This window comes from Sprattus sprattus, assembly GCF_963457725.1.
Source record: "Sprattus sprattus genome assembly, chromosome: 12".
NCBI lineage: Eukaryota > Metazoa > Chordata > Actinopteri > Clupeiformes > Clupeidae > Sprattus > Sprattus sprattus.
Window position 1 is genome coordinate 4,882,178 of NC_137910.1, and position 70,715 is coordinate 4,952,892.

The 70,715-nt window shown below is 44.7% G+C and overlaps 6 protein-coding genes across 6 annotated transcripts in view; 2 read left to right on the forward strand and 4 right to left on the reverse strand.

Annotated features, from left to right (window-relative positions):
• Positions 1–1,241: 1,241 nt before the first annotated feature.
• On the reverse strand, positions 1,242–3,906 carry arl3a (ADP ribosylation factor like GTPase 3a; the record flags this gene model as incomplete). The annotated part of the gene is made up of 6 exons (XM_080848563.1): positions 1,242–1,289; positions 1,883–2,068; positions 2,359–2,409; positions 2,921–3,037; positions 3,551–3,694; positions 3,889–3,906. 6 exons carry the CDS (start codon positions 3,904–3,906, stop codon positions 1,242–1,244), a joined length of 564 nt encoding a protein of 187 aa, XP_080704689.1.
• Positions 3,907–5,717: 1,811 nt separating this feature from the next.
• npm3 (nucleophosmin/nucleoplasmin, 3) lies at positions 5,718–8,052 on the reverse strand. Its single transcript, XM_080848691.1, has 5 exons — positions 7,892–8,052; positions 7,574–7,659; positions 7,259–7,378; positions 6,921–7,014; positions 5,718–6,430 (listed from the first exon to the last, which is right to left on the reverse strand). Exons 1-5 carry the CDS (start codon positions 7,965–7,967, stop codon positions 6,330–6,332), a joined length of 477 nt encoding a protein of 158 aa, XP_080704817.1. The 5' UTR covers positions 7,968–8,052; the 3' UTR covers positions 5,718–6,329.
• Positions 8,053–8,164: 112 nt separating this feature from the next.
• Positions 8,165–10,029, forward strand: setd6 (SET domain containing 6, protein lysine methyltransferase). The gene has a single exon (XM_080848614.1). It carries the CDS (start codon positions 8,346–8,348, stop codon positions 9,732–9,734), a length of 1,389 nt encoding a protein of 462 aa, XP_080704740.1. The 5' UTR covers positions 8,165–8,345; the 3' UTR covers positions 9,735–10,029.
• A 312-nt stretch (positions 10,030–10,341) lies between these two features.
• oga (O-GlcNAcase) lies at positions 10,342–28,618 on the reverse strand. Its single transcript, XM_080848857.1, has 16 exons — positions 27,913–28,618; positions 27,129–27,180; positions 26,935–27,032; positions 26,694–26,824; positions 26,249–26,420; positions 25,805–25,903; positions 25,198–25,482; positions 24,767–24,925; positions 22,441–23,132; positions 21,757–21,931; positions 17,418–17,503; positions 16,009–16,113; positions 15,184–15,275; positions 14,596–14,788; positions 14,232–14,391; positions 10,342–12,615 (listed from the first exon to the last, which is right to left on the reverse strand). Exons 1-16 carry the CDS (start codon positions 28,076–28,078, stop codon positions 12,479–12,481), a joined length of 2,802 nt encoding a protein of 933 aa, XP_080704983.1. The 5' UTR covers positions 28,079–28,618; the 3' UTR covers positions 10,342–12,478.
• Positions 28,619–32,336: 3,718 nt separating this feature from the next.
• On the reverse strand, positions 32,337–43,904 carry pprc1 (PPARG related coactivator 1). Its single transcript, XM_080849500.1, has 14 exons — positions 43,803–43,904; positions 41,657–41,794; positions 41,284–41,436; positions 40,998–41,081; positions 38,604–40,665; positions 38,440–38,493; positions 36,362–36,422; positions 35,935–36,002; positions 35,031–35,697; positions 34,557–34,763; positions 33,964–34,036; positions 33,719–33,840; positions 33,386–33,537; positions 32,337–32,866 (listed from the first exon to the last, which is right to left on the reverse strand). Exons 1-14 carry the CDS (start codon positions 43,881–43,883, stop codon positions 32,766–32,768), a joined length of 4,023 nt encoding a protein of 1,340 aa, XP_080705626.1. The 5' UTR covers positions 43,884–43,904; the 3' UTR covers positions 32,337–32,765.
• Positions 43,905–50,651: 6,747 nt separating this feature from the next.
• Positions 50,652–70,715, forward strand: part of pdzd8 (PDZ domain containing 8) — a gene marked incomplete at its 3' end in the record, with an annotated part of 46,195 nt that continues 26,131 nt past the window's right edge. Inside the window, exons 1-2 of the mRNA XM_080849341.1 lie at positions 50,652–51,610; positions 65,485–65,610. Coding sequence (XP_080705467.1) covers positions 50,730–51,610; positions 65,485–65,610 — 1,007 coding nt within the window. The 5' untranslated portion in view covers positions 50,652–50,729. The remainder of the gene's footprint in view (positions 51,611–65,484; positions 65,611–70,715) is intronic.

The window sequence follows — 70,715 nt, forward strand, 5'->3', positions numbered from 1 at the left end:
TGTCTGTATGGGTGTGTATGCCAGTGTGTCTGTATGGGTGTGTATGCAAGTGTGTCTGTATGGGTGTGTATGCCAGTGTGTCTGTATGGGTGTGTATGCCAGTGTGTCTGTATGGGTGTGTATGCCAGTGTGTCTGTATGGGTGGGTATGGGTGTGTCTGTATGGGTGTGTATGCCAGTGTGTCTGTATGGGTGTGTATGCAAGTGTGTCTGTATGGGTGTGTATGCCAGTGTGTCTGTATGGGTGTGTATGCCAGTGTGTCTGTATGGGTGTGTATGCAAGTGTGTCTGTATGGGAGTGTGAGGAATCTCTACATGAATTGCTTAAGATAAAAAATAACTATTCAAAATTGAAAGTAGAATTCAATGTTTTTGAACAAATAAAATAAATGAACCAGAGCTCCCCTCTTACACACACACACACACACACACACACACACACACACTCATATGCTGATGTCTGCAGAATGTGCTGGAATGTCACTTTGTTCTTGTGGGCATGGCGATGACAATGTTGCTATAGTCCCACACACTCAAGTCATCATACCCACACGCAACACACACACCACACCACACCACAGCAGTTTTATGATACTCAAAAGAGCACACAGTAACACTGACAACCACAGCACTGCGTTTAAGGCCAATAATATCAAAATGAGAGATAAAAAAGGCAGAGACGTCTCTAAAGCGTCAGAGGTGGTGATCGAGACTGACAGAGAGAGATGGAGGGAGAGAGAGAGAGAGAGATGGAGAGGGAGAGAGAGAGATGGAGGGAGAGAGACAGAGATAAAGAGAGCGCTCTGTACAGAAAGGCTCAGTCTGACATCCAATTGAAACAGACAACAGGGTGTGGTGGGACAACACTGAGGAGCTAGCCGGTGGGTTTTGAAGCAAAAGTATTTCTGACATTCCCAGTTGCCCATCTGGGGTTGGGGCAGAGCTGCATGGGGTGGGGTGGGGTGGGGTGCTGTGGGTGCAAGCAGGGTGAAGGGGAGAGAGGGGGAGGGGGGGTGGGGTGCAGGAGGGGTCGGGCAGCTGCCGACTTCCTCTTCCCTGGGCGTCCACAGCTGCTGCACCAGCACAGGTCATATTCCGTCAGCTGGGATCTGCTGCAGCTGTTCACTGGGAGATCCTCACAGAGTTCTCCTATTGTTTGTTTAGTGTGTGTGTGTGTGTGTGTGTGTGTGTGTGAGTGTGTGTAAAACATTCCTTGGACAGAACGCAGGAAACGGTCTGTCACTACCTCTTCTTGGCAGTGACGTTCTTGCAAACCCAGTTCATGCCATCCTGCAAAAAAGGAAACGCAAAAGCCCAAAAATGACTTCCCAAAATGACACACTCCTCATCATGTAAATTGGAAGGTTCCCGTCTGACACAAGCACTCATTCCGCAGGACTAGACACCAGTGGTCAGGAAACCAGATCCCTTCGGTCAATCCCTCTCTGCTTTTCTCAGCAGCTCCTCTAATACTTAACTTCCCAGAAGAGAGAGAGACAGAAGTACAAACAGTCTTCTGACCACAACGACCGTCACTGACACACAAAGACTTCCTAGACGCACTGTCTTGAAGAACACAGTACAATATAACAGCCCCTCAATAAGAAAGCTAAAGTGTTTGATTATTCCAAAGTTCCGCTGAACCTATTCTCTAAATAGATTCTGCCGGCCCTATCTAAAAATGCACTTGAACTGTCATAAGAACTATTGTGTCACAGGGGCTGTGGTAAAAAAGCTCTGTTCATCCATTGATACTGATGACTGAATACAACTAGAAGTTGTCATTTCTGAGACAAATACAGTAAATACCCTGATTGTAACGGTAAGACTTTTATGACCAGACAGTTAAGATAAGCAGGGGTGAGTAGGTAGAGATGACTCACCTGCACCCCCTCTCCAGTGAACGCTGAACAGGACTGGATCTGCCAGACGCGGTCCCGGATGGTGTGCAGATTAAGGCCTTCAGCGATCTCAGAGGCAGGAGCAGCTGTCAGCAGGTCCTGTTTGTTGGCAAACATCATGACAGGGACTCCGCTTAGCTTCTCTTCATCAAGAAGCTCTGCCAGCTCCTAACACACACACACACACACACACACACACACACACACACATCATGAGACATCATACACATGCACGCCATACACGCATCAACTCAAGACACGTACATTATCATAAATCAAGTTACATTTATAATTCAGGTGGATAGTAATTGCTGAGGTGTGTAGTCATTCAGCATGACTTAATTAAATTCCAGAGATCACCGTGTGATTAAGGGGGAATACGGCACCGCTCCTACCAGTATGTATGGTGAAGTTGTGTCTTTAAAATCGATAGAAGCTGTTAAAAACAGCACCCTTACCTGTCCCGTTTCTTCAAATCTTTTTCGGTCTGCACTGTCTATTACATAAATCTGCAACGAGAGCAACTATAATTATAACAGATATTTCCAAAATATGTGGGATCCAACTGTCTAATAACAACAAAGAGATATTAGAATAAAGAGTTGCCAAACATGAAAATGTCTTGTGTCTGATACATTTAATGTCAACATCATCTTCAGATATTTTTGGGGTGGAGAAACATTATCCAAACGGCAAGTAATGTCCAAAACCAGTAATGAACATTAGGGTCGTCACGTCATTAAACTGAAAATGGATTAACACCAGCTCTTTGGTAAATAAACGGACATTAATGCTTTCATTTCTGTAAGAAATAAAACAATCTGCATCACACATCATAGTCAGCCAGATTGTGATTGTTAAACTCAGTGTGAGATGGGTTAGTTGGCATAAACACTGTACAGCATGAAATTATTATTTTGTGACAGGAACTGACTTGATGCAACTGGTACAAAGTAGGACAACTGAGGTACAGAGTGAGATGTTCCAGCTGAAGAGAGGGTTAAAACATTCAGTGCTCACCAGCACATCTGTATTCTCAAAATAGTTTCTCCAGTAAGGCCTAATTTTACGCTGGCCACCGATGTCCCAAACATTCAGCTTGAAGCCCTTGGACTGCACACACTTGATGTTGAAGCCCTGGCAGGAACAAGAGCACACGGCATGAGAAAAGAGTCTGCTTAGCATGTTCACATGTGTGCCAATACAGTAATGTCAGAGAGAGAGAGGGGGGGGGGGGGGGGGTGGGGGGGTGGGTGGTATTGTGGGGATAGCAGAGGGTGATTCAGATGTAGCTATCAATTCTGCTCAAGCACAAAGGCTTAACTATTCTGAAAAGAAGTTTTGTGGCACTTGTGACATTTCACTATCCACCTACATTGGCCCTGTACAAACTACCGCTTTGACTTGTCATGTTAATTTACAAGTTTGAATAGGCGGGGGGAAAAGGTCGTTTCTCAGAGGTGACACAGCAAGTATTTCCAACATTTTTCAGAAAAGAGGGGCCTCTCTGATGTGTTCCATAGCCACAAACCACATAGTGCGTGCGCAGTGAAACAATGGGCATGTGTGATAGACTAGGACAGGATGTGGTTGGGACCCAGCTGAGTAGAGAGGATAATCTGTGTGAGTATGTGTGTGTGTTCACACCACCTGTGTTGGGGTTATGTGGGTAATGTCCTCAGACGCCAGCTGTTTGAGGAGAGTGGTTTTGCCTCCGTTATCTAACCCCAGTAACAGGATGCGCACCTCCTCGTCCGGGGCACTTTTGAATTTCCGTAGAATGGACAGCAGACCCTACAAATTATGAAGACAAGTCAGTCACATCCCTCGGAGCACAAGAGATATTCGTTGAACACTTCTTGATAAAATTCTCACGTGGATCAGACGTCAACAGTAACTTAGATTTCTTATGTAGTGTTAGCCAAGTGAACTTAAAGTTAATTGTTTGGCCCGAAAGCCAATATAACCATATTTCCGTTAAGATTTACCAGGTCGAGCTCATACATTTGGCGTGCCAGTTTCAGCATTCAAGTTACATACAATTACTGTACGAGGAAGCTCGCCGGTAAATTGGTGTTTATTGTTTGTTAATCAATTTAACAAACGTTCACATTGTCACCACTATGGATATTTTGCAAGGGTGCCTGGTTCAATAAGCGGAAATATTAGTGCAAGGCAACATTAATTTAGCTGATACAAACTAACGCTAAATTCGACACTGATCCTGGAGTTTGGAATGTCCACTTATAGATTCGCTTTCTGGTTATCGTTGCTAATAACAAGTTACATCGTTACAAGCTAACTGCCCATCTTCTCCAAGGTAACGTTCACTATTTGGGGACACCTTAAGGCTAGGTGATGGGCATGGTCTGTGGTGGTGATCTACCTAACAAAGTACGCTGAATATCGATATTGGGCTCTATAAGGTTAACGTTTCCCCACTGCAAGGCAGTTGAATGGATGCATTGTTTTCACCAGCCCCCTTAAAAGGCTACATTTGTGTGTCCATCGGCAAACAAACTAAATCCACCATTTCCGTGTCGCTGATTAAAGAAAAGAAAATGTACCACAAACTGCAAAAACACTAACTCACCATACTGATGCCACAGATAGTGCTGTTTAGCTCTTAGCTAGCGATACCTTCGAAGACGCCACCAAGGGTTACTAGGGGGAGCTAGATGACGTCAGAGATTTGTTTCAAAAAGCATTTCTGAAAGGCCCCACAGAGTATTTTTTTTTCCTAAAGAGAGGTCTGTCTTTCTTCTACTGATGTGTCAACATTTTATTTTACACATTACCCATATTTCACACAGCAAACACACGACTGCACTCTTACTCGCTCAAGTGGCCTACACTAATCACAACTTGACATGATTTTGAAACGGCCTGGCCTGAGAAGAGTAAAGAATTCTTCTTCCCACTGAATGACTGTGACTTGCAGGTGTTACAGTGTAGGCTATCTGTGGGAGAGGACATGAAAGAACAGATTTTTCGAGTAGGAAAATGCAAACTATCTGTTCAAACTCAACACTGCATTTGAAGTATACTGGAAGTTGACACTTTCCCTCAAAAGTCCTGTTTCTGGTAATTGTGCAGAATTTGCGCCCTTTTATAACACCTTGCCTCGGTCTTGGGGGTTCTTCATCGTTCCACACAACTAGCCGGATACCAAAGTTTTCGAAGCCTATACAAAGCTTTACACCATCAACTAAACTAGCACTATTTGGACATAATGGACCGAAGTTATTGACCCATACATATAAGCAACATGTAATTTTGTTAATTTCATAACTTGCCATTATTTCACGAATTAATTTTCTCCCGTGCAAACAGAGACCGACAGAACCGAATGTAGGTTACGCCTTATCGGCAACTGAGCAGAGCCATATAGCTATATCTGACATGCCACCCTATCGAGAGTAGAGAAAACAAGTGTCTTTATTTGGTCTCATGTCTGCGCCCTAGTGGTCCTACTCTAGAATGTAAACGAAGGTGGTAGAACTGGGGAAGGTAGGCCTGAAACTTCGTTATTTCTTTTGGCAGGTATAAAATCCCACATTATATGACTCACCAGAATAACACCATAAGTTTTCGTCAACAGCATACATTAATTGGCAGAAGAGGTGAACATCCAAATGAGCATAATGAATTGTCAAAGTGCACCACCTAAGTGGAATATTAATCATTAGGCCACCTTTTTTCAGGTCAGATTTTCAGCTCATAAGCATGATCAATACAGAGTAAGAAGGCAGCTTGATTTTTTGTTTTTGTTTTTTTGTTTTCTTTTACGTATAGTAAATAAAAAGGGTACTTTATTTACATTTTCAAAATGTACAAAATGTCAACTGTAGCAAACCTAATCTAACCCATGTATTGGAGTTAAAAAGGTTACTCAGGAATACATATTTAACATGCACCAGACACCAGGTTTGAAACTAGCTGCCAGGATGAAGATGTTACTGCTTGGGCAACACATCGATTCAGAACTGAAACTGCTGGAGCTCACAGGAGAGTCTGATTTAGATATTTCAGGTATCTTACACAGGAGGTCTGCATTAGATCAAGGGTACATGTAAAGTAAAAATAAAAAAGTAAAAGCACTTCTGCTTGTAAAACCATTATACAACTTTCTTTTGACACTGCATGCAAGTCACTAAACTACTAAAAGAAGACAGTCCTCTACAATATGTTTCTTCCCTCATTCAGAAAACACACCATAAACACTTTATGAAGACCTCTTCTATGTGGACCATGTTGTATAAAAATGATGGGTCACAAGGGCCTTCACTGTTAACCTCACTATCCACTATTCATCATAGATGCATCTCCCTTTTCAAATGCTGCTGGTGGTGTACAGTGAGTGTAATATAAAACATACTCAATAGGAAAAGAAAGTGTTTAAGATTCATTTAACTTTGAGAGTATCTGTTTAGCAGCATTGCTTCAGCTTCTTCTTTGCAGGTTTGATGGGTTCCAGTTCCTCAAGCTCTTCTTCATCAGACATTTCTGACTCTTCATCATTCTCAGAGGCTGAAGGAGAAAAAAAAGTAAGTTGGTTTTCAAAATAGTGTTCAGTAATAACACAGAAGGCTATGGTCGTTGACCAATCTGGACTTGTTGACAAATACATTTTAGTCTGCAAGTTACTTTGAAACAGTGAAGAGAGAGAGAGGTTTGCCATTCACCCATTAGTTTTTTTCAAAACAGACAAATCATGGTTTAAGTGACACTCTTTTTGCACTGAACATCTACCACCTGCTTGCATGTGTGCATGCAATCTCAAATTGAATTGGCTTGGATTTTAAGTGCGTATGTGAATAAACTACCCCAGTTCATTTTACAGGTCATTTCATGAACCTCTTTGTCAATGAACTTGCCAATGAGTGGAAGGTAACATTACAAAACCCAGAGAAGGCTTTGGGCCCTTTTCTCAGAACATCCATCCATGTGTTCTTTGTGCCAGCGGACATGTAGGTCAGCAACAGTGGATTTTCTCAGAACAGTCAGATGTAATCCTTACCAACAAGATGCATGCCACTAACAGTCACAGGACCAGTGCCAGACTTCAAACGAAGAGTGACCGGCGCCATCAGTTCAAATCCACCAAGGCTCACCTGCAGACAACACAGACATGCATCAATCATCCTTTGATCAATAAAAATACTACTTACATATGTATATTTCTTCAACACACTTCAAATTATTGTTAAGTCATCATTCATTACAATGATGAGACCGTAAAGCAAACATATGAGCTTATACTGATGCACACTTGTAGAAGAAAAATACTAGAAACAGGGGCACCCAAATGTAGAGCACAGATGCACAATTACAAACGGGTGTACACAACAGTATTACCATAGGTAGGCGGGAGATGTGCAGAGATGCAACAGGTACGGATGTTTTCTTCCCTTGATAATTCATCGCGGTCACCTCAACTACGTTATACTCTTCTTTGGCACCCTCACCGACACACACCTGCGATAAAGTAAAAATAATCAGTGCAGCAAGCACCGAAATCAGAAATGGGCTGGAATTATCAAGGGAACGACATGTTCTATGAGAAAGGGGGGGGAGACCCTCCCACTACCGCGTTACTGGCACAACTTGTGCCCTGGACAAATGTAAGGACGGCATTATTCATATATATTCTGTCTATAATGATAAACGTACCGTTCTCAGCTCAAGAAAGTGTTCTAGATCCTCATCTTCGTCTGCTTGAAACGTGTAGAAAGGAACTTCCGATGACAATTCACAACCTATGAAGTTTGAAAAGGATACACAACTGTGAGCTCAGGAGGGAAACAAAAACATTTGAAGACACGATCCAAAGTGTCGTTGAGCCACCCCTGAATATTTGGAAAGGTGTCACATCAATTAATACATATAATTACTTAAAGTGGAAATATTATATAGCAATGAGACCCAGAGTTCCCACGTGTGCGTTAATTGAATTGTTGACGCATGCTTTGGTTCGAGAAAAGATCTTACTGAAGAGGTAACTTTCCAGTCTGGACTGGCCAGGGATGCTACCAGCGTCGGATGAGTCGTCAGCCATGATTGACATAATTCAGTCGATATATATAAACTGCAGCAAAATGTAAATGATTTTTTCCTATTGCAGATATCGAAAAACCTGGCAACACACAAATGGCCCCCGTGAGAAACTGAACAGCATGCGAAGCGTCGCGGCGTAACAGCGTCACTGTTTAGCTGAAGACGCGCTGGTGACGTTACAATGTAGCGACTTGTTTGATGGAAAAAATAAAAACGTGGACATCGCTTTGACTTGTCTGCAAACCCATTTGGATAACTTTGAAAGTATACCTGGTGAAACCTTTTTGGCTGTGCTAACACCCACTTGTAGGTAGGTCTTCTGTGTTTTTCTCTTTCTTGATTCCAACCCGAATGAAAACATCAGTTCTGTAATAGTTCGTGGAAGGAAATGGCAAGTAACGTTAAAAGACCAAAGATAGCGGCAGATTCTGAGGAGATTGTTGATGATGAGCCCCTGCAAAACTTTTTACAATGGTGCCACAAAGTCGAACTAACCATGAGCAACAAGGTGTATCTTTCCAAGGAAGGTACGGTAGCAGAATATGGCATGTTGGCCAAACAGGAGATAGATGAAGGAGAAGTTCTCTTTTCTATTCCCAGAAAGGTTCTACTTAACCAGCAGAACTCTAAAATAAAAGCAGTTCTCGAGGAGAATAAAGTGACTCTCGAGAACACATCTGGATGGGTTCCCCTCCTCATGGCTCTAATGTATGAATACACCTATCCACAGTCCCACTGGACACCATACTTGTCCCTTTGGCCTAACTTTAAGGCCCCGGACCACCCTATGTTCTGGTCGAAAGAGGAAAGGGAGAAATTGCTGAAGGGAACAGGAATTCGCGAGGCAGTGGAAACAGACCTGAAAAACATTCAGAATGAATACACAGATATAGTGCTGCCATTTATTCGGTCACACCTAGATCTGTGGGATCCCGAGAAGCACACACTCGACCTCTACAAAAGCCTGGTAGCCTTCGTCATGGCATATAGCTTCCAGGAGCCCCTAGATGAGGAAGAGGAGGATGAAAAAGATCCCAACCCTCCAATGATGGTCCCCATGGCAGACATGCTGAATCATGTGTCCAATCACAATGCTAACCTGGAGTATACACCCGATTACCTGAAAATGGTGGCCATACGCAGCATCAAGGCAGGAGAGGAGATCTTTAACACCTATGGCGAGATGGCCAACTGGCAGCTTCTTCACATGTATGGTTTCACGGAGCCGCATCAGGAGAACAGCAACGATACAGCTGACATCCAGATGACTACTGTACAAAAGGTAGCAATCCAGCTGGCCCAGAATGAGGAGGAGCAACGCTTCGCCGCGGAGAAGTGGAACATGCTGTGCGACATGGAGATGGTTGGGGACGAGGGAGCTTTCATCTTTGGCAAAAAGGGTTGCCTCACAGACACTGAGATGTACACAACGTTGAAGATCCTGTCTATGGAGAAAGAGGAGTTTGAGGTGTTTCAGGACCAGGAGTGGGAGGAGGTGGACGATGAGGAGGAGATGGCACAGGCCCTATCTTACGAAGGCCTGCCAGTGCTGCCCCCTGCTTGGCGCCGCCTGTTGCACGCTGCGATCGGCGCTACTCTGGATTCTTACGAAGATGGTGTGGAGGCGGACCGCAAGCTTCTGGAGGAACAGGAGGGCCTGGCCAAGATGGACAGCCGGAGCAGAAGGGCGCTGCAGGTGCGCTATGGCCAGAAGAAGATACTGCAGCAACTTCAGCAGCTCACACAGGCAGGAGCAAGTACATCCAAAACATCTTGAAACATGCAACACAGATGCATCAAGTACAGATGTCCAGATTGGTCTAACATGCTTCTGTACAATAAGTTAGAACCTTTAAAGACTGTCAAGTTAACATGTTTCTGTTGATAAGTTAGTTTTCCTATCTAAGGCCCTTAAGAACGTATCTTATTTCATCTTGTAAATGGTACCAGAATGAGTGTTGAAAACTTAAAATTATGATATGTGATAAGGACTGATTGCTACCATGAAACCACTAGCTCCAAGCAGGATTGAATTCATTATTAGCCCATTTACTTAATCTATGTTTACTGACAACAGCAAGCTTCTAGATAATTTATGCAAGGCAGCATCAGATTTTCTGAATCCTTAGATAAGACTAATAAAGAGTAAATATGGGAATGTTCTGGGACCATTGGGTTGATTGTTTTTCCAATAAATAATTTTTTTTAACATTAGAGTCATGGAAATGGAGTCAAATACATACATTAATTAGACATGTTTTATTTTCATTATTATTAATAATAACCATATTACATACAAATCTTACAGAAAGTATACCTACAAGACAGGTCAACCCCCCCCCCCCCCCCCCCTCCCCCAATTCCAAAAAATTGTAAATGTCCACCATTTTTTTATATATATTTACACACCATTTCACCTCCAATGACTGTTTGAACCATTTCAGCCCTTGTGATTTCAGGGTGATCTGATCTTCCTCTGCAGTAAGGGCACAGGGGTAAAACATGAGAACTGTTGGGCCAAAAGTGAAGTTCTGATTTACAAAAACAACACAGGAAGAACCAGGGAGTCTAATGTGTGGGGAAGGTGGCAAAAAAGCCTGAAAACAGGGTGGTGACTTGTTTAGTCACCCTAACCTCTGAGGCTACCGATTAAAGTGGAGCTTCAAATTTGCACAGATATGGAGTCGGAGAACCACTTGGCAGTCTGACGGGGACAAGGACGTCCTCTGGGTATCAAATCCACTTCCCTGTGTGCCATGCTTCATAAATAAAAGTTGCAATACCAAAATAAAAGCCATGGAGTCCAAGCACTTATCAGAGTGCATGCCAAAAAAAAATCTGATCTTTTGACCAAAAGTGCATTTTCTTCATCTTTAAGCTTGAAAACAGTACACCTAATCATGTAACGCATGGAAGTGCTTCCAGAGGAGGACTCGTCTTGACAGTGATGGCCCCACACCTACCATGGCACCAGTCACTATGGAGACAGCTCTCTCCTCACTTTGGCAACTGCGTTACTGGACAGAACTGAGAACAGATAATACAGACAGAGCAAAACACCTCTAGACATTTAGGTTATATTACAGGACCAAGGTATCTAATTAAAAGCGTCATTGCATAAAAAAATTATTTGCTGCTGGTCTATTTGAAAGCTCTTCATGGTATATATTGAGAGCAAATTATCCGAATTGGAAAGGTTGATTTCAGCTTTGAAATACTAATTGGTCGAAGTTAGGAGCAGGTCTACCTCTATACTCGGTTTTCCTGACGTGAAATCCCACAAGTTTTTCCCCATCTAGTTCAACTTGCCATCACAAAGTTCCCAAACAAAAAAGGGGGAAAAAATATCCCATTACATGAACACATGGGAGAAGGCAACAGGCCTAAAGGCATTTCTGTGCGCGAGCAAAACCATCACAGAGCCCCTCCTGATACCAACAAAGAAAATAGATGGTCTGAGACCATACTGTGCTTTCATAGCACTGCTGTACTAGTCCGTAAAAGAGTAGCAGTCTCGGGCCAGGTGAGCTTCTCACGTCCACACATTTGGCCTTCAAGTGTGAAGAACTCACATGGTCACAGCACCCCTGGGATGGGAGTGAACATCACTGACTCCCAACATGGGCAGCACAGCTGAGGTCTTGCTCACTTTCTGACCACGCTGCTTAAACATACCCTCATGAAGTACATGTGGTTACTTGGTGAGAGTGGCTTCAAGAGAGGGCTGGAATAAGTGTGGAGTGAGATATGATCTGGCTCAGGCCTGCTAAGGTCAGCTAGGGGTCATGCTGAAAGGCGGAGTTATATTCCTGTTACATTCACTCACATACAGACACACACACACACACACACAGACACACACACACACACACACACACACACACTCCTCTCTCTGACTCAGACCCATCAACCCACACGACTAAATTCAGAGTCAGTCACAGTCGCATACATGCACATGTACAGGGGAGACTGATAATGGTGGTTCAGCCTCACCCATCTGAGCATGCTCAGTACAAGTGCCCTCAGTTTCCATGGACACGGGAGAGCCCAAAGGAACACTGAACCCCCAGCCCCCACCCCTTACCAGGGTTTAAAGTGCCTGAGCGAGGCGCCTAGGGGATGGGGGAAAAAAAAAGGTTCACTTAAGTAACAGCGTTCTACAGAAACCATCAGTGCACAACTTCAAGAACAGGCTACCTTGGTTAAAACCTTATTGTTGAGGTGAACTACAAGAAAAATAAACCCAAGGAAAGCAAAGTGACCACCGGGGCTTGAAAGGTGCAAGACATGATGAAGGCCTTGTGTGACACACTGTCTGTGCTCTTTCTCTAAACACCATTCCTTTAGGATGCCGCCCCTTTCGCTCTCTCTCTCTCTCTCTCTCTCTCTCTACCTCTCTTCCCTTTCTCTCTCTCTCTCTCTCTCCCTCTCTCTCTCCCTCTCTTCCCTTTCTCTCTCTCTCTCTCTCTCTCTCCTTTTTTTTTTTTTTAAGTGGTTCTTCTCAGAACACATTCCAGGGTTTCATAAGCTCCTCCCCATAAGGATGATGTCTTTGGGAAAGCCTTCCATCTTTGCCACCTCGAAGCAGCCCAGTTTGCTGTAGAAGTCCAACATCCTTTTATCCAACATCCTCACCTCACAGAAGGCACCATGAGAGCCTGGGAAGAACAACGATAAAAAAGGGGATTAGGAGGGAGGGCATACAAGTTAGGGTGTGAGTGACAAGGGAGAGAGAGAGAGCGCAGAAAGAACGACAGAGGGAAAATATTAGGCGTTTTTTCATAAAATTGCGATTAAAAACCTGACAAAGGTCTTAATTATTATTATTATAAAAGCTTTTAGTTTTCTATCACTAATAGGAGTGAAGGTCACTCCTCCTCACTAACTAGAGAGTCTGAAATAAAACACCCCTTCAAAAAGAAAAAGAAAAAAACGCTGTTAGAAGCTGCATTTAGTGAGGTGAGGTAGATGGGACCACACACAGATCAAACCCCATGACCGCACTTGACTGCAATCTAGGCCCTCTTTTTTTCTGTCGCAGCCCTCTCCCATCACTCTCTCTCCCTGCTTTTCTCTCCCATCACTCTCTCTCCCTGCTTTTCTCTCCCATCACTCTCTCTCCCTGCTTTTCTCTCCCATCACTCTCTCTCTCCCTGCTTTTCTCTCCCATCACTCTCTCTCTCTCCCTGCTTTTCTCTCCCATCACTCTCTCTCTCCCTGCTTTTCTCTCCCATCACTCTCTCTCTCTCCCTGCTTTTCTCTCCCATCACTCTCTCTCCCTGCTTTTCTCTCCCATCACTCTCTCTCGATCCCTGCTTTTCTCTCCCATCACTCTCTCTCCCTGCTTTTCTCTCCCATCACTCTCTCTCTCCCTGCTTTTCTCTCCCATCACTCTCTCTCTCTCCCATCACTCTCTCTCTCTCTCCCTGCTTTTCTCTCCCATCACTCTCTCTCTCCCTGCTTTTCTCTCCCATCACTCTCTCTCTCTCCCTGCTTTTCTCTCCCATCACTCTCTCTCCCTGCTTTTCTCTCCCATCACTCTCTCTCTCCCTGCTTTTCTCTCCATCACTCTCTCTCCCTGCTTTTCTCTCCCATCACTCTCTCTCTCCCTGCTTTTCTCTCCATCACTCTCTCTCCCTGCTTTTCTCTCCCATCACTTACTCACATTAACTGATGTTCTCCCAGTCTGTGGTATTCATGAGGTGCTGGAGGTCTCATATTCATGCCTGTGTGTGTCTGTGTGTGTGTGTGTCTGTGTGTGTGTGTGCTGGAGGTCTCATATTCATGCCTGTGTGTGTCTGTGTGTGTGTGTGTGTGTGTGTGCTGGAGGTCTCATATTCTGACCGGCAGCAGTCATGCCTGAGAGAACCCACCGTCTAAGGGACAGATTCACTCACACTCAACTCTCCATTCCTTTGGCTTAAGCTGGACTACTCTATTGAGCAACTGGTTTATTATTCATTGACTAAGTGGGTCTAACAGTGAAGAATCGATGGAGACCCGTCCCTGTTATAAAGCGGTTACAGAATGATATCGAGACATCTAGCTTCTCCTTGTTGTGGGTGATGTAATCATGTTTGACCATCTTATCAGTACCACCCAGCTGAAATAGTAGGCCTATTGACATGCCCATCGCCTCAGTACTATCCAGTACTGAAATAGTAGAGCTACAGACATGACCATCTAATCAGTACTACCCAGCACTGAGTACAAACTCAGCGCCACCACAAAGCAACAGCTATTGCAATGGCGGGCTTGCTCCGGCAGAACCTACCATTGGCTTTCAGTGATGAGAGGAGGCATCCCATCATGCTCTTGGCCACGCTGGGGTCAGTCACCTTGGCGTGGATGTCGACCTTGATGAGAGACGGGAAGTTCCGGAGGAAGGACTCAGGCAGACCCTCCTCCTCCTCATGGAAGCTCAGGATCATTTTCTACAGCAGGGAAGTGGGCGTTAGTCCGATGAAATGGAGGAAAAGGGACAGTGTGGCCACGGGATGCTGACATTAAGCATACCGGAAATTATATTGTAACAGTATGAGAGACACGCACACACACACACACACACACACACACACACACACACACACACACACACACACACACACACACACACACACACACACACACACACTTACCTCAGCGTCTGAAAGCTCTTTGTCACCGTCAGGCTTGGTGTACTTCTCTTGCATGAAGGGGATCCAGCTGACACTGCACTTCTTGACAAAGGGCTTGACATCCATGGTGCCCAGAGCGTAGCCACAGATCCCCTCCTCGTCCTCCAGAACGAAGCCATAGTCTGGGCTCAGACTCAGGAAGCCGCCCACTAACCTGAAGTAGTGGAGTTGAATACAGAACATCAGGAAAACCTGTGGGAAGCTAAGGTTTTCTGATTCCTCTTTCAGTAATGATTGAAGTTAATCATGAAATTAATAATCCTATTTCAAGTTGAAGGTCAAGGATATGTGCTTACCAGCAAACTACTTCTTCTGGCAACTTGGCCAAAATGGCATAGCATTACAACTATTCATTTAGCAGACGCTTTTATCCAAAGCAACTTATATATACACATTTTTTTACATTTACACTGATGGCACACTGCATATCAGGAGATTCAGGGTCTTGCTCAAGGACGCTTCGACAGGGAATCGAACTAGCAACCTTCTGATTACTAAACAACCTCTCTGCCTCCTGGACCACTGTCACCCCAATTCCTCTGGACTTACCGATCTCCAATCAGGTCGGGGTCTTGATCTGTGAAGGGCATTTCCTCACAGCCCTCGGAGTACATCTCTCTGCAGATCTTGTAAATATCAGCCTTAAGACAAATACAAACAAAATTAGTTGCAGTCGGATGCTTTCTAACTGGCTTTCATTGAGGTCTGACAAATGTGGGAAACAAAATGTAGCCTGCAGAAGGGCAACTAGCTGTAATGTTGATAACTAATGTGCTTAAAAATGACAACATATTTTCAGATCAGAGTATTTGCTGAATATACTGCAAAGTTCTTGCAGATACATGATACACATACAATTATGTTCCGTCACAGAGTTTCACACCGCATGACCAGAAAGTATGAATGGTCCTGGGTTTCACAACATCCTTGAAGGATGACACTGGGCATGACTTAAATGGATGAATGCCGTCTGCAGTGTAAATCCTCAGTAGACATGCAGGTGGTGTGTGTGTGTGTGTGTGTGTGTGTGTGTGTGAGACTGCTGACTCTGTAAAACGGATCAGTAACACTACAGATTAACCTCAAAGCTCTGAGAAACTGGGACACTTCAGCTGGGAATAGGAGTTAGCTTCTGATTCTGCTGGATTCAGGGAGCAGTGATTGACGAACAGCACTGCTCTGGCGTGCCATGGTGGAAAGAAGACAGCAAGAAGACTGATGTCCAATCTGCGCTAACTTTACCTTGAAGAATTTACATGCTCAGAAACGAATGCAAGCACCGCATGTACTCAGGCAGAGAGAGAGAGATAGAAAGAAAGAAAGAAAGAAAGAAACGGGTGAAGACAGAGAGAAATAAAGGAAGAAGCTACTGACCTCATCTTTGGGGTAGTAAGGCCGTATGGAATAGATTTTGGAAGTGGGCGTGGAGGGCGGTGGCTGGAAGAAAAGATCGTTTGCCCCGTCTATTGGCAACAATCGCTGTGGAAACGCAGAAAGCAGAGCATTCAGTGCCTGGTCAGAGGGTGGCACGGATGACCCCTGACCCCTGTGGATGAGGCAACTTGGCCCCTTGAGTTCGCTCGCCTCTGTTGGACCAGTGTCGAGGGCATGGCAGGCCAGGCTAGCTGATGAAGGTGCCTAACACAGGCTACTCTGCATCTACAGCACAGCACTCAAACAACAACCTGCCTCTTTGGTTTCAACACTGGCAGCAGAGGCGAGTGACACTCTCAACTTTTAAACTTTTTTTTTTTTTTTGCGCTTCTGTTTACAAAGCACAGTAAAGCGTGAGGTGGCAGACATTTCAAAACACACAAAGAAAATGGTTGAGGGGGAAAAAACAATGCAAAGCAAAAACAAACAAAAAAACAAAAGTGAGGTACTTGAGGCTTGGTCTGAAAAAGGCTGGACTGGCTTGAGGAGATGCTCCTTTTCCGTGCGAAGGCGTTCGCAAACAAGTCGCTGCGCAATTTGACACTCCTGTTGAGAAAGGTAACGGTGCAGGCACACACACAAGGGACAGCCCCAGGAACAAAGCCCACACACTAAAACCAGCAAGTGTCCAAAAAGGACAGCTTAAATCCCAAATGATAACGTTTATGAAATGATTTGATCATTTCGCACCATAGTGTAATATAAGAATATGGCTGGCATGTGCATGTTTGTTCATGGGGCTTTCTTGTGGGCCGATCTCGCATGCGGTCACGCAGGCGCAGGGTTGCTGCAAGGGGGGCGCAGGCGCAAGGGGGATGGGGGGTGTATTAATATAATTATTACTTTAATTACTTTTTTTAAAATGCTGTGCTTTTCCTGCAAAGAAATGAGATGTCATGACAAACCGAAAAAGAGTAACCCCTTAAGACAAGCTGCGCGTGAGGTCGCGGGCGCTGGGGGGGGAAAAGCAGCATCTCCTTCGAGCCAGCAGCTGCAATAGACTCAAATGTTGTCATCAGTTCATCTCATACACACCTTCATCGCACACAGGCCCCTGTGACTCCCCTTCCCACGTTTCAAATTCAGCCCTGCGTCAGTGTCATGCGTTGCGTACCGACTTACTCGGCGGCGGACATAGGCCTACTAACGCTTACAGAACATGAGAGCAGGGCGTTGAACTAAAGCTTAGAAGCTAAGAGACAGCTAAGAATCAGCTGACCTTTAACAGACCAAACAGTTCCCCTTTTTTCGCTCCACGCCAGTGCAACAAACAAAATTAAATCAAAAAATATACTACAACTTTTTTTTTTTTCAAAAACAAATTTGCTGTTAAATCAATAGCTAGATACCTGGAACTCTCCTGCTAGACCTCCCCTAAAGGCCCACGGCTCTGGGTCTCCATTTAAGAACTGTGCAGAGGACTGACTACGACACCCTGTGGGGATCACATCCAAGCGGAGAGCATTACGTGAGGGGGGGCTCGCTGAGAACATGGGGGGGGTGGGAGAAAAGGTGAAGGGGTCGGGGGCAGAGGTGTCTACCTCCGAATCACTCAAAAGGAAAGTTAAATATATATTCTTTTTCCTTTTCCCGCCGAATATGTGAAACAAACAAACGAAAAAATTGGCCAAAGCGTTAAAATGGCCTCATTAGATATTCAAAATGGCTTCCACCTCATGGCCCTGGGACTTAATCAGCTAAAGCTATTCTTTGAGGAGGATGGCGGATTGGAATGGTGGTCTGATATGTGTAGTGGTGTTAAGAGATTAAAGAAAATATTCAAATGTCAGGTTATTTAAATGTCTATTGAGTGTCTCATGCCCAGGGTAAAAATTCCCATCTTAGTGCAAGATTATCGGGCAATCTACAGACTCCCTTCTCCCATTCTGCTGCACTAGCAGATCAAAGTTAATAATATTTATTCATTTAGAAGTACCTGGGATTAAGTACTTCACCCAGGAATAGTCTGAGGTGCAATACACCCATGTCTGCCATGATGCTAAACGCAGTGGTAGTGTTAGTGTGTGAAGCAGCTTTAGCTGATTAAGCCCCATTCGCGTGGCCACATCTCCTCCTGAAGTCACATTTCTGTCCATCTGTCTTGTCTTGTCACATAACCTACAAGCACTGAGCGCGCACACACACACCCCCAAAGCAAAACTGTGTGGATTGAGCTCCCCCTACCACATTTCACCCTCTCAACATAAGAACCCCCTTTTCTGACCATGTAAAAGCAGAAAATCCCATCTCAAATCCAATTAGGTTCAACGAGCTGCCGAGTTTCTGGAGGAATAAGCCTAGAAATTCCTCCCAAAAGAGAATGGAAGGAATCTTCAGTCGGAAAGAAATCTCCCAACACGTTGCGGGTGAGCGCGCGACTAGCGCTTCCAAACCATGTGACAAGACAAAGAGTTTGTACAGTTCTGCTACCTAGCCATCTCTACACAGTTTTTAACGACCTCGTTCATGGATCTTTATACACACATCCTGTAAGAAGAGGCAGGCCAGACCCAGCTCACAGTGGCACCACTGAAGAGGAACTCACATCAGGGTTGTGTGTGTTTTTTGTTTGTTTTTTTAAAACCACTGCTGATTCACACGTTAAACTTCAGGGGACATACAGGGGGTGCAAAGCATTAATATGTATAGATTATATAGATTCGTGGTATTATTCATTTATAATATTAGTTGGAAGAATCCCCATCCGAGTGTGAATACAGCAGCAGCAACAACAACATGTGTGAGTCTAATGCAGAGCGAGTTCCTTGGTGGTGGCGCCCCCGTGTGGCTGGACTGGCCCTGCGCCCCCCCCCCCCCCCCCGCGCAGAAACAGACACAGGGTTAGAGAGAAAACGCCGTTATCGCGCTCATCGCTCGCTTGCTTGCTTAAAAACACTGGGCCTCGTTGCCGTCGCCACGCAAATGTGACTTCAGAAACAAAAAAACAGTCCTGTCCCTCTCATACAAAAATAAATAAAAAAACACAAAGATTTCACTTCGGTTTCGTTTACATTAGACTAATCCAACGCAGTTTAAAAAAAAACTGAATTGATTCCGACGAGCGAAAAAGGAACCCCAAAGGACCCAAACAGAGATTAGAGCGCTCAGCAGTGTGCGATCCAGTAGCAGTAGACACGTGTGGAGAGGTCTCTTCCACCTGTTCATAGTGAGGGACAAGACAATAGAAGAGGAGGTTAGAGGGAGTTTCAAACACAGCACCAGTGAGGTGCCGACTGCCTGCCACCTGCACTGCCTCTGAGGGGGGGGGGGGACTGCCAGTCGCAGGGGGGGGGACCAATGTGCTCACTATAGACACACACACACACACACATACACACACACACACACACACACACACACACACACACACACGCGCATGTAGTGTAACACACACACACACACACTCACACTCACACGCATGTAGTGTAACACACACACACACACACACAACTCACACTCACACTCACAAGCATGTAGTGTAACACACACACACACACACACACACACACACTCTCTCTCTTTCTCACTTTCTCTCGCTCACATGTATGCCCACTCACACACACACGCTAATGTGTCCTCTCCTATCCCTAGTGCATACTGATGGCGATATGACTCAGAGCCACTGCTTACAGGCATCTGGTGACAGGTTCATTAACACAGAGAATAAATGTGTTAATATTCCTGCAGAACTTTCCCCTCTACAGCTTTGGTGCCGTCATGTTTCTTTCTCTTTCCTCTGGTGGGGAGAGGGGAGATTAGGTGGCCTGTATTAATGTGGCCAGAGCCTCACAGAGGGGAGACTGATCACAGCCAATTCCACTTTTGGGGTCCCACATTCTCTACTATATTTTAGAGGAGAGGGGGGAGGGGGGAGAGAGAGAGAGAGAGAGAGAGAGAGAGAGAGGAACAGAGAGGGCACGACAGTGAGAAAGGGACAGAGAGAGGGCAAGGAAGAGAGGGAGCGGAAGAAATAAGAAAGGCAAAGGGTAGGAGAGAGGGGCCAAAATGGTGCAAAGACCAGGGGATATAGAGGGGGGAAGGAGTGAGGATTGAGAGAGTGTGAGAGAGTGAGAGAGAGAGAGACGTTTTTTGGTTGTGGCTTCAGCCAGCTTGGGTTGCTGCCTGCTGTGCACAGTGAGTCCGCAGCTTTACCATAGAGCCGCTCAGAAACCTGTGAATGAAACATGGTTACCACGGTAACCCCGGCCATGCTGGTGCTTGTGTTCGGATCAACTGGCTTCCACACAGCACAGCTCTGTTCAGCCCAGACCCATCCCCTCGAACTGAAGCCCGATGGCAGATCCACACCTATATGTATGCTGCATGCATCTGCACTGAATGGTGTTAATGTGTGTGTGGTGGTGGAGTCAGAGAGCTTTTTCTCGACTGTGTCTTTGTGTTTGAATGAGAAGAGGGTAAACCCATCGGAATACCGCAAGGCATCACAGCACTGGGCCTATGTTCTGCTGTGTCAGTGTAACTATGTGTTGATTTCGGATTAAATTCAGATTCAGATGGGGTTCAGTTAGAGCGACAGATCCACAGAGCTCGTGTGTGTGTGGAGCAGAGAACACAGACTCTACTTCGAGTCCGTAGAAAAAAAAAGACAGTTTGTCCATTTGCCACACATCTGCAATCCTACGCAGTGGGGCTTAAATCTTCCAACAGCCAATTTTTGTATCTAGCGCACCAGAATAGCCTTAAGCCAGCCGCCTTGCTCTCGGAGCTCGCATGCGCGCAAGCCCAGCGCCCCCCCACATGTCCGTGGGGGGGCGGAAGACGGTCAGCAGCAGCAGGTGCTACTGAACGAAACACTGCAGGTCACGTTATTGTCACATCGCTAAGGATGCACAGCAAGCAACAGGGCCCACGCAAGGCACACCTAGCCACCGGCTCCAATTAGCATTGGGGTGGGACAGTTGGTTGGTGTGGTCAATGGGTGAATAAACGCCAGGGGGTTTCTTGCCTTTCTCTGGGGGGGGGGGCAGGGGTGGGGGACGGGTAGGACAGAGGCACTGCAGATGGCATGCGGTCAGCAGAGAGAAAACAACAGCATTTACACAGTATAGAGTTCAAAGTTCAAATCAAAGTATGCAACAGAAAAAAAAAAAAAAAAAGAGTGCAGTGAATGAGGGCCTGTGGCACCTGTGTTGGTTAAGGGCGTAGTGTGCGTAGTGTGTGAGTGTGTGTGTGTGTGTGTGTCTGGGGGGGGGGGGGGTCTGTGCAAAGGGGGGTGATGCTAAAATCTGATGCTACCTGAGGAATGTCATGGCCATTTGTTGTCTGTGTCTGTGTCTGTGTCTGTGTCTGTGTCTGTGTCTGTGTCTGTGTCTGTGTCTGTGTCTGTGTCTGTGTCTGTGTGTCTGTGTGTCTGTGTGTCTGTGTGTCTGTGTGAGTGTGAGTGTGAGTGTGAGTGTGAGTGTGAGTGTGAGTGTGTTGGCATGTTTATCTGTGTATGTGTCTGTGTATGTGTCTTCACTAAGGGAGTGTGAGCAGGATTGTAGAAATGTAAAAAGCGTCACTATTAACCTGCATAGGTATGGTCACTGCTTTGCAATACGAGAAGACTTGACTAACTACTCACTCTCACCTAGGTGTACCTGGGACTGGGAGACTGCTCTTGTTCAGTGTTTGTGTAAACCGTGCGAGGCTGAGTCGCAGACGTGCAAGTCTCTGGGCCATACCTACCTAACCACTGCACAAATGACTTCACCATAGAGATGATGCTCTTTATGTCCCAGATGTAGGAGTACAGGTCGTACAGGATGGTCCTGTTGGCAGAGTTGGAGAGGCGCGTGAACATCTGGATGACCGCGCCGCACATCTCCTCGAACTTCTCCGCCCGGATCTTCCATTCCTTCACCTGCAACCCCACAAGGGCAAGGAGGCCATGTTAAAAATAAAACAGTCAACTCTCACTGACTGAAAAAAGATGAATTAACAGCTGATACACGTGTGCAAAAGTTCATTCATATCATATTGGCATAACAAGTTGTTTTTTTCCCTCTGCTTCAAAAATGTTCTGATATGATGAGACATAAATGTTCATAAGCTGAGTAACAGCACCCCCATATGGGGGACCAATGAACTGTACAGCCACCATTTTGTTTGAGCTTCAGCACAATGCTGGAGGAGAGCCCTGATCATTTGATGCTCTGCTGCCCCGGGATCAGCTTTGCTGCGTCCTAATCCAATCTTGACCGCTTTGTTCCACACATGTGCCTGAAACCAGGCCTGTGCAGGCGAACAGAGAGCATCTCCTATTGGCAGAATGTGTGTGTGTGTATGTGTGTGTGTGTGTGTGTGTGTGTGTGTGTGTGTATGTGTGTGTGTGTGTGTGTTTGTTTGTTTCCCACCCGTCCCATCACTCACCTTCTCTGGGTCCTTGTCTTCCGAGTTGACGCTGACGGCGCTGCTGTTGGAGCGCAGCCAGTTGAACTCCTTGAGCATGTGGACGGCCTTGGGCCCGTGCTCGTAGGGCAGGTAGAAGAGCTCGGCCAGCAGCGTCAGGTCGTCCAGGGTCAGCGGCTCGGCGGTGTAGAGCGGCTTCTCGTTGGGGCCCGGTACGAAGGCTGGCTCCTTGGCCTGGCCCTGTAGCTGCTGCTGCTGCTGCTCGTCCGTCTGCATGGGCGCGATGTCGCTGCCCGAGTCCTCCTGCACGGACATCTCGGGCGACTTGGCCTCGCCCAGGCTCTCCTTGTCCGTGTCCATCGGCCGCAGCTCCTCCGCCGTCATCTTGGCCTCGATGATCTCCGTCAGGATCTGGCTCCCGTTCTCCACCTCCTCCTCGACCACTGTCTCGCGCTCCGTCTCTGCCTCGTCCTGCTTCTCGGCCGCTGTCTCCATGGGCTCCTCGTCCGATTCCTTTTTCACCTCCTCCTCCTCCACCTCCTCGTCCTCCTTGCCCAGCGGAAGAGGCTCGGGGGCCAGGGCGGCTGGGGCTGGGGCCATGATTGGCTGCTGGAAGACTGTGGTGACTGTGGTGGTGGCACCGAGGCTGGAGCTGCCCAGTGAAGGGACGTCGATGACCGTGCTCCCGGCTCCACTGTGAGGTACCTGCCGACCTGTGAGGACAAGACATCAGCTACTGTAAGGCCGAGGGGGTTACCTATCCTCTTCCACTTTCTGGACTTCACTGTTTTTTTTTTTAAACTTTAAATTAGTAAAAATAAATCAAAATTAGTACCCGCCAATCACCAATGGCTTCTAGGTTTCTGTGTTGGTGATTGAATGATGGCGGTTATTCCACCACACTGGCGTGTAAAATATGCAGTTCATCTTTGAAAAATACTTTAGTAATCGTAAATCCAGCCGAGGGGGCAAAGGAAGACACGTGGGGTTTCTCCTCTGACACTTGTGGACACACTGAGCCGAGCGGAGCTAGTTTGCATTTCCATAACAAATTTAACGCCGCTAAACTGTACAACACTGCACTTATTTTGGACCCTCTCCTGCACAGAACCAGACCGCGCCGAATGACGTTGAAGATACCATCTCTTTTGTGATTGGCTCAGTCACTATTCAGCACTTGCCATAGTGTGTCTGTATTTTTGCAGATCGGGTTAAAAAGTTAAATCTGGAAAGCCTGAATAGGAACTATAACAACGATAGTGATGGTTAACTGCCCATCGTTATCTCTACCACTCAATAAATCAACTGGTAAGGTAGGCCACACAGAATTATGGTGCGTTCCAGTTATACTCTGAAGTCGGAATTTAGTACAGTAACTACACCTAATGTGCAAAATACCACATAATACACCTCAGCCTACACTTTATGTGCAAAATACCACATAATGTGTGTTATCAACTGGTATTACTAACATCTGGTAACATTTGCGAACAACAACAACAACTGGTATTGCATTTGTTCTCCGACTTGTAACTGAAACATGGTCAACTCGGGTGTGACGTCATTCCCAGCTCTGAGTTCCGAGGTAAATCGAATGTACCATTAGAAACCGCCAATATTAATGTAAGCCAGGCTTGGAAATAATGGCACCAATTTTAACCAATCAACCACTGTTATCTTTGACTAAAGAAAGAAGTATTGTCCTGAAAGCTTTTCTTCTTTTTTAGACTAAACCGAATGTTTCCTTTGTGGGCTAATGTTCTCCATACCTACACATGTGTATGGCAAAAATATGTATTTGGTATAAACAGAGGAAACTAACATAATGCTTTGCATCGTGGAGTTCTTTCCTCCACTTCATTGTATTTCTGCATGTTGGGACAGCTTAGTGGCCTTTATCCCTAACTGAGAGAAACACTCTCTAGTGAGTGGACCCTGATGTACTCCTCACTGAAAGACACCCTCTGTTGTGAGTGGACCCTGATGTATGGAAATGCAAATCCAGGCTGTGCTTGGTCAACGGGCTAAGCTGAATGAAGACGTACCCAGCAACACCATTCATATGAAATAACTGCACAGGGTTACTTCTGCCAGACAAAGATTTTGCCCCCGGAGGTTATCATGGTCTTCTCGTCATGGCAAAGCCAGAAAGGATAACGAGAACAACTACTAAAAACATAAACAGTAAACTCACCAGCACAATCTACACGTACAAAACATACAGGAGACGGTCGTAACTCATTTATAATACTGCTTTTTATGGTGTGAACTTTCATTCAAAAAGCATTGTAGTGAAAATCTGTGGTTAAGCTAGAATTGAAGAAACATTGCTGTGAATTGAACTCACTGTTATACTGATGTGGCACGCAAAACTCGCCCATCCACTCTGTGAGTGCCATCTTGAGGGCCAGCTGGGGGCTGTAGAGCATATCTGTCTCCAGCTCCTCATCACTGCCCTCGTTCTCCAGCTTGATCTGGATGGACACCGTGCTGTCCTCACTGTCTGCTGTAGAAACATGGGAAACACCAGTATGAATCCCCATCGCAACATCTTGCATGTATAAAATGAACTTGTGTTTTATATTCCATCAATGAAGCGTAAGAATTTAAACTATTGGTGGATTGGCACTGGTAGCTCACTGGTAGAGCCAAAAACACATGCCCTAATACTTTCATTTTGAGATAACAAACCAATAAATACATTTCAAATAAATACATTCATACAATTTTCAAGAATTGGCACTACAGAAAATAGCTTGAGTAAACCCAGGTCCTTACCCATGACGACGTCTTTCCGCACGCCGTTCATGTTGGACTTGTACCACGTGGCCAAGGTATGGATAGCCACAAAGTTGGACTCAAATTCGCAGTTGGGGTTGGTGAGGACCCCCTTCAGGCGAGGGATAAGCTCTGTCGAGCGGCCTTTGTAGGGGCCCAGAAACAGTCTCTTCTGGTCGTAATCGTTGGCATGGATGTTGTCCCAGATGACCGGGGCCCTCCTCAAGATCTTGGACACCTCGTCAATGGATTCGACCGTTATATCTTGGGACACTACCTTGGGACCTATGATGAGAACACCACCACTGATTAGCCCTACGATCTCTGAACACCAGGGTGTTATAAGATAAGATAAGATAAGATAAGATAAGATAAGATAAACTTTTATTAATCCTGTGAGGGAAATTCAATTGCCAAGCAGCAGAGTAGTGGAAATAGCATTCAAGTACATACATAAACATAAATAAAAAATAAATTAATACACATTTGAAAAAGAAATAAAATAAATAGACAACATAGTGCAGTGTACATTACATAAAACTAAATGTTTAGTGGTTGTGGTGTTATTATAACAATACTGTATTGTATAGTGCACAAGTGTCTTAACCTGTCCACAGCACTTCGATGGCTGGAAGCAGCTTCTCTCCAACGGTGTGGAGGTACGGTGACTGGGCCGGGTTTGGACAGCAAAAGGTCCCACAGTATTCTAAGACATCGCAACAAAAATGTGTCAATATACAGGTAGGCAAGGCAAGGCAAGGCAAGGCAAGGCAAATTTATTTATAGAGCACATTTCGTACATTATGCAATTCAATGTGCTTTACATAAACAAACAGTAATAACATTTAAATTGAAACACAGTAAAAGAAACTTAAATAAAAATAAAAAATAAAATAAATATAATTATGAAAATAAATAAATAAATAAAACATTAAAATCAATAAATTGCAGATGAAGTTTATGAAGTCATTGTAGTCAGTGTGCTCGCCTAGTGTGTCAAAGTAAGCAATCCTTCAGTGTGTGGTTTGTCTCGAACTAGACACAAACTTACCAGTGGGACAGAATAAAAATGTCTCCGGCTCTCCTAGATACTGGAAGATCTCATTGGTGATGGACACCTGGGCGTGTGCAAATGAGCTGAAGACTTCCTTGTCTGCTGGGCACATGTTGTGGTCGATGTCATCAAAAAGTAAGGCAAAAGACTTGCAACCAAAGTGGGTAACCTGAATGGGAGGGTTAACAACAAAACAAACACTTTTTAGCTCCCTTCGTGGACTCAAACCCAACAGTTACATGCCCACATTCATTGACTGTATTCCTGTGTATTGGTAGCACATCACTGACAAAAAGTGACAGTGGCTTATACAAGTACCTGCTAATGTATCAAGTATAAAATCAACAAATGCCATCAAGTATCACCATCTATGCAACATTTACAAGAGTATAAGCAAGTGATTTCAGAGACAACAGCATTTCTGGCCAAGCACGTTTCTTACCTGGTCGAGCTTCCTCTTTAGCGTGGCCACCTCCTTCTGATTGGAAAAGGTGATATCAAGCCCAGGGGAGAGGGCATATATGAACTCAATCCCATATTCCTTTGCAGAGCTGATCAATGTCATAAGTTGGTCTGAAAAGAATGAATTCATATAATGCATTTACAATTGTCATTTTATTTAGCCTGCAAGTGAGTTTTTAAGAATGTGAAGTCAGTAATGTTTCATTCATCTGAGGTCTTACCCGCTTCCTCAACTGAATACATTTCTCTCCAGAACATTCTATGTTTGTAGTCGTCTTTTGGCGCATACAGGTATGTGTTCAACCCCCACTTCTGCATTCTGTTACATGGCAAAGCACAATTTCAGATTTGATTCTGGTAAAAGAAAATGCATTGACCCATCATGGAATCTGGGAAAAACAACAACAAGCAATACCTCCTGAAAAGCTCTTTTCTTTGTTCCATTGTCCATGGACGTCCATAGAACCCTGGCAACAGAGGAAAAACAATTGGTTCTTTTACACAGGTTACAGTACACATTCCAACCACTGCATGCTCATAACCTGCAGACATTTTGCAAAAAAATCACTCAAATACTGGCGATACCCTGGCAACACCCAGTAGCTTTCCCACAAGGCGTACCAAGTTAATATTTTGTTATTGACACGAAAATTACGACCGTATACCACCAAGAACTTTAATGTAATAACATCTGCAAGTGACATAACATCTAGCCTATTACTGCATATTAAAGACAAGGTCTTAGGTATATACCACACCGTGGTAATCATCAATAAATCGAATACAGGCCATGCCTACAATTAAATTACAATTGAATTATCATTATCTATACTGCGAATAAGGGACATTTGGCACAGTAACTTTGTGTAGATTTGACGTTAGTAATGTCAGTGTTGCCATCCCACGGGCAATCCCCCCATGAGGAGAAATGGTAAAAATATTCGCCAAGTATGACACCCCATATTTCTCGGTTTCTGCCTCAGTGAAACAGCCACTCTTCTACTCTGCGGGTTTAGCTCGCCAGTACACGTTACCAGTAATACGACAATATCGGCTCGTGACATATTATCAAGCCATTGCAAACCCTAAGAATAATGGTGCAATCTCAACCAAACTACTGTTACTGCAATGTTAACATTGGAATCCATATCACATGCTGCAAAAACAAACAAACACATGCACTGGGTACATTTCCTCACCCTCGACAACTCCGCTGGTGAATTTTCTCCGGCCTGTTCTCTCGACCCCGATAGTGGGTCTTTCGACAGAGACTTGGGCATCGACACAAGCTTCCACACATTCCGGACTGGGAATTGCCTCATTTTCTGGTTGGGCAGCTTCCACGATCTTATCTTTTTGAACCATTTCTGTCAACTACGAGCTTTCCAATTATATTGTATGCCAGCAATGTTGCTACGCTTGCAAGAGGGACGTATTTGTGCGGAACACAAATAGTAGGTTAGTAGGCCACCTCACGTCGACTTAAAAACGAACAAAGATGAAGCATTTCGAAGTTATCTTGCTTTAATCAGACCTTAGCGACCCCCGTATGTTTAATCTATGTATGCACGATTATGACAAGTCCCTTAATGAAACACAAATATTCTGTCAAATTAGTATTAGTAGCAAACTGTCTACCTGGTACATTGGTAACGATAACGTTTGCTAGCTAGCGGATAGCTGGGTATTTTTAGGCGTTTAGCAAGAGCGTCCAGAGGCTTCAGCATGAAATAAATTACATATTGAAGATTAGTCTTGTCTGTTGTTAAAAATATGCCGACTGCACGCAATTTACATTAGACAATCAAAGGCATAAATATGACACCTGTTAAGCGATCTCTTGGGCTCATCTAAGCGAACATTAGCTGTAATATAAGAGGTTTCTTCCTGTTTACACCTACTGCGCAAGCTCGACCATCTAGATTAAACCAGTCACAACCAGTTGTGATGAGTGTAAACCCTAGCCCTCAACCAAGACTTTAGAAAACAGCCAAGATCGTCAATGCCTCTGTTAACCTAATGCTGTGCATTATGTCTGTCAAACACCAGAATACTCCCCACCCGTGCAATAGTTTTATGATCCTGTTCATAAAGTGCAAAACCGGCATGAGCAAGCTGTCATGGTAGTTACTAGACTTTTTCCAGCCGTTGAATGGGATAGATAAATATGTATGCGAGTAGTACTCTTGTGTCTATGGTGTCTCTAAATTGACGTCATTCTCGTGGGCCAAACCAGGATAAACACGACGTTGTCTACGGGATGCCTGCAAGTTCCGCAAAATTGAAAAACTTTAGGTTAAAGCTTTGGTGAGATGAGACGTTTTCGATGGGCTATAAGAACATCGACAACTAATTAAGCGTATTCGTTTTATGGACAATGATAGTAATTAAGAAACACACTTGGTGCAGAACGTCTAAAGAGATTAACCCATCCAATTCCATTAATCACGTGATTCTTTTGTTTTATAAGCGGACTATTTTGGAAATCCTTGACCAATTAAGTAACTAAAATAGTTTAATAAGGTTTGAAAATGTTCAACCTAAACCGGTTTTAAAAATTAGATTAGCCAATGTGCAGACTAATACACTTCTCTGGTAATGATCTGGTCAGTAGAAACAGAGGGGGACGTTAATCAGTTTCAGCTGCATTGGTGATGATGGAATTAACAACAGGTGCACTAGAGGGGCAACAATGAGACGACCCCCAAAACAGGACTGGTTTGCATGTGGCCATTTCAAGTTTCTGTATCAAAGTCAAAGTCAGTTTTATTATCACACAGCAGGATCCACAACACCACACACATGCATTTGGCGGCGACACAGGACACACACACAGATGAGGTCGCCGGTGATATTGTCCTTCTGCTTTTAACACATGCTGAAGTCCTTCTCAATCCTCAAGTGGCTCCAGGAGCAGTGAGCAGCCTTTTATTCCGCACCCAGGGACCAGGCCAAGTGTTTAGTCCAATCCTGGTCAGGGACGGAGAAGAGCGACCTTTCTGTTCTTTTGCATGTTTTTGTGTTTGGGTTCTATACGGAGGAAACCCTTGTGAACACGAGGAGAACATGCAAACTCCACACAGAAAGGCCTGGGAGATAGCCCAACTGAGCACTGAAGGTCTGGGGAGGACCTGCCCCCCAGAATAGCCCTATGTGGGACTCGAACCCATGACTTTCTTGCTGTGAGGGGGCAGTGCAAGCACCTGAGCCACCGTGCCATCTTGATCTCTTTGACTGTTTTTCCACTAGTGTTGGCTTTAGCTTGAGTCATTATCACTACTGGGAGCATGAGGCGATTTCTTAACCCTACAGAAGTTTCACAGGAGATTTGATGTGTCTCCCAGCACAATCTTCAGAACATGTAGGAGATTCCAGGAGACAGGCAGTGACTCTAGGAGAGCTGGACAGGGCTGTAGAACATCCTCAACCCATCAGCAGGACAGATATCTGCTGCTTTTTGCAAGGAGGAACAGGTTGAGCAGTGCCCAAGCCCTACAGAATGACCTCCAGCCGGCCACCGGTGTGAATGTCTCTGCCCAAGCAATCAGAAACAGACTTCATTCAATTCAATTTTATTTATATAGCGCCATAACAATACAATTGCCTCTAGGCGCTTAACAGAGCCCAGAGCCTAAACCCCCTTAGTGCATGCACAATGGCAACAGGGGCAAGAAAAAACTCCCTGTTAGGCAGGAAGAAACCTTAAAGCAGAACCACGGCACATAAGGAGAGGTAACTGCTTGAGGTCGGCCGGGTGGAGTTAGGAAGGTGGGAAGGGGGAGGGTTGTGTGGCAGAAGGGGAAGGGAAACAACAGGGGTTGGACACAGCTAGCATTTGGTCGCTGGACATAATATGTATACAGACATCCGGTGGTAAATACATGATACAGGCAAGACCAGTTTACTGTACTCACAGGGTTACTGTTACAGGGGTAAGGGATGTAGGGACAGAGAAACATTTCAGTGGTGGCAATAATGTATATGTGACAGTCGCAACACGCGCCGTATGCTGTACAGGAAGCGACGAATCAATCAACCCAAACCACACTCAAAAAGAAGCTCTCAGCACACCTTTCTTTTTCCGAGCTGGCACATGAGTGATTGAGTCGGCTCCTGGCCACGGAACAACATACGCTGTCTATATGAGGGTGGCCTCAGGGCGCGATGTCCTGTAGTGTGCCCTGTGCTCACTGCCTAGCACCGTGGAACTTGATTGGCATTTGCTATAGAATACCAGCCCTCTGTAGGCTGATTTTTTATTTTATTTCCATCAAAAGATGTGGCATCTTTTCGTTCTTAAGACATTAAACTGTCCGTATCAGTTTGGATATCCGACATCATTTCTTTTCACATTGAGATCTGATCTGTTTTCAAAGTGTTCCTTTAATTGTTTGGAACAATGTACATATTATATATTGCGTCATTTCCCATTATTGCGTCATTTATTATATATTGCGTCTTTTAAAATCTTTCATCATTGGTGGCCTCATTGAAAACACTGTCAAAATAGTAACGAGTCTGTTGTCCTATTGTTATAATTTAAAAAAAAAAGAAGTTCACCAACCCTTCAATTTCTCTGAACAATCGCCATGAAATACAGAATTTCAACGAAGGATGATGTCACCTTTCTGTGGTGCAAGCTTTGAACGTCCAGTATCTGCACATTTACACGTTGCAGTATAGCTAATGTAAGTGTGTTCTTTTGTTTGTTTTAAAAGACTCAATGTATGTGAGATTCATTCAAGAGTATTAACCAAGTGGATGCAATATGCATTAAAAGATGCGGCTTTGAAAATCCAAAGGGTTCAAGTGCTAGGGTCCGGGTTGTATGCCACAACGGCAACAATTATTCAGTCAATACAGAAGTAGTACCCACGTGTGAAATAGTAGGGTCAAATGGATCTGTAGTAGTGAAGATAAAACGAGTAAGTCTACTTGTATGGGTATCACAATGTCAGTCCTCAATCAAAACAAATGTGGATTTTCACAATTTTAGCTTACACATGAAAATAAACTTTGAAAAAAAGTTTGGACTTACAATTATGACTTCATAATTTATAAGGAATATTATATTAAAGGTAAATAAACACGCTTTCCAACAATATAAAACACAATGCCATTAAGCATTGCATTAAAAGAGAAATAATCAACCAAACCCACATTTTTTTTAAACAGATTTGTTCAACACACACTTTCCCCTACATACTTTGCCTGATTTGGCCTTCCTGGGTAGAAGTTTTTAACATGTCTGGAGCTTTCAGCATATGTCCAGCACCGTCAGCCATCTTGACTTAATGAAGTTATTACACAGTTAACATTCCAAATACAAGATGATACATACTGTTATAATATTGCGCTGAGTCTACATTCAATGCCCCTATGTGGTTTGGAGAAGATGACTATGATAATCCAAAACAAAATGAAGTTAAATGATCTGTCCACGCATGTCTGGCCCTTCAGATAAACCTAGGACAGTTTAAAAAGATTTGATAAGTGACCTCTGTGGAGTTTGGCTCTGCATGTATTTGCTTTCAAGGTGCAGTAGTGTTCATCTTGACAGTACTTACTTTATACAGGTTACCGGAACAAGCCGGTATATGTTCAACAGATGACAACACGGCCACACCTTGCCAGTTTAAATATTTATTCGGGTTGACATACATTTTGTGTAATGTTATTCACAAATCATCCCCAAACACTGATAAAAGCTCCCATTTCAACATAATTCTCCATTTCTTAAAATGTTTTCCAGCGCTTGGCATGTCAAATAAAACATTTAAATAAATCAATCTTTAAAAAAAAAAAATTCAAATTCATTTCCTTTCAAATAATTTCTGTTTTTTTTTTTTGGTACTATTTTAATCTTTTCATACAAATCTTCACTTCAATAGAAGGTGTAAGCTTGCAAAAACAAAAACAAAAAACTAGGACAAACTAAAACAAAAACAGTCAACCAAAACAAACATCTGGGCCGCAGAGGAAGCTTGAAGCCTGGCGAAGGCCCTGAGGTAATTGATTTCGGTCTCCATCCTGCAACCCAGGCTTCTACATGTTACCTCTTCAAGTTTTTCTGGGCTTGCTTGAGTAAAGTGTCGAAGTCTAGTGCATCAATTTTGCGTTTTGCTGTTGTTGGGTCATAATCCCGACTTGAATCTAAAAGAGATTAACAAAGAAGGGGGAAAAAAAGGTGTAAGGTATTGGCTAGAAAACGAGATATTCTGGGGAAATTATTTTGGCATTTGATCAAAGTTTGTAACCCTTTGACAATTGACCATGATGGGAAGAACAATTTCTGAGCTCAGCCCAGCTCTGGATTATGACACTGTTGGGTCCAGTCTAAAAGGTTGTATGAAGCAGCTTAAACTATTATAAATCTGAAACCGAAGAAATGGTACTCAGGTCCAGTTTCATAAGCACCTTTCCTGGCTAATAAAGCATATTAATCAGGAATGTTTCCTGGACTATCTGGTCTTGTCCATCACTTCAACTGATACCCATCAGTTTAGCATTTCCAGGCAAGCTGGCCACAAAATGAGCTGCATTATTTCTTGCATCTAGGTAGACAAACATTTATTTGTTCTATCAGAAAGTCTTAAACTGGCCCAACATTGTTCAAAGTGTCTACTAAAAGCTTTACAGAGGAAACAACTTCAACATTGACTAGCAACTTACCTAGATCAGAGTAAGTGGCTTTGCAGAACTGCCGGCGACCTCCAAAGCAGAGGTCAAATGGCAGCTCGTTGGGTCGCCGGAGCTTGCCACCATTCTCAATGGCAGTAAAGGCATCCTTTGTGTCATAGTAAGTGACAAAGCCATAATTGTCCCTGAAAACATATAGGTATATATATTTTTTTTAAACTTCGGTTGACACAGGGATGCAAACGCAAATATTTGTGAAGACTAGAGCTAACACAGATCGTTATAACAAGGTAAGCACTATGCCAGCAGGTAAAACAGGCACCTGTGAATGTAGACGCACACATAGACAGAGACACACACACTTACCCATGCTCTCTAAAGTGAAGGGTGCAGTCCTCTATCTCTCCGTACAACGAGAAGCGCTCTTTCAGTTCGGGACGAGTCATCCCTCCACGGATGCGACCGACGTAAACAACCCGACGTTCCTCCTGCAGCCATGGAACAGAAGCAAGTCATCGACCCGAAATGGCTGGAACTATTTTTCTCCGCAAGTCCTCACACAACACAATACTGGCAAGGGGTGTGCAAATAAAAAAATAAAACAAACTTACAATAGCCTTCTCTTTGTGCCTATTCACTTCTTCGCTGCGGTCCCGGTTGCCGTAATAGGTGGATGTTGGACTACTGTAGAGGAGCAAGAATGCACTTGATGTATTAGGATGTATTGAACACAACCGTACAATGTAGGATAAAATGTATATGTTTCTCATTTAATTAATTAGGTTAGTATAGTATTCCTTAGTAGAACATGAATTTAATTGGTAACTTAGTGTGGCCATGTATTCTGTTTGACCTGTTGTGTAAGGTCTAGATGAGCTCAGAGTGTCACCCAGGGCTTTGGAGGTAAGGGGATCCTATGTAAATATTCTTATCTTTGGGGAGGCAAGGAGGCCACAGTGTAATAGTCCGAGGGAGGGGGTTTAGGTATAAGAGATGGGTTTGCCCAGAGATGTGTGGGCATTTTGTTGAACATTTCCTGAACATGGATTGCTTGTCACAATGCTCCCGATATCGTTAATAAATCAGCAGTACCACTCCAGTTGTCTAAGTAATTTTTACCACAACCTCACACAATGGAGGCCAATAATGAGACATACAGGACTCCCTATGACGCCTGAACAGCTTGAATGACAGTCGTCCTTACCTGCACCTGCTTCTCCACTGCCTGTGTGACCGTGGGGAATTTGAGCGGGATCTGGATCGACTCCAGGAGCCAGAGAGCGAGCTGGAGTACGAGTATCTCCGCCGTCTGGGTGGGGAGTGGGACCGAGACCGCGAGCGCGAGCGCGAGCGAGATCTGGACCTGGACCCAGAGCTGGAGCTGCTCTCAGAACAACGAGAGCGATAACACCTGCAGACAGTTTACAATGAGTAAAGGGTGCTTTAGTTAAGTGTGCTTTACTTAACAAGAAACAAAGACATGAGGGAAACTAACATGGACTACCATATTCAACCCAGACAACTGATATGTTATGGCATTACAAACATTAAAAAAAAAAAAATGTTTTGTAAATAGTGCCATTTACAGAAATTATCAAATGGAATATAGGTGCTCATATGGCTCCAACTCCCGAATGTTGGGTTGGAGGTGGTCAGCCAGCTAATCGTCACTATTTACCGTTTTCTGGGGGGAGATCTGGACTGAGACCTGGATGAAGACCTGGAGCTGGAGTCTGAGCTGTTGGAGCTGGAGTGTGCCGACTGGCGCTGCCTTGTCCGCCCCCTCTTCCTGCAACAGGGGCTAGGGGAACGGGACACGTGGTCCATGGGGGACTCGCGCTTGGGGCTTCTCGTTCTTGCCCTCTCCGGTTCGACCCTGGACGGAGAGGCGTCTGGGGTCACCATGACAGAGCTGCTCAAAGTCTTCTCATCTAGAGGGTGAGGAGCACTGCTGGCCTTGCTGCTGTTGCATATACTGGCCACAGGGGGGCACTGTGTCGAGGGCTGTCGTGACCCCTTCCTCTCCAAGGGGAGCTCAATGGTCTTGACGGTAGACTGCTGTGGCTTGATGTTCCAGCCCTGGCCACCCTCAGAGGAGGACTCCTTTGAGGGGAGGCAGTAGTCATGTTCGGGGGAGAAGGGCTGGAAGGCTGCCGGGTGGGCAACCATGGGCTGAACCCGGCCACGGAGTTTGTTTGAAGGCAAAGGCCGAGGGTCGATCTGTATGGTAAGCTTCGTGGGGGTCTGCTTGGCACCGTCGGCCATCTTGCTTTTGCCCTGCTGCAAGACTACTGGCACCAGGGGCCGCCACATCTGATGAGGCGGGGTGCCTGGAGGAGTGAGGCCTGCGGGGACAATGAAGTAGGGTGAGAACAGACCTCTTTCTGGTTCTACAAATTACAGAATAAAACCACACACACTTCCCTCTCTAAGTGGGAACGGATGTTCCTCAAATCCCTCTAGACAGCACAATGACAGATAGCATTGGTAGCATTAGCATATCCTTTCATAGCGACCCAGTTAGTTACATTAACACGTTTGTCCGAGGGAACAGAGCTAGGCAGGAAACCGACTCGACTCACCTGCTGTGCTGCCGAGGTCATGGACTTTAGTTCCTTCCAATGCTTTAGTCTCCATAGCTGGCTCAACGCTGGAAACAAAACACACATCTTATCAGACTACTTAAGAGGGAAAAAACAAAAAAACCTTAACAGCACATAAAACAATGACCACAGCAGACAAACAAATAAGGCCGATGCTTGCGGAACAGTCGTGAGAGACCAGCTTCCCATTCTAGGGCTGGGCTGTCACTTTATCCTCTTCGGTCTGCGGTAGGTCTTGGCGATGGAATGGTGGAACCACCATCACCATACACATACACACACACACAGATATATGTGCACGCACGCGCACACACACACACAAACATGGCTGTGTTTGGAACGTGTGCGTGAGAGCAGCATGAAGGCTGTAGGGTAACTCCCACCGTGCCTCCAGAACTTTACTCACCTGGAGTTTCCTACAGCGGCTGCTCTGCCAAAGACCTCCGGCACACTGCGCTCCACCTTGGCTGCAGGAGAGATGAGGGGGGGAGGGGGGATGAATAAGCAGTCCAGTGTCCCAGCAGCACCCGTGTGTTAAAACACACAAGCACACCACGGCCGACTCAGAACAGCCAGCGCATTCCTTCAAACTGAGAATTACTCCCACCCCCCCTCTAATGACAGTTGGCACACGCACCTGCACTGATTTTGGAAAGCCATTACGCCCCCCCAAGCTTGTTGCGAGGACAGGGGCACTATGGGCCCAACGCCTGAACCAAGTCTACTGATCACAACATTCTCCCAAGAATCGTATAGAACGGCGCTCTATGCCATGTAAATAATCTGTTTTAATGTACAACTAAATGTAGCGTTTAACACTAGCTATGACATCAAGGAGTTTTTATAGCTTTGAATGCCTTATCAATATGGCTTGTTGTGTTTGAAAGGTTTCAAATTACAATTGAAAAGGTTTTCAATTACAACATAAACAGAATCATGTGTGGACAGGCACATGTAAAATAGACCAAATTTAACCATAGGTTCCTGGTTGGGCCACATCAGGAAACTACTACTGAATGGAGGGTGCTGGTTGGAAAGGTTTCACCCAAGGCCTTTTCAAACATGGCTATCGAGCAGGACAACAAACAGACAGGCATTTGCAGACAGGTTGCTCTGAATGACTTCAGCACTGGCTGAGTCAGGGATTCTATAAATCAGACAACACGTCACTGGTCGACAGACGGCCATTTCCATGGAAAGCAGTTCAATTAAAGACAACAGAGAAATGTAGGTTTAGCAACTCTGAACAACAACAACTTGGAATATAACTATATGAAATCAACTGTGTGTAGACCAGGTTTTTAGGTTGCTTGTCTATAATGAAACATTAGATTAACTGCACGACGTCACCTCCAAACTATTATCGAAGGGGCCCATCTCTCCCCGTTGGCCTCACTCACTCACACACACACACACACACACACTCCCCTGAAGCCCTGGGTGTGAGCGACGCCTGCATCCAGACAAAGGCGGCGCTCCCGTCCACTGTCCCCATCCCGGGTGAAAATGGATTTGCGGACAGGGCAGAATTCCAGTGGCTAAGCATGCATGAGCACATGGCAGCTGTTCCGGTTGCACTACAGCTCCTCTTGAAGACCCCTAGGGCCAGCAGTGCCCGTCCAGGGGACAGCAGCTCTCACGGGGCTCTCCTTACTACAACAATGCCATAGGAACCCACAAGGTGGATGTATAGTTTATTGTGTATGTTTATTGTTTGCACCACAACGTCCCACAAAAAAATCCTGGTAGGTGAAAACCTTTCTGATTTTCAAACACCATCTTTAACCAACATTTGAACAGTCCTACAACTCAATTTGTTATTGCATTAAACACCTTTGCCAGTCTGACCAATGAAATTCCTACAAAATCTAGGGAGGTGGCACACCTCAGCTGCCAGACTACCGCACAGGGGGCAAAGGCTCCAGATAGAGGGAATAATCACGGAGGCTTAAAGAGTTTCGGAAAATTTCGCTCAAACTCCAAATCCTAGCTTTTACACTAAAGGCCAATTAATGCATGTCCAGATAAGATAAAAACAAGAAATCTGTAACTGTCCGTGTAGATAAAGAGTTCCCAGAACGCTACTAGTCAGTGAACTGTGCTCCAGGTTAACTCATGAACACAGAACATCGCACAGCTTCACCAAGACTTTGCTACGCTGCCACGTTTTCAAGAACTCATTTCACCTTCTTCGTTTCCCTGGAGTGCCACCATCACACAGATCACAAGACTGCACAGCCTGGGCAATTACCTACCAAGGCCCCAAATAAGGAATCCCTGCCTTCTTCAATGCTGCCACACAACACCAGAGAACTTGCCCCCAAAACCTACTCTCTACACCAGCTAACTCCGGTAATAGCTCTTCTACTTTGCTTCACCTCCGTCTGTTAAATTTAGAGAGACACACACACACACACACACACCAAGGACTGGTAACCAGCACTTTCTCCACGTCAACAGAGGCACGTGGGCAAACCCACTTACCTTGGGTCTCCTCAAACTGCTCGAGCAGGCTAGCCAGATCAGAGGCTTCGATACCTAAACCAGGAGGAAAGGAGGGTTACTCAAGTGTACTTAAAACACATTCACAAAAACCCACACACAGACTTCAAAATGAAACATAACGAAAACATAATAATTAAGCTTACCGATCTCAGTTGTGAAGGACTCAATCAGCTCCTCGGTCTGGCTCTTCCCTTTGGAAGGCGCCACAGCTGGTGTTTGCTTCTGCTGTGCGGGCTGAGCAGGTAGGGCTTTGCGCTGGCTCTGGGCTGGGACCATCAGAGGGGTGGGCACAGCGGCTGCGGTGGGTGCCTGCCTCCGCTGCAGGGTCACTGTGACTGGCATAGCGGCTGCAGTGGGTGCCTGCCTCTGCTGATGGGGCACTGTGACTGGCATAGCCACTGTGACTGGCACAGCCACTTTGACTGGCTCTGCCTTGGGTGCCACTGCAGGCTTTTTCAGGGCAGGCAAAGGAGCAGCTAAAGCCACAGGGGCAGCAGCCACCCGCTGTGGGGCAGCAGTAACAGCAGGCGGAGCCTCTTTAGTGGTTCTGGGGGCAGCTCCACCTGGGGCCTGGGGTTTTGCGGCCACCTGAGGCAACACCAACGGCAGCTTTTGGCCCTTGAGGGCAGCGGCGAGCAGCTGGGCGATGCGTGGCTGCGACACCACGGCCTGCAGCACCCGTTGGGCCAAGGGTATCGTGGCACTGGGTAGTGGAGCGTCCTTGTAAACAGCAGTTTGTTTTGGTGGCTGAGCCGCATGAAGCGAGGAGGCATTGCTGGTCGTAGTGTTTGGAGATGCGGCTAGCGGAGCTTGGCTCTGGGGCTGCAGAGTAGGGCTCTGGGCTGGGGCTGGGGCAGGAGCAGGGGCAGGAGCAGGGGGTGAGGGGGAAGAAGTTTGAGCAGGAACCGGTTTGGGCACTGTGGGCTTGCTGGAGGCCGCCGCCACCCGTGAGCCGGGCCGCCATAGCAGGGCCTCAGGAGTGGGAGGAGCCGCCAGACCCTTGGGCTGCCAGACAAGCTTTTCTTCGGGAGGGGGCTCCTTGCTGGCTGCGGGGGTAGAGGCCTTGCGCGGGTCCTTGGTGCTGGGTTGCAGCGGGGTGGGTTGCGGCAGGCAGGGAATGGGGTTCAGCTCCATGGGCGCCTCGGGTAGAGACGGCCACTTGGTGCTGTTGTCCCCGGCGTTCTCCAGAGGGGTGGGCTTCTTCTGCTGACGCAGGAGGCGGTACTGCTGCAGGCTCAGGGGCTTGGGTTTGGGCTCGCTGAGAGCAGGAACCTCTTCCTGGGTGCTGCCACCGTCTGGTGCGGAGGAGGTAGTACTGGGTGAGGGCACTGGGGCGGGCGCGGGTGATGGGACTGGCATAGGTGGTGATTGAGGAGCTGGTGACGCTTTGGGTGAGGTAACATCCATCCTGAGCTCATTAGGTGAGGGAACTGGGTTATTTTCTACGGGGGTTTGGGGTATAGCCTGAGGGGGGTCAATCAAGGTAGCTGGGGGTATAGGTGTGACCACATCAGACGGGGGTGTTGAGACAACTGGGGCAAAGGTCACCTTTTTATTCTTCTTCTGCTTCTGCTGCTGCTGTTGCTCTTTCTGAGTCTTCTTCGCCACATCCTTCGATGCGCTTCTCAAAACCCTTCCCTCAGACACAGGCGTCGGGGGTTGGGCCTCTTTATTTTTCCGTTTCTTTTTCCTGCGCGAGGGGCATTTCTCGGACATCTCTTCCTTTGGTCGGTTGATGACCACCTTCTCTTCCTTGTCCTGGAGTGCTGGTGGTGGGGGTGAGCCTGCTGGCTCCACTGCATCCACGGGGCTCTCCGGAGCAGTCTGTTGGCCTACCTCAGGGGCCTCATCTGGAACCTCCTGATTGGACTCCTGTTCGGAACCAGCAACTGGCAGCTGAACGCTCAGGTTCGGGATGGCCAGGATGGGTTCGCCGTGCTCCCCCCGGTCCACCACCTCGAGCACAATCCCACCTTCCGGAAGCATCTGCTCGTCGGCACCCTCCTCCAGACACACGGCCACGCAGTGCATGTGTTTCACCAGGTCGCCCAGGGTGACTGCCACACAGCTACCGTCCTGCTCCAGTGACAAACTACTCCAATCCAGCACGTCCACAGACGGGTCGATGTCAGACAAGAGCGCAAACTCCTCCTCGTCCTCTCCGTCGCTCCTCTGGATTGTCACGCTTGGCATTCTGGGTAAACTCTGCAGAGACACATATGTGATATGCTAAGTGTTTGACAACAGGCTGTAGCACTTTAAGTATAAGATCCTATGTAACAGCAGCAGACAGGCTGAGAAATGGTCAAGAGGTCATCCTAGGTTACGCATACCATTTGCTCGTTTACTCCATTTCAACGGGCACAAATGTATCGTCTACATTCCGCAGTAATAGAAGAAAACAGATATATAGACGCTATATTTATAGACGCTATATATATACACACACACACATACATATACATACATACATACATATGTGTGTGTGTGAAGTTATTATAAACTGCTTGTGAGGAGTTCTTTAAACGGTGTTTTACCTTTCCTGGACTGGAAAATGACCTCGTGTTGAACATGGACTCTCTGTCTGGGGGAGACCGTGACATGCACAGGAGCTTCCTCAGCTGGTAAAACAAAAAGCGAAGTCCGTTAGAGCAAATCCAACACCTCCCCAATTTAAAAACAAACTATACCAAACGCATGCATAATTATTTAAATGGTGCACTATGGCAACTAGTCAACCACTTGCTCACACTCTTTCACTGTCGGCACCCCCGCCCAGACCCCTGATGCACCGTCACAGGTGGCTAGCAGCTGGGGACTCACCGGTGAGTGCTCTCGGCCCTTCTGACCGGTCAACAGCTCCACGTCGGGCAGCGTGTCGAATGGGGACAGGTTCTCATCGTCCACATTGTCAAGTATTTCAGTTAATGCAGTAAGCAGAGTCGCCTCACTCTCCTCGTCAATTCCAATTTTTGCCTGGGGACAAAATTGATTTCAATCAATACCATGGTATTCTAAATTCAAAATGTGGGACTAATAATAAAACAAATCATGTCTCTCGCATCAGCTGGGTGAAACCAGTCCAAGACATAACCTGACATGAGGTAAAACGGCCAACTCGGCAGACTCTCAAGGCATGTGCAGACACGCCCGCCCGCCAGTAAACACACAAACACACACACACACACACACACACCTCTCCAATGGGGGAGTCCTCAAAGATGGAAAGGATGGAGGGGTCCAGGCAACCATGCAAGGCTTCCACCACATCTCTAGAGTGCAGGCCCTGGTCCTCCATACAGTCCACTGTGAGAACGTCCTGAAGGTCCTCCGCCTGTTAGTTGAGAGGGACAAGGATTAGGAAACAGGTTAAGGCTGACTGGAGACATAACGGTCTTTGAAAGGGCATCAGGCATTAAAAACTAAACCTGTTTGGATGCCGTTTCTGTCTGAGGCAATATGCAAACTATAGGGTGGAGTCAAGACTGAGGGATGTTATTTTTTTTTCCATTGGAGAAATGGCAGGTGGCTGTAAGGCACACACAGATGTCAACTCAACCTTAAACAGGCATTCCAGCAAAGATTAAATTAATTACTTTTGTCCCCAGGACAAGGGAAGAGTGAACTCAAGCCACAGTAGTCCCACACTCCATAACACAATTACTTCACTACATTCCATTACTACAAAACCACTGACTAACCTCATTTCACACACAATGAATCAGAGGTTTTATGACAAGGTTATTCTTATGGTTAAATACAAAAGGCAATTAGTGTCTTGAAAAATAGATAAAAGTCTAAATAAAATCAGAAAACCAAGGGCCATAAGTGTTTGTCAACCTCTCAGTCTGATACTGAACTGACTTGTGTATAATCATAGCTGGAGTTCATTTTTAGTTCGCAATATATATGTTAAGATATCGAGAAATAAAATCTCGCTAGTTAATGGCATACACCCTTGAAACACATGGGGCCAATTGAGTTTCCCCTTTTCGCCCTAAACAGCATTTTTATTTCAGAGGGTTAAAGTAATATAGTGAAAATGCAAAGCGGACACCGATATACAGTAAACAGGTGTGTTTACTGGATCTAAAACGTCAATTTAAGACATTAAATGTTTCCGGGGAAATCTTAATGGATACCGATGACTCCATGCGATGTCACCCACGTGCATCGCGTCACCGCACCGGATGGGTTCAGGACTTTCACCGCAGCACCGAAACCCACGTGTTGCAGACAACAAACTACCGGCAGGTTCGAATCTTAAATAAAAAGATCCTATAAATCATGGATGATTTTACCAATCCAATGTTCTTAGCCACGAGTTACAGAATTTTACTGTGTTAATTGATACGTTCATTGAAAGGTACAGACAATCAAATCCAAACTTCCTATGGACCCACATGTTTACTTTTAATAGATTAGTTCATAGGCTGCACCTGCCCTCAACAAGAAAACACTACTTTCAGAATCAGTAACATTTCACCATTAGGATTCCATTGAGTGTTACGTCGGACACATTGTATTAAATACATTCTTTACCAGTTGCATGCAACAGCACACCTAGTTAACGCAGACAGTAGATGCAACATGTTGGAACCACGTGGAATTTAGGCAAACCAAATCTGATTTGGAACTCGTTTAAAACCATAGAATTGATTTCAAGCAAAAATCTGATAACGTAAACCTTAACATCCCGCCAGGGATGCATTATCTAGGCGGTGGTCATTCTAACCTGCTGACCATTTTATGAATAAAGTAAGGTAACACTTAGTCAGGCTCTACAAGACTCAGTTAAAGGGAAATCGTCAAATAAGCTAAATATGTTCTCAATAATAATTGACACCTCAATAACTAAATGTAACCATTGGTTCATTAACAAACTTTGAGTGATACATTTTCCTGCATCAATGAGTTAAACTAATACGAACTGAATCTAAACAATCAGGCTAGTTAGATAGCTAAGATGCTAGTTAGCAGCTAACTGGACCTCAGCATGCAAACCGAATGAAGCACACGATGTACACAACACACACACACACACACATGTGTCTTTACCTAAAAGATCATCGTGTCTGACCAAATTATTCGAACAAATGATCACAATGCAATCGCTATCTTTACATTTTGAAATTGAAAATTTCACAGCCCATATGAATAAGCGAAGCCCAACATTCTCAGCAAGTCGTTTTTCACGACTTTTACGTTTCATTCCACAACTATCCACGTGTCACTTTAGCGTGCGCATCCTTTCTCAGACGAGCATCTTTTCTTCAATAAAGAAAGCAATTGCACCTAATCGCCAAATTGTTTTATCGGGTGTTATTTTGAAGGTTCCATACCTCATCCAGGCTTGTAGTTGAGAAAAACTCCATATTATGGGCATTTAAAATCTCTTCGCCTGTTCCCCACCGGGCCGCCATCTTACAACCGCTCCTTGTGAAGACGTGATTTGCACTGCAATGCTTCACAGCCGTACTGCCGGAGACACGTGGTATTTGCATTCCCGGCAAAACGACGCTTCCTGTCAAAGTTCATATGGGCGTGTCTAGGGTATTGGCAAATCAGTTGACACCATTCAACACTAGGACCTGGAGAGTTTGTTCACGTGTGGATCTGTGGCCCTTGTATGCAAGAGGTTCAGTTTCTTAAATATTTGCATACATGTTTGTCCTTGTATTTTTTATGTACAAATTTCACCTTGAGATGATTCAATTAGTTAACTTAAATCAAATTCTTAAAATAATAAAAAAAAAAACACTGTTATACTTTCCTAAAGCAGTTGTTTGTCTATTCAGTTAATTCTTTAATGATTAAATCGACTGTATGCAGAGTCTATATACAGCCATTGGTTAAATCGGTGCTAGACACACTTTGTGTGAATTCGTTAAAGTTAGACTGATGCTAGATCTGCACATAAATTACTATTTGTTTTCACAAAGTAAACATGACAAAGTCACAATGACCTGTGACATGCATGTGACCAGGGATTTAGAGGCACATTTATTCAAATTTAGCACTTCCCCAAGATGTGAAAGTATGTCCTCTTTGAACAGTAGATGTTAATTTAATCCCATTAATGATGAACCAGAAGTTTCCTTTAGATGAAGTCTTTGAGATTGTGGAGATCACCCTTTCTCCAGTTGACCCACCATGGAGATGACACAAAGTTAATTTGTGTCAGAGTATTACCCCCCCCCCCCCCCCCCCACACAAAAAAAATAGTCAACTCACCATCTGTTTTGTGTCTATTTAAATATATTTGTCACCATTGTACAGTCTTGAAATGTCATGCAATTGAACACAAATTTGGCTCAACTTCAAACTTTTTCACACAACCACACACACACACACACAAAGGCCCAATCCCAATGTCCACACTCAGGAGCTCACAGCCTTTAAGGCGTGTTCCCGCTAAATCCGTCAGGGCTTAGGGCTGTCCCACTATCAGATCGTCAAGGGCACAAGGGTGTTTTTACGCAGACATTGAGAGCCCTTTATGCACACTTTCTGTAAGTCTGCATTTATGGAGCCTTTGTCTGAGGGAATTACCCACAGTTCATAGCGGTGTGACATGGTATACAGGGGTTACTAAGGGAAGCTTGGAACCATTAAAAAACAACCGCTATAATGTGATATCACAACAAGCTGTCTTGTTCATATTCATATCATTTCGAGCCCTTGCACTCTTACTAGGTCAATTAAGTCTGTGTGGGTTCAGGGCCTAACCCTTGGGGCGGGCATTGGAACTGCGCCACTCTTCACTCAATTGGCAGAATATAACAACAGGTATATTGCACACTTAGCAGGGGGAGTCTTTTGCTGTCTCGCTTAGAGGATGAGGTCTTGGGCCTCTACTTTTACACAAACATTAGGTTTAGCTTGTGTTGGTAATTTTAATCGCTGACACAGAAAACTGCTTTCAAACAAAAGAATGCAAACAAAAGCATAACAACGAGGCCTAATTTCACACTGTTTACATGCAAATGTCTTGCAGCCCTACATGACCTTCTAATCATTTGAGAGTGTGTGTGGGGGGGGGGGAGTTGGAAGAAGACAGTTGAGAGAAAGAGAGAGAGATAGAGAGAGAGAGAGAGAAAGAGAAAGAGAGAAAGAGAAAGAGAGAACTCCAACTCCATGCATAGCCATATCTGTGTAAGGTAAAAATGCTGTGGGCCATTTCACTGCAATATAAACACTTCAATGCTACTGTGAACAAAAGAGCACACAATACCGTGTTGAAACTGTGTTGCCCACTATTTGTGTGATGTTTGCAATGGTGAAAGAAGTACTGAAGTTTAGTACTTAAGTAAAAGTACAAGTACTCAGGAAAATAAAAGCAAAAGTACTACATCAACTATCCTACATAAGTAAATGTAAAAAGTACTTTTAAATTTACTTTAAGTATTAAAAGTAAAAGTACTCATGCAATGGGTTGTCTCTCAATGTCTACGTAGGGCTGTGCCATTTTGATAAAGAATGCAGATAAAGCTACTGGTAATACTTATGCTTCTAAGTCACTACTAGTAATAATTATAAGCAACAACATTTGTTTATTGGAAAGGTTGATGTACTTATTGTGCTTACCCTCTGTAATACTTTTCACACTCAATCTTACAATTCTGCGGATGACAAGTTATCTACCACACATTATCTGCAAAGTTGATACCATTAAGCCAAACCAATAAAGACAACATGTCATATCTTTAAATCTTTTATTTAATTGTAAACGTGTAAAAAATGGAAACATGGATCATGAAAAACAAATGTAATTGTAAAACTGGACAGAACAAGGCACGCTAGCTTGAGATAGCTAACCAGCTTTATCGTACCCCTACAAATATAACAAAGATACAAGCATGTTATTTTGATGCTATTGCTGTATGTCAACATTCTTTTCGCTAGATAACAGTATAATATCATGTCAGTAACCTAATAAATATTCTTAAAGGCACCCAGTGCAACTTTATGTAAACATTCAATGAAAAATAAACATTCAATTTCTAGTCTTTTTTACATGTAGTAAGTTTCAAAAACTCCATACCATTACATATCGACATTCAAGGAGCAAAGATGAGACGTCGTTGTGTGGTGAGAACTGATAGAAAATCGTAAACAACAACAATCGCAGGTGGGGAGAAGCCATTTTTCCATTGACTGGAAGCCTGCTTTATTTATTGTAGGTTACAAAAAATAAAGAAAATGGCGGCGATTGTTGTTGTTATCGATTTTCTATCAGTTCTCACCACACAACGACGTCTCATCTTTGCTCCTTGAATGTCGATATGTAATGGTATGGAGTTATTGAAACTTACTACGTGTAAAAAAGACTAGAAATTGAATGTTTATTTTTAAGCCTCGAAAGTTGCACTGGGTGCCTTTAAGTCAGGGACATTAACTTAGCATAGCAAGAACTCTGCTTACCTCGATATGCTACTTTAAATTTCGAATTCTTGAGGCAAGCAACTACCTTTTTTTGAGGGAGACAGGAAACGCATTGAAACCTCAGAGAGTCATTCTTGGGGCCTTTGAACTCGAACGTATCTTTTAAATAGGGCCTAGGGTGGCTCATATCATGGCTCAGTTGAGACTGACTCTGGATCCATGTTGAAGGCAGTTGGTCAGGCAGTCTGTTGAATGTTTAGTATAACATGCGAGGCTATCGCTAGTGCCGCTGCCAAACGCACATTCTGCTATCTTTGAAGCTGGTAGAGCCACCTGATTGGTCTAAACTTCCAAAACAGCAACGCAATCTATATTTTTATGTAGGCAACATTTTAGCGAAACTGTGTTCATAAAATGTAACGAGTAACGACACATATTGTGGAAATGTAGCGGAGTAAAAGTATAGATAATAGCTGCAAAATGTAGCGAAGTAAAAAGTATGCACTATTATTTTTACTGACGTAAATTACAGATACGTAAAAATGTACTTAAGTAGCCTATAACGAAGTAAAACCACTGGATGTATGTATGTGTATGATAAATAATTTCAAATAAACCTGTAAAACCACATATTGTCTCACAATACAAAAGTCACTGTACAAGAATGGTTAGGCAATGAATGAATTAATACACAATTTCACTCCTAAAGCTCAAGATATACATCTGGAATTATGAAGGGCCTTTATACCATCCAGTGACTGACCCTCATACTTTTCATTATTGAAAGAAAGATTTGTTTCTCAAAATGACCAATATGAAAAACATATTCTACACAAGAACAATGTCTCTTTCTCTAACCATAAAAGGTTCTCCTGTGTTGTTTGCATACAAAAAGATCCAGTGAAAGGTGTGCAGAATAAATGTAACAAGTTAGCCTACTTGGCCTATCTATTAGTCAAGGCTATCAAAAATAAACTTGCTTGTGACACTATTGCAAGCTAACATTAAAAAATAAAATAGGGCCTAATTACAATTGCAATTTTTTTTTTAATGTTTCATACTACTTGTTCATGATACCATGCAGGTTTTTTCTTTACTAATAATGTGTGAAACGTTAGCTACTATGAATGACATAATCTACCTTTCACCATAACCAGTGTTCACATATTTAAAGGTAGGCCTACATAGTGTAGTTTTTAGTGGCATCTAGTGGTAAGGTTGCTGAATTGCAGCCAGCTGAATGTCCTTTACAAGTGTGTGCCAGCTATAACAACTATCTTGAGCCAATATTACGTGTCAAAAGAAGCCAAAAGTGAAACTAATATAACATCCGGTCTCTACTCCCAAGAACTGAATAATACTCCAACCTTAAGATATAGTAGTTAAGCCATATTTCATCGTTCTGTGAAGACACTGTGAATAGTTTTAAAGTAATGTGCTGTTACTTACCTTTCTCACATTTTGACTTTGACATATTTCAGACCCTACCAATATTTTGAATCAATAAACCAAGATTATTTACTGAAATAGCACTGAATAAGAAAGATCCGTGGGTTTCCAAAAATGTTAGGAACTACACTTGTGTCAGCTAAGGGTGTGAGCAGTAACACTATATCACCTCCTGTGCATGCACATGACAGGGGTATATATTATCATAAAGAAAAAATAGCCACAAGTAGCAATCATCTGGCTGCATGCACATGCATGCGATCTCGCACCCGTAAATTGGAAAGCAGTTTCTTTCCAAGGGCCATCAGGCTTCTAAATGGACAGTGATACAGTCTTGCACCTTCACTTTACATGTTAAAGTTTTCCACTGTTTGCACTACAGTAATATTGCACTACCTGATACCAGGCACATTTGATTTGTCTTTAGGTAAGTATAGGTATAATAGGTTAGTTTAGGTTACTATGTGTGTATTATATGTTTAGCAGATGGTATTGTATATTTATTTTATAGATTTTGTAGATTTATTATATGTTTATTATATGTGTAATTTATGTTCAGAGTACTTATATGTTATGTTATTTTATTTTATGTTATGCTATGGTAGGTTGTTGTGTGGTGTCTTGTCATAAGAATTTCAATGCCCAGTCTGACTATGTTTTTCTGTGTATATGACAAATACATACTTGAACTTGACATTGTGCAAACTACCCCAAGTGTTTTTTTAAATGTTCTGTAAGGATTTAAGGTAAAATTAATGAAGCTAGACCAAACCATGGCAAAGGGACAGAGGAAAACATGGTGTAACTTGTTGTAGCAACATCTTATGGATGGCTTGTTTTGAAATTGGTAAATACCTTCTGTGAGCCTACACATTTATATTACAGTAAGACTGGCCATACACACAAGGATTAGCTGCTGGATTTTGATTGGCCGCAACGCTTTTGTGGAGCAAGCCAATGGAACTTTAATAATAATAATAATTCATTTTATTTTTAACGCACTTTTCATTCCAAAGAATCTCAGAGTGCCTACATATTAGAAATTAACTATGATAATACAATAAAATACAAATAAAAATTTAATTGTTAACATAAGCATAACAGAAAAGATTGAACACAAGGCCAGAAATTACTTCCTGAATAAAAAAGTTTTAAGTCCAGCTTTAAAGGAGTCCAGCGTCTGCGTTGCCCTTAGGTGGTCAGGGAGGCTGTTCCATAAGTGTGGTGCTGCCGAGCAAAACTTTAGGACTTGTAGCCAAGTATAAGCAAATCACATTTGCAAATTTTAACTTAAGACGTTCTTGAGATATTAGAATTTGTCTGTTGCAGTGCTCCATGGGCAAAATTCTCATTTGGAGTACGTAAAAAAATGTGGTAACGATTCAATTGTTTGTTAACTTTGAACATTCACATCAAAAGATTGTGGATAGTGAATATATCGATTTTTGCATTGACCATTTTCACTGGATGGTGCTTTTCCTCAAATGTGTCGTAAAGAGCTAGTGTCTTGCGCCTCTTACAGGCCAACCTGACATTTAAATTTCGTATTTTTTGGTAAAACAGTTCTTGAGATATTGCTCAAAAAGTGCTTTGAGTCTACTCCAGGCAGGGGACACTAACACGAAGGGATCCGCCCATCTAGGGACATAAACCTTACACTTCTTATCGGCCATGTGGGACTACAATCATGGCAAGTTTCATGTGGATAGGTGAAGTCTAGGCGCATATGATCATGCCGACCAATCATCGGAGATGTACAATGATGGGTGGATCTCACTTTGTGCACCAGAGTTGGCCATGGGGTGTGATCTCAAGACGATATACATCCTTTAATCACAACTAGGCCATAAGATGCATGAGCTTTGTATATACCATTCTATAACATAAATGACAAATTTAAGGAAGAACTCCAACTCTAACCCTGGGGAAAAGTGCGTTTGCATGCCTGGTATAAGATATGCATTGACGTAGATTATGAATATTGACAAAACAACTCCAAATAGTTTTTTGTTTTTTTACAATTCCATTGTTCGACACAGTATCACACAGGTTAAGAATGTCCTTGTAGAAAACACTCCTAGTCATTGGGATCATTTATTGACGTTAAAATGTTGAGATAACAGAGGGTTGATGCTAACATCGTCGAGGACTTTACAAAACTGCAACCCTACTCCGTAATCACCAAATGTCACTTTGTTGCGACTCACTTGAGAGGCGAATGAGAACACAGGAGCGATGCCGTCATTACGCACGACTACTCCGCTATTACACGCATTACGTTCGCCCAATCAGCTGTAGATCCCCAACCACAGGAAAGAGGCAGATGATATGGCAGCTTTGTGAGCGACCAGGTGAAACTTGCTTTGTTAATTCCGTTTAGCTGGGGAACATGAAGACATTTTAAGTCGCTGACGGCAACGGGGCCTCGGTTAGAAATGATATATTTGATATTAATTTCCGCATTTTCTGGGGCTCTCGTCACGTTAGTGTTACAATTCCTGCTTCTCTACCGGAGAAGCCCGGAGCCTATAGGAAGGACAGTGCAATATGTCAAAGCAGTGCCTGATCCCTTATTGAAGGATTACTTTAATAACCAACATGTCGAATCAGGACAGCAACAGCAAGAAAACACGACATCGGCTGTATCTAAACAGACAGAGGCCGCTTCTTCGAAGTCGCAGGAACCGTCTGTCAGCAGTAGCCCGAAACAACAGCCGCCACCGCCTTCTCAAAACGAGTCGTTGAACACCTCTAAGCCGGAGACCTGCGGCTTTTTAAATGCTATATTTTTGTTTCTGTTCCGGGAGCTCCGGGACACCCCGGTGCTTAGACACTGGGTGACCAAAAAAATCAAGGTGGAATTTGAGGAGCTTCTACAAACCAAAACAGCCGGACGGTTGTTGGAGGGTCTCAGTCTGCGGGATATATCCTTAGGCAATTCATTGCCCGTGTTCAAGACGGCGAAACTTATAAAGCCGGTTGCCGTTAACGAAGACGGCATGCCAGAAGAGCTCAATTTTGAGGTGGACCTTGAATACAACGGCGGCTTTCACTTAGCTATAGATGTAGACCTGGTGTTTGGAAAATCCGCCTACCTGTTCGTTAAAATGACCCGAGTGGTGGGCCGACTGAAGCTACAGTTCACTCGAATGCCTTTTACGCACTGGTCGTTCTCGTTCCTGGAGGACCCGCTCATAGACTTCGAGGTTAAGTCACAGTTTGAGGGACGACCATTGCCCCAACTCACCTCCATTATCGTGAACCAGCTGAAGCGAGTCATCAAGAAGAAACACACATTGCCCAATTACAAAATAAGGTAAAGGCCACATCCTGCGATGAGGTCAACTGATTAACCCCATTTCTCCCTCCCTAAAGTAGGCCTACCCTCTCTTGGTCACACGCAAAAGTGCGCTCTGAAATGGTAAAATTATGTGTACTGTAGCAGGCTAACGAATTTTATGTCTGCATGATGTATGTGGAAGGTATGTTCTGTAGAGCGTTGTTTGTAACCCGCTCGGGTTGCAATTCACCTGTTGCTTTGCCTTATCAGGGCCTAGATGTAGCCCATCATGAGTGTGATGTGATTGCAGCACAGTACATTAACGTACATCCTTATGTCAGGCATGTAGCCTAATTGTCTAAATCACAAATCTTTTTGTAGATTTATGTAGATGTGTGTGGGCCTGTTGAACCAGTTTTAAGTTTATCGGTTGTACCAATGCGTCCATTGACCAACTGTATATGTCTTGGATCCTCAATGTCCATTGTTATTGGATTGTTCCATCTGGAATGATGGGTTGGAGAATGACTGCCTGGCAGACAGTGACCGTGTAGTGCCCTATTGGAATGCTGAGAGAGTTTTGTAATGATTGGATGGTTGCTGTGAACACAACTTCCATGAATGCATTGATGTATACAGCTTGATCAATAGTAGAACTGAGAAAACGTTTGGATTTGTCCTCTCTTTCTAACACCTTCAGAAGAAAACAAAAGTAACTTTTTAACAGTACTTCCTCTTGTGTCTAACACGAGTTTCTGCATAGAAAGTGCACAGAGTGCCATTTCTAGAATCTCAATATTGGCTTCTCCACTGCCGTTTACTTCCTCCTCAGCCTCACTAACCGTTTCAATATGGGTCTTGAATTGCTAAACATGTGGCTTTTTGTATTTTTCTACGCGACCCTCATCTATATTTATACTAAAAGTGCTGTACTATCCTGTCTGGAAACTACAGGCATCTGCCTATTACAACTTTTGCCTGTTATTATGTATTTTGATGCCACTCTCTTTATCTAACAATTTGACACTTTTTGAGGTATGGTTTTATAGGCTAACTAATTTTAATAGCATATGGTCATGTGAAGGACAGATTAACACCTGTGTCTTTCCCACTAGCCATCCAGGATATGCCCTATGTAGTTTTGTATACCGGGCTGGAATAAATAGTGAAGAAAAATAGTGCAAAATAGTGAGAAAGAAAAGCTTTCACAGCATGACATTGCCAGCTATACTGCCAAAAGACTCCTGTTAAGGTGTTGGCAAGCTCCTTTCAGTGTCAACTGGGCTGTTGGTGGTGTTTACAAGGTTTTTGCATGCCTTTGAGGTAGTCAGCTTTTTAGATTTGGAACATAACTCCTTATTGCTGCTTTGAGTGTGTTCTTTGATGAACAGATACATGTTTCTGTGTGGAGTTTCACAGAATGGTAGTGTTGCTGTGGTTTCCTTTTCCATTAGCACTCATCAAGGCCTTTATTTAGCTTGACACACAGATAGTGGATGATAAAGAGGGGGCGTTGCCATGAGGGAGGTAGCTTATGCCTTATACACGTTATATTTAGACGCTGTGACTGTGAGGACAACGTCTGATAATCAACGTCAATGTGTTATAATCCACATTTGGTTAATTGCTTCTAATGTGCGGGTAGGCTCGCCCTTGTAGCATAGCCACCTGTGCCAACCTGAATGCTGCCATGGATGATTCCACAGTTGCTCTGCAGGACCGATTCATTTCAGTGATTGCCAGCTGATGCCCATTCCCTAATGATCCGTGACAGATGTGGTCTGAGCGCCGTGGCCTGCCCAGGTGCGGGTGAGGTGGGATGAGGTGTCATGCCAGTCACACGACAGCTGTCTCGGCTAGCGCCGCAGTGACACAGAGTCCCTGTGTGACTTCAAACCAGGCCGTGCACTCATTGACCTGGGTAGCCTGTGCTGTAATGCAAGAACACTGAAGTCATTCCGAGGGAGCGTCGCAGTACTGGGAGCCATGGGCCGACGCTCCACGCGTAGCTGGCTCTGGGTGAAGTACATTATGGAGAGGTAGGGGTGAGGTAGGGGTGAGGTAGGGGTGAGGTAGGGGTGAGGTAGGGGTGAGGTAGGGGTGAGGTAGGGGTGAGGTAGGGGTGAGGTAGGGGAGAGGTAGGGGAGAGGTAGGGGAGAGGTAGGGGAGAGGTAGGGGAGAGGTAGGGGTGAGGTAGGGGAGAGGTAGGGGAGAGGTAGGGGAGAGGTAGGGGAGGTGTGTATCGCAGTGGATTTTGCTTGAGGTAAGCGTACCTAAATTGGCATTGTGTGCGCCAAGGCAGGCTTGTCACAAATGCTGTGGCAGCATTGTGCTGGGTGCAGAATTAGGTGCCCTCAATTAGAAAGCACAATGACCCTTGTTGTTGGGGCCACACACACACACACACACACACACACACACACACACACACACACACACACACACACACACAGTGAGGCAGGGTACTGCAGAGTGACTCATCCATTGGCAAAAAGTTACACCCCTTCCCTGAAGGCCTGACTAACTTCTTGATCTGTATCAATCAGCATCAAAATTATTTCTGCTGTCACCAAATCATTAGGTACTGATTTATAGGTTTTCAAGTAGCCTTTGCACTGTTATGATTTTGAGGTGTTTTAGTTGTGACCATATCTGTTGGAAGATGGAAATTGTCTGGTCCTGGGCACTGTGGAGTAAGTCCTTCTTAATCCGACCGAGATCCATCGTGTTGGTTGCACACAAGCTTTCCCCCTGGTTAGTGTGAGCTAGGTGGCATTTTGTTGCCCACAAAAAACGAACCGAAACTGATGGTTTTGGCTGGAGCAGCATGGCCGTGATGTCTTCTCACTTTATGTGCTCATTCAGCGTGTGGGCAGCGGCTGCAAGGGAGGCGTACAATGGCTTCAGTGTTTTCTCGAGAAAAAAAAACTTCAACTGGCATTTTAACCATTTAAGGTGAGAAACAGCCACTTGGTTAAAGAGATGCAAGGCCTGTAGGGGGATCTACCCTGTGATCTACCAGCTCTATGTGTGGTGCCGATTAACCACGCAGCTGAAAACTCCTCTTATCATCGCATGTTCACTTTATTTTTTTTTTCATATTTGACGTAAATCAGATAATCCGACAATCCTGTGCTCAGAATCAACAAACGATGCCACAGCCTGCGATGAAAGGAGATTAGAATCGCAGCGCAAAACCAAATGTCAGGTCAAGACCGGAAGAAGACCACAGCTTACACAAAATGCTAAAGCTCCAGAAGTTTCGTTTTTTTATATTGTAATGGCCTGCAAAGGTGTTTTTTTTTTTCCCTCAAGGATTTTCTAACTTATATAGACGTTCTCATTTCCGATCTGATGAGGCCATGGTCGTGTATGTGATGAATGAAGAAGTCTCGTACTGGAGTCTCAGACTGGAGTCAGACTTGGCTGTGCGGCTCGAAGTATTGACGTTTTGCATGCAGGACTGCTGTGTAATGGAGACGCAGAACCCCCACCCCCCCACCCCCCACCGAGTCTCTCATCTGCACTCATCTGTGTGTGTGTGTGTGTGTGTGTGTGTGTGTGTGTGTGTGTGTGTGTGTGTGTGTGTGTGTACTCATCTGTGTCAGTGCACAGGAGTGATACTGGGTCCTCAGAGATCACTGGAGAAGGGACAGAGGCAGGAAGGAATGGCTGAAAGAAAGAACAGAAGGCAGAATGAGAAAAGAAACGGTACTCCAGAGTGCTCTTTCGTTGGTCTGTGTGTGTAATGTATGCACTCTCTGTAGATCTGGACCGAAAGTTCACAAATGTCCTGATCAATTAAAATAATGCAAGCCCTCAAAATCCTTGCAAGTCTAGAATCATTTCAAGGATATTTGCAGTCCTAACCTGCTCTGGCCTGTCGTTCATGTCCCCTGTGAGTGTGTGAGTGTGTGAGTGTGTGAGAGTGTGAGAGTGTGTGAGTATGATGTCCTAACCTGCTCTGGCCTGTCGTTCATGTCCCCTGTGAGTGTGTGAGTGTGTGAGTGTGTGAGTGTGTGAGTGTGTGAGTGTGAGAGTGTGAGAGTGTGAGAGTGTGAGAGTGTGAGAGTGTGAGAGTGTGAGAGTGTGAGAGTGTGAGAGTGTGAGAGTGTGAGAGTGTGAGAGTGTGAGAGTGTGAGAGTGTGAGAGTGTGAGAGTGTGAGTGTGTGAGTGAGAGTGTGTGAGTATGATGTCCTAACCTGCTCTGGCCTGTCGTTCATGAGTGTGTGAGTATGAGAGTGTGAGTGTGAGGGTGTGAGTGTGAGGGTGTGAGTGTGAGGGTGTGAGTGTGAGGGTGTGAGTGTGAGGGTGTGAGTATGAGGGTGTGAGTATGAGGGTGTGAGTATGAGGGTGTGAGTATGAGGGTGTGAGTATGAGTGTGTGAGTATGAGTGTGTGAGTATGAGTGTGTGAGTATGAGTGTGTGAGTATGAGTGTGTGAGTATGAGTGTGTGAGTATGAGTGTGTGAGTATGAGAGTGAGAGTGTGTGAGTATGAGTGTGAGTGAGAGTGTGTGAGTATGATGTCCTAACCTGCTCGGGCCTGTCGTTCATGACCCCTGGGTAACACTCAGCTGTGCAGGGCCATTCCTGAGTCCTGACCTCCTCATCGCACCCCTCGGACCATGACCAAGTGGCAGCTGCTTGCAGAGTCGGCCCTGTAAATGGAAGGGCCATTAGAGCGGACGCCGCTTGCACTCTGAACCCGCGGCCCCTGCACACACACACACACACACACACACACACACACACGCGCACACACACAGCCGCTTGCACTCTGAACCCGCGGCCCCTGCAGCTAAGAGTGCTGCCTGGCCTGGCGATGATGGTGATGCTCGGCCAGGGTTGCGAGGGCCAGCGCAGGGAGGAAGTGATGCGTGGTGATGTAATGTGGAGGTGCACAGATGGCTCCGCTGTGGATGGGAGAGAGCTGGGGCTGGAGGCAATCCAGACAACGCCACTGCATCCTCAGGCTCAGCCCATGGATGGAAGGGTTGCGTGTGTGTGTGTGTGTGTGTGTGTGTGTGTGTGTGTATTTGTCTCTCACTGTCTGTGTGTGTGTGTGTGTGTGTGTGTGTCTGTGTGTGTGTGTGTGTGTGTGTCTGTCTCTCTGTTTGTGTGTGTGTGTGTGTGTGTGTGTGTGTGTGTGTTTCTGAGACAGAGAGAGAGAGAGAGGGAGGGAGGGAGAGCTAGTACATGTGGATTGGAGCTTCCATTCCTTTATTAGCATGTTAAAACACGCTGAGGCACCTGAAGAACTTTGTACTTGGGGGTTGGAGGACAGGGAAATCAGTCTCGACAATGCATGGCTGTTTCAACATCTTCCGGAATGCAAATGGGTTTAACGTATGATTTGCTTTCTACCATAGTGTATTTGTTTTCCTCATAGACCCTAGAGCTCTTGCCTTGTCTGGTTGACTGGGCTTCACTAATACAATTTACGTTTCTATTTGTAGAAAGTTTACCAATAAGATACAAGTGACACTAGAACAAACACAAGATGTCATGAAGTCTATGTATCTATTGAATGGTTCTTCTAGTGTGGAGTAGGGTTGGCTAAATTAACAGACTTGGAGTGAATTGAACACTGAAGTAAACATTGTGAGAGAATCCATAAAGGTCATCTCTGAGCAAGTACTTGTAATTCACATTTTTTTTTTAATTTTGACACACAATGCAACATAACAATACCATATTATATACATATACAGGTATTCAAGGTATTCCACAAATACCATATCACACAAGGGCATTGTTACTGAGCCAGAACTTGAGAGGGTGAACATGGGAGGTTTTAGATTGCAGTGATGTGGAATGTCTATGATGTCATGTCTAGCCTTTCGTGTGTGTGTGTGTGTGTGTGTGTGTGTGTGTGTGTGTGTGTGTGTGTGTGTGTGTGTGTGTGTGTGTGTGTGTGTGTGTGTGTGTGTGTGTGTGTGTGTGTGTGTGTGTGTGTGTGTGTGAGTTTGAGTGAGTTTAGGAGAGTGCGGGTTAATCAGATCTTTTCCCCTCGGTTTAGCGTTTCTTAGATAATAGTATTACTCCCCTTAGTAGGTTAACATGAACTGTGGTCAAAGGTTTCAATACAGTTTAAAGTGACAGGAAGCCAGCATAGAACACCAAATCAATAAGTCTAAGAAAGATTGTCCAGCAGTTTAAAAGTTCCTGTCCTTGACTAAACTGATCGACATTCACCTGAATGGATGAATTAATGGTGCACGGTGGATATTTACCTGCCTTATCCATAGGGACACAGCTGTTGTTCTGACCTCACCTGTGACGGGCATGGGCTAGTTCCAAAGACACTCAGTAATTTAATTTTTAATCCGATGGGTCAGTTTCATTGAAGGTGTGGTTGTGTTCTTTGCCAGGCGAGCAGAGAGAAGGGACGGGGCAGCTGTGCTCTGTGCTTGAAAAGTTGTCTTCTCTATCGTTTGCTTTGCCTTTTGCCGCATTGTCTATGCCAGTGCATTGTGATGACCATTTTTCTCCTCGTATTGACCACTCTTGATCATGAAATAGATAGAAAAAGAGAAAGAAAGAAGGGAACTGAACTGAACTGAACTGAACTGAACTGAAGAGAAGGAAGTTTTGAGGCAGTGGTCAATCCAAACCAGTGATCTCTAGAACAAAGGTTTAGACAGAGTTACTGTAGGTGATCATGGGACTTTAGGTTTGCAAGTTGTGTATCATAAAAATAAGCCCAGCATTGTTCAGTTGTATTATAAAATCAGTTCACCCTAAAGCTATTTTGAATTATGAGTTCAAAGTCGGCTACTGTCATGTTAGTTCGGTTTATACTTTCATAACGTGGAATTACCCCCGCTGTAGGTTCTGCAAAGCATCTCATTCTCTTACTCACTGGATTGTGTGATTATGTGTTTCTGTTTGTGCCTACACATTCTCCGAACTGTGTGTGTGTGTGTGTGTGTGTGTGTGTGCGCGCGCGCCTGAAAGCCTAAGCATGGGTGTTATGTAATTACTTCCCTGACATCTGGCCCTGTTGTACTTACTGTACATGTCTGTATGCGTAGTGGGGGGAAGGGGGAAGGGCTCACATGATTGCCCCCATGTTCCGGTGGCGCCCCAGTCCTCCCCGCTCCCATCATTAGCATGTTAGGTTGCGCCCCAGTCCTCCCAGCTCCCATCATTATCATGTTTGGTTGCAGTGCTCTGCACTACAGGTCACAATAGGTCGTGGATGCTGTGTTTGACTATACAGTGAGCACTCTTAATGTTGTCATTTGTTGTTGCCAATAATAAACCAGTTCTTGTGATCATGTGGTTATATTCATAAGAGGTCTTGAAGCCTCCTCATTATGAGGTGTTTTTTTTTTTATTGTAATTTAAATTCACTCCATGATTAAATGGTGTGTAGCTAGTGTGACATTTCGGCTTGAAAAAGCAAGTAAGGATTTCCTTAAAGATTATGGATTCTTTTAATAATTAGACTAATCTCACTCAAAAGTGAAAATGTTCAGTGTGATTTGCAGAGACTGGGCTCTTTGTCAGTTACATGGTGGGTTGCCTGTTCAGCACTAAATGGATATGGTTCTGTAATGGATATTCTATGGGCTGCTATCTTCAGACTTGGGTTGTTCACACCGGAAGGCCAAAGTCCATCTGTCTCCCAAATCGCTCTCAATTTTCTCCCCCTTCGCCAACAGACATACTGCTTACGCAAGCACAGATGCCTCCGTCCCCTTCGCCAGCGGTCAGGTTTCTAATCAGGAGCGCTCATGTAAGCCCCGGTCAGTCATGCATGGAAAAGAGGGCTTTTGGAACAAAAGGACTGTGACCAACAGGTATGAGGACGGGCCAGTGCCGGGAGAGCAGATCTCTAATTGGTTTTGCGTCGCATTGCTTGGACTACTGGCGGAGCATGATGTGGGCCCGTCTCCAGGCTACCTCGTCACCAGGCTACCTCGTCTCCAGGCTACCTCGTCTGCAGCCATGGGTGTCGTTCCGGTGGTGGGTCTGAGGGTGAGACGAGATGAGAGAGGAGGGAAGGGAAAATTGATCAGCCTGATGAGACTAGATCAACTTGGTGTGATCTTAGTTTCTTGTGACACAAAATATGTTCTTGCGTAACACCACACTGGGACATTTTAATCATGTAATCACCCTCTCTATGCCAGGTATGGGATATATGATATTGATGATAAAAGCAGTGTTTCAAGTTGCAAAGCCATGACGGCAAGAATCGGTCGCGAATGCAGCTTTTAAAACATGTACAAAGCTGTGGCATTAGTACATTTTCATGGTGTGTGAGTGTGAGTGTGTGTGTGTGTGTGTGTGTGTGTGTGTGTGTGTGTGTGTGTGGGTGGGTTGATAGAACCCCTCACAGAGGTCCAGCGAGGCATCCAGTTGCACAGATGGCAGGTTACATAAATGATTACAGGAGCTCCGTCCACACACCTCTCCCACCTCCCCTCTCAGTGGAGGTGACCAGCCAAACATGTGGACACTGGTCAGTGGATAGGCTTTTTTTTGGGGGGACTATGATTTATGGCTGTTTGAACCTCTATCTGTAGCCTGGCCATTACCAGCCTGTGACTCCATTTCATTCCGTCTTTCAGTCTGGGCCAACCCAATGCATTTTGGTTTCCGAGATGGGCGGGTGCTTATCTTGAGGTTTAAAATCATTGGAGTTCCCTTAACCAATCAGCAACGTTTAGTAAGCATTCGGTAGATTAAACTCTTCCCAGAGCCAGTTGGGAGAAGAGCTACGACGTCCTTTCCAATCATAAAACTTACAAGAAAATACTCTTGTTCTCCTTTTAATTTTCTGATGTTCTCGAGAGTTGAGACAACTTTTCCGATAGCTTTTCGTGTCTTTTCCTCCAAGGCGAGTTTTGCGTCACAGCTCTGAACTGTTCGCTGATTGGTCCTGCAAAATTTTGAGTTCTGGAGACGATTGTCAATGGGGTTGGGCCAGACTGAGTATGAGCTTGAAATCAATTCAGGCGGAAATACGTAGGCTGGTGTCACCAGGCTACTCTATCTGTACTTCAGTGCGAAATCTATGGGCCTCTTCTTCGCTCCTGATATGAAAGTGATTCAGACAAGAATACTTTTATTTTCAGCCCAAGCTCCAAAGAGCTGATCAGAATGACTGTCCCATGATCGAAACAAAGCAACACAAAGGGTTTCCGCTATAGGCTGAGTCAGCGCTGGTGCCATATGGCTGTTTGCCACACCACTTTCGTACGAGCCCCTTTTTTTATTTCTGGAGCAAAAATCTTAAATCTCGCCTAATCTTGTGAGGGCCTTTGTGACTTTTTTTAAATCCGTGGGTTTCCTTAGCCAGAGGAATGCAGTCCAGGGGGCAGCATTGTTGTTAAAGGCTTTAACTTCTCGAGAACAGAGCCCTTGGAAGCAGATCAGGGTGGGAATGACACCGTATGCCAGGCAGGTAGCACGACACACACATCAGCATACACACACACACACACACACACACAGACACACACACACAGACATGCACAGTTCTTGTCTTCCGGGCAACTACATATACCTTTGCAAATCAACCACAGCAAAGTACATAATGTCAAATTCTGTCTCCTTTTCCAAAAGGAATTGACATTTTCATAGCTGTTTTCCGTGCAAGTGTGGTATGGTGTCAGGGGGAGTTTATAATCATGTTACTTTCAAAGGAGCCTATCATGTCCGAGCATGAGCTCACCCTTTATCTTGTTTGTAAAGCATCCAAACTGACCGCATACTCACACACACACGCACACACACACACACACGCACACACACACACGCACACACACACACACACACACACACTCCATCTTCCTGGACAGCAGGCCATTGTATTCTGTGCGGTCGATCAGTTCATTAAGTTTTCATGCGCTTTAATATATGATGACGCGATGCCCAAGCACTGCCGCCGTCGTCCAAACCTGTTAGAAGCGCCGCTTAAAAGCTAATTACAGCATTCTAAAGACCGGGGTGAGGGTGGGAGGTAAAGCGGTAGTGTAGTGTTGTGTTGTGTAGTGTACTGTATGCGCCCCCCATGCATTTTTAATGCGGCCTGTTCAGCGGAGTCTGCTTGTAAATGATCCGCTACATCTGCACATCTTGTGTTTGCATGGCGTTTAAACGCCGACGTGTCGGGCCAATTTGGGCGTCTGTGGAACGCTGTCAAACTCGTCCGGCTAATCTGTGCTGTCGTCATCATCATCACTTGGCCTACTCTGTCCAATGTTACTGAGCCAGCTGTACTCCACTTCAAATTGACCTTAGGAAATGCTGCACTGCTGAAAAACTGCTTCCAGTGCAGCTCTCTCTCTCTCGCTCTCTTTTAAAAAGGGGTTGGAGTGGTCAAATGAAGGTTAAAAACATGAAGTAAATAGATGAATTCATTTATTTTTTTAAGGCCAGCTTTAGGTTGCCTATAGGCCTACATACACTTCAGAATGGTTTATTTCTTAAGAACAGGAACTTGCCTCATATGCAAACAACATAGGCAAGCACCGCATATTGCTGTCGAATGTTGCTCATTAACTAGATCCATGAGTACATTTATTTGAAAGCTAAAGCCTAACACATCATGGTAGATCATGACATCTGACCCAAAACTGTCATGTCACATTTGTCTTTTAATGCCTCGACTTCATGTAGCAACACTTGGGGTATGTTCTCTTAGCTGGTAGTTCTCAACCACAAGTATTTACCCTTTCAAGTCGCAATGAGGGGTAACCTTGTACCTTGTCCTTATACTACAGTAGACCCACTGCATTGCATTGTGCATGGTTCAAAGTCAGTATTGACGTTTGCATCCATTATATCACTTACCCATCAGGGACTGTGTTGAGAGGGGGTGACCAGGGAGAAATGACCTCAATATGTTTGCAAGTGGTGAGAACCAAGCAGCAGGGGGGAAAGGAAAGACCCGGAAGCCTCTTTGGTGAAGAAGGGCCACATTTGGCAAATGGCCACTGGATTCTATGGTAACTAAATCACTGTGTGTGTGTGTGCCTGTGTGCCTGTGTGCGTGTGTGCGTGTGTGTGTGTGTGTGTGTGTGTGTGTGTGGCCAGCCTGTTGCAAGCTTGATGACTGTAAACAACACCAAACACTGTGCGTGCTACTGTTGGCTGTCAAAGCGAAGCCGAAAAGGTCGTCTAGGAAACAAGTGAGCACTGTACGGAACGGAACGGAACAGTTAAGTCAGCGGCAGTCAATGAGCCCTTGGTGCATCATGTTATCTCTTTATTTAATGAAGGAGCTCCAAGTTTAGACATCAATCATACTCCCTCACTCTCGGTTGTCTTTCTCACCCTCTCTTTCTAGCACTTTCTCAATGCCACGTGCAAAATGAGTCACGTCTATGGGAAAGGCTGCCTGTTTCCTCTTTCTTTGTCCCTCTTTCTCTCTCTCTCTCTCTCTCTCTCTCTCTCTCTCTCTCTCTCTCTCTCTCTCTCTCTCTCTCTCTTCCTCTCCCTTTCTCTCTCTCCCTCTCTCTTTCTCTCTCTCTCTCTCTCTCTCTCTCTCTCTCTCTCTCTCTCTCCCTCTCTCTTTCTCTCTCTCTCTCTCTCTCTCCGGTGGCCAGAGGAGACAGGAAGGCCACTGCGGCGTGCCTGAGCACTGAGGCTCTCTAAGCAAAGCTGATGAATGTGTTTGTTTCGAGTGAGTGTGTGTGTGTGTGTGTGTGTGTGTGTGGGGAGAGTAGTGTGTGAGTGTGTGTGTGTGTGTGTGAGCGAGAGGGACTGGACCTTCTACTAGCATCATCAGAAAAAGGACTGCATGATAAAAACAAAAGAATATTCACATTGATTATGGAGAAATGTAAAGATGTTATTTACTGTGGTTTACACACGGGAGTGAATTGCAAAACATTCATGCTATCTTCTTTAGCTGTAAAAACCATACCTAGTTGAATCCATTTCTGCTCTAAGTTATACTTCTACTAAGTTCAGTTAGTGCTCTTGGTGAGACACTAATAATAGCTTAATAAGCTGAATAGCATGGTTGTGTCCTGAATTTCATAATAAGGATTTGTGAAAGAATATTCATATAGTTTTTTATGGCTTTTAAGGCATATGCCTATATTATTGGGTGGATATTCAAACTGACTTGGTCATAATTGAAAGATGTTGACGGGCAGTTCCTTCCAGGAGGAAAAGTAATTGTGGCATGATGAGAATTCCTTCCTCCTTATCGTTTAGAGCCCAAAAATAGAACGTCAGCTAGACAGTGCCAAGCTGTGCAACATCCTCTCAAACTACTGTATGCTCCTAATTACTGATGGTGTTGACCTTCAGGGATCCAGTGCAGATGTCACCAAATGAGGCCTTCCCCTCAGATGCAAGACTGGAGCGAAGAACTTGACCGTCTGAAGTTGAGATTAACGATGGCTGTTAGTTCCGGGGCAGCTGCTGTGTGAGTTAGCTCACGGGGGCCACAGGGACAGTGGGGCTATGCAGTTCACTTACTGTCTAGAGGCAGAGATCACTCTAGGGGGAACTTGTATCATTCATCTTGGGCGGCGGCAGTTCCTGTACGCTAGTTTTTGTGCTGTCGGCCTACTTGGCGAAGGAGGTTCCTGAGCGCGGCTAAGCAATGCAACAAGCAGTCAGAACGTCGAGCTGTTGTGAAGGCATTCTTTACATTTGTCTGAAATATTTGACATATTTGTGGTATTGTAGTGAATGTAACACCATCATATTGGCATTCAGGCAGACATGCGAAGATGCTCGGTTGCCACCACAGAGAGTTTGAAGAGCATGAAGTGAATGTCTTGACTCTGGGTATGCCCTTAACCCCCTCCTATGTTACTCGAGGTCACTCTGCTGTGTATGGAAGTCAGGAACACCCAGGGATTTAGAGTAAGCGCAAAGAACACAACAGGGCAGAGCCCTTCCTTCCAGTGTTCCCGTAGGCCTGTTTACCATACAATAAGCCTCCTGTTATAATGTGTGGCTGTGTTTGCATTGGATAACGCACACTCTGATCGGTGGAACTAAGAATCGTGCTTTTGTTCCTGTTGCACATTTCCTCAGGCTCGTGTCTTTAAACTACTTTTGCAATGATGTTGATGGTGATCATGATTGTTTTCTCAACAACATGTCTGTCAGCGAAAGCAACATCATGGCCGTGTGGTGGTGCCATTTCAGCCCAATCAGCAACTGGAGTATAACCTTGCATTGACGTCCTCTGTGTCTCATAGCACTCGTGGAAATGAAAGCAGAACTCCAGTGTATAGTGACCAAAAGCCCACTTCCCATTAAGGAGATTAAAGACAAGTGCTCAGTCGCTGGGAAGACCTGCCAACCCAACTGTCATATCGGACAGATTTACAAGCGTCTTGGTCCTTCCATTGTCTACGTCCTCATGAAGCCACAGTTTGTTATGTACGAAGCTGAATGTTGCTTCATTTGTGGTGACCACTAGGTGGCACCTGTGTCATGTATCATTTCTCGTTCGTCGTAAAAACCAGACTAGCTGAAGTGATGGAACATGCTACAAGTGTTTCTGTGTTGCTCTGTGTGTGTGCATGTGAGATGGTTGCATATAGCTTAACATTAGAGGCAACGAAACAAGTTATTACTGTCATACTCTACTGTGGAAAGCATTGGTACAGGGGGTAGAGGAGTCGTTTAGTATTCGGTTAGTTTGATTCCCCACTCCTCCTTACCAAGTGTGTAAGTGTCCTTGAGGAAGACACTAAACCCCTAAAACTGCTCCTGATGTATAAATGCAATTTCCTTGTAAGTCGCTTTAGATAAAAGCGTCTGCTAAATGTAATATAAATGTAATTGATTGTCTGCACGTCAATGATATCTGATTGTGATACGCAAATTGCTTAACAAGTACACCATATCAAGTACAGTACATCAGCAAAGATTGTCCTGGGTGATTGTGGTTTGTACTCATAATGGTTTCCTGTTTCTCTTGCAGGTACAAACCGTTCTTCCCGTTTCAAGTTCAACCTCCGCTGGCCTCCACCTGCGACCAGGACCTCTCGCTCGGAGACACGCGATTGGTCGAGGGCCGGCTCAGGGTGACTCTAGTTGAATGTAGCAGGTAAGATGTGAATGAAAATAAAAACAAAACAATGGTCTTCATGGCGTGACAGACTTTGACTAAGTTAAAGGTGGAGTCAATTTTAATCCCATACACTTTTTGTCAAATTCTGCAAGTTGATCCTCACGGTCCTCTAGCTTTTCTTGTTTGTGTTCAAAAAAATCCTGGCAGCCTGGCTCTGTGATTAGTAAACAAACACAGTGACTTTGGCCGAGGTTTAAACAATCCCAGCCAATCAACAAGGTGTTCCAGGACCCTGGAAGGGCGTGATTTAATTAGTTTGTCTGATGAACTCGCTCGAGCATCGAAACCGCATTGCATCTTTTAAGGTTCTGTCAGTACTGTGCATTTGGCTTAAGTCAGCAAACACTTGCAGGTTAGTGAAATTGGTGATTGACAAATACTGTGGGCCCTAGTTTGCCCTCAGAAACCCTGCAAAACCTGCCAGGGCAGTACATTTCAAATGAAGGCGTGGATTTTGGAACGAGACGTGGTGTTCTACAAATAGTCACTGCTCAATTCTGATTCATCTACAGTATCTGGCAAACAAATATGGACTGGTACATTATGCCTTGGCCAACATATATCTGTATTAACAAGGGGAAAACCTTTGGTTGCGGATTAATGCAATTAATCTATATTGGATATCCTTAAAGTTAGGAGTATCCTGGCAGGCTTTTAAAAAGGAATAAAATGTGTTTTTTTTTTTTTTTTTACATTTTAAACCCCTTTAAAGACTTGAGCGTCTGGGAAGTCACTTAAATATCAGAAGTAAACGGATGTCATCCAGGATGTTAATACTCAATAATTACTTTACTTGTTATGTCCCTTCATGTATTGTGGTGTAATGAAACTAAGGTAGAAGTGCCATATCACTGCAAAAGGTCTATTTGGCATGGCTGCAACGGAATGCGGAAAGAGATTGCATTTAAGTTGGTCCAGGTGTTCAAATGTATCAACATCGATCCCAATCTCCCATGTCTTATGCGCTCCCCATTCATGTAGGCTAATAGTAGGCTATGTCTGCACATGCATACTGTCACTCAGTAGCCTTGTGTCATGCGAACTCTCCCTGTGACCTAGTGCTCAGCTAAACAGGCTTTCCCACACCTCAATGCTTTGGTTGTGCTGGGGGCCTAGATGCAGTGACCGCATAAATTAATAGTTTGTTCAAAGAATAATAAGAAGTACAAAAAAAACATTGACGTAGATTACCATTGTCACCTAAACAAACCTAATATGCTGTTGCAGTAAACGATTAGGACAATTATTTCGCATCACCACACCGTACGTATCCTATTGGGGAAAAGAGTTAAAGTACTAAGAAAATCCCTCCTGCTCCCACAAGTCACACTGTAGCAAGTGCCCGAAATGTTAAACATTAAACATTTAAACAAAGTTGTAAGCAATACATTTTTTCTTTCAGTGCCTAGCTAAAAAAGGTGAAAATGCGGTCCATTCGACGTATTTAGAGGTTTTGAATGATGTTACGAATGTTATACATTTTACATGCTAGGCCTAAATAAGTTCCCCAGAATGGGTGCATTGATGCGATAGGCTATATTGATCTCGCCAAAAATAGCTTGTCATGGAATTTAAGTGAGCAAAACTGACACTTTAGGCTACAGGCTCAAAATCACATGTCCTGATAAACAATGTAACAGTCAGCTCGAAGGGATGTGACTCGAACATTTTAAAACATGTCTTACAACCTAACCAGTTATATGTCAATGAGTTTAATTGTTTAGAACAGAAGGAGCATTGCGCTTTATTTATTTAAAAAGTGCTCCCGGCTAAAACTGTCCAGAACCTAATCTTGTCTTGAGGCACTCAGTTTAAAGGGATTGTCCAGCAATTCTATTGGTCGGCTTAAACCAAACTAACACAAATTAACACCGTCCTTCCTGGCTCTGTCCACTTAGGCCCCCTTTACACGGAGTCATTTTTCAAACCTATAGAATCTTTTAATTGCGTAAGGATGGAGCCTGGTAATGAGAGATTTGCGTAAAGACTAACACACCCGTTTGGGATGAACCGGCTGTAGTACATACCCCACGCCTGTTGGTGGCGCTTTAGCGCTGCTACAGACAACTCTGTCCACTTAGAGCCTTTGTCCAGTAAATGTACAGGACGATGTTACCACCTGCTGGGCATTGCTGCCTGTCGCACCCCCTCCGGTGCCCATGGGTCAGCTGCAGGGTCATCAGCCAGAAATCACCATTCACCAACGTTTCACTCCTTTAATTCTGGAACGTCTCCTGGTGGCGGAGCAGTGACAGGGACATCTCCACACTTTAACCTCTCACTCTGAAGCACCTATCCACATGTGCTGCCATTTTCCTCCAGCCGTTTTCGCTCTCAAACATGATCGCTGTGAGTCCAATGAAGTAGATGAAAGTAGATTGAGATATGATCAATAGTGTGTTGATTTATCTGGGTAAACAAACTTGTCATCAAAAAGTCGACCCAACTCATCCTGCACCAGAGAAAAACAGAAATACTGAGGTTGAATGTGTGTTCAGAATGAGCGTGCGTGTGGGTGAGGGTTTATGCACAGTCTGTTCCTGCTTCGAGGCATTCAGGGTTTTAGTTTTTTTGGGACAAAAAAAAAAAAAAAAGCACAGATCGGCTTACCTTTAGCAATTTCACTCGGGATACCTCATTTGTCCCCATGATCCTCCCGTCTCATCTGTCTGTCTCTATTTCACTCACACACACGCACAAACACACATGCACGTGTTCTTGGTATTATTTTGTTCCAAGTCCTCCGAGGTTACCCCGTGTAGTTGGGTGGTAGTGACCGTGCCAAGCATGCAAATGGCTGCTGCTTATTGTGTAGTTTCTCTTTTCAATAAATCAAATCTTCCTTTTTGTGCTGTACTTCAGTTTCCATCTTATGTTTTAGACATTTTTTTTTTATGAAGGAATGCGCATTGCAAAACATTATCTTGTAGAGTGTTGCTAGTGTTATAGGCCTAAAAGAATTGAAAATGGATCATACAAATACAAAACTATGATGAAAGAATACATTCCACCTAAAACAAAGCAATTTACGCCTTGCGGTTGAGCACAACAGCAGCAGCGAACATTGCGGACGCGTAGTTGTTGTTCTACTACTTTCTCGTCCACGCAGTTTTAGCATGCGCAGGGTAGCGGAGGGTACACGGACATCCTCGAACTCAGACTCTCTGGCCGCATAAAGTGTGACGTTGCCCTTACACCTCCCTGAACAAATAACCAAGTAAAGCATGTTGCTTCTGGCCTCAGTGGAAACACTAAACCTTAGAAAGCCAGCCCAGCTATTGTGTGCCCAACTCGACGGAGGGCGACTGGAGCCAGGGTTCTATTCACACGCACACAACGCCTTCATGAATTATGCACCCGGCCTGCCCATGATAACGTGAGGACCAGGAGTGGGCGGCTCCAACAAGGGGACCACTGAATAAAAACCTCATTACTTGTCCACGGCCTCGCTCTCTTCCTCCCTCTGTTGTCATCCATCTTCCCTCCCTCTCTCCCTTTGCACGGACACATCTGCTCCACGAGCCCGTGGCATATTTGCAGACAGGTGCAGCCCTGTCAGAGATGTTGTTCTGCTCTGTCAGGTAGTTGAAGCGCCTGGCATCCCACCCCCAGACTGCTGGTGTTCTGGCAAGGATGCGGATGGTAGCGCTTCAGGGTGTGCTCCATTACCCAGAGTTTGGATTGGGTCTGTGGAAAACCCTCATGCCTTAACTAGCACTGGAATACTTCTGCTGTGGTGGCAGCATGTGACTGATATGGATTAATCTTGCCCTGAAAAAGTCGTTGGCCTTAAAAACTGGAGGTGGGAGAATTGCTTAAAAATGTGGAGTAAGCTTTTGTAGATTAGGAAAAGAATTTGGCCCTTCAAGGGTTTTAGTTCTTGGGTCAATAAGCTTTTTAGACATCCAGATAAGTCAATAACACGCTGTGCTATCATATTTTCAGAAACATAATTAGCACCCTCCAAATACCCATTTAAACTGTTTTGTCAAATGACTCTAAATAGTCTTGTTGAAGATGTGATGTGCTTTTTTAATGAGCTTGAGGCCTGCATGGTGCCTGTGCATTGCAGCTTTTTGTCACTAGAGGGAGCCACCACACCAGGAAATAGTGAAGAGATCTGAGGCCAAAACTGGGTTATGATTGAAAAAGATGCTTGATGTTTCAAACCCTATTTATTTACCAGTGTATACAGCAGGAGTCTCAAACTCAAATTACTGGGGGGCCGAAGAGTGTCCAGTCTCGTCAATGGGGGGCCAGAATTTTTTGTTGGCTTGAAATCTGTTGGCTTGCCTATCACAATACTGTAGATACCACTTTTCAGTGTGGCAAATGTACCATGTGTGACTGGACTACTTGCGGAATGATATGAAAGATGTGAATATGAAGCACAAAGCCCGTTGCCAATGACGGCAAATGTAAATGTTGGGGTAGCCCGAAAATCAATCGAACCTTTTGCAACAATCTGAAGAGCTGGCGGGCTGGATGAAATCGCTTTGCAGGCCGGATCTGGCCCATACTGCGGGCCGTGAGTTTGGTATACAGTATTTGGCGAGGACCTCATGCAATAGCAAAGCTCTCTAGTCTAGGGTATCTTAATTGGAGAGTCTAAATAGCCCAGCATCAACTTTCCATCGTCTAACAGTCACTGAATCTACAGTACTGTACGACTTGGAATAGCTCCAGCTGTGAGCCATTGAAATACACCACAGTTTTAAAATGAATCCATCCTTTCCCTCCTGCCATAATGATATCGTGCAGTTAAACTGTTGAGTTGTCTTGGCGAGGGTAGGCACACACACACACACACACACACACACACAGAGAGAAAGAGGCTTTCAAAGAGAGGAAAGGTAACGGCAAGGGAGGCACAGGAAGACAAAACATGGCTACAAAACAGCTGTTCCACAGAAGGCAAACGGCAAGCATTATTAATATTTCAGTGAGTGGTGCTTTGTCATTTAATGTCCTTTTGTCCTGTCTGCATCACACTGTTAGCGTATAGGTTGCTATAAGAGGCTTTATTATTAGAGACAGTGCCAAGGAGCATTCGTAGCCCTGAACTGTGCATCAGCACTACT

Bases quoted from the DNA above. Each gene is read 5' to 3' on its own strand.
- npm3 (XM_080848691.1), bottom strand. From the start codon at position 7,967: ATGTCAATCATGGCTGACGACTCATCCGACGCTGGTAGCATCCCTGGC. The intron at 7,660-7,891 runs GTAAGATCTTTT...CAAACTTCATAG, and splicing joins ACTGGAAAGTTACCTCTTCA to GTTGTGAATTGTCATCGGAA. The intron at 7,379-7,573 runs GTACGTTTATCA...ACTTTATCGCAG, and splicing joins ACTTTCTTGAGCTGAGAACG to GTGTGTGTCGGTGAGGGTGC.
- setd6 (XM_080848614.1), top strand. From the start codon at position 8,346: ATGGCAAGTAACGTTAAAAGACCAAAGATAGCGGCAGATTCTGAGGAG.
- oga (XM_080848857.1), bottom strand. From the start codon at position 28,078: ATGGTTCAAAAAGATAAGATCGTGGAAGCTGCCCAACCAGAAAATGAG. The intron at 27,033-27,128 runs GTATTGCTTGTT...GCCATGTAACAG, and splicing joins AGAAAAGAGCTTTTCAGGAG to AATGCAGAAGTGGGGGTTGA. The intron at 26,421-26,693 runs GTAAGAAACGTG...CCTCCCATTCAG, and splicing joins TAAAGAGGAAGCTCGACCAG to GTTACCCACTTTGGTTGCAA.
- pprc1 (XM_080849500.1), bottom strand. From the start codon at position 43,883: ATGGCGGCCCGGTGGGGAACAGGCGAAGAGATTTTAAATGCCCATAAT. The intron at 41,437-41,656 runs GTGTGTGTGTGT...TTTTGTCCCCAG, and splicing joins AGGACTCCCCCATTGGAGAG to GCAAAAATTGGAATTGACGA. The intron at 34,037-34,556 runs GTAAGGACGACT...GCTCCTCTACAG, and splicing joins CAGTGGAGAAGCAGGTGCAG to TAGTCCAACATCCACCTATT.